This window comes from Lepidochelys olivacea (genome assembly GCF_965140295.1).
Source record: "Lepidochelys olivacea isolate rLepOli2 genome assembly, chromosome: 6".
Lineage (NCBI taxonomy): Eukaryota > Metazoa > Chordata > Testudines > Cheloniidae > Lepidochelys > Lepidochelys olivacea.
In genome coordinates, this window is record NC_140416.1 from 5,960,077 (window position 1) to 6,030,120 (window position 70,044).

General features: G+C 48.2%; 3 protein-coding genes and 2 long non-coding RNA genes across 12 annotated transcripts in view; 1 reads left to right on the forward strand and 4 right to left on the reverse strand.

Moving 5' to 3' along the window:
* Nucleotides 1-10,547, reverse strand: part of LOC311522449 (uncharacterized protein) — an 11,674-nt gene extending 1,127 nt beyond the window's left edge. The window contains exons 1-5 of one of the 6 annotated variants that reach the window (XM_084631790.1): nt 10,159-10,547; nt 9,012-9,138; nt 7,108-7,221; nt 4,706-4,795; nt 1-4,110 (exon numbers count right to left, since the gene is read on the reverse strand). The exon at nt 1-4,110 is cut by the window's left edge and continues 1,127 nt beyond it. In XM_084631790.1, coding sequence (XP_084487916.1) covers nt 2,672-4,110; nt 4,706-4,795; nt 7,108-7,221; nt 9,012-9,138; nt 10,159-10,293 — 1,905 coding nt within the window. In that variant the 5' untranslated portion in view covers nt 10,294-10,547 and the 3' untranslated portion in view covers nt 1-2,671. Of the gene's footprint in view, nt 4,114-4,705; nt 4,796-7,107; nt 7,222-9,011; nt 9,139-9,221; nt 10,120-10,158 lie in introns of those variants that run through there. The other 5 variants (XM_084631789.1, XM_084631791.1, XM_084631794.1 and 2 more) reach the window with 5 other exon arrangements.
* A 4,320-nt stretch (nt 10,548-14,867) lies between these two features.
* On the reverse strand, nt 14,868-16,486 carry LOC311522490. The gene is made up of 2 exons (XR_014712131.1): nt 16,247-16,486; nt 14,868-15,240 (listed from the first exon to the last, which is right to left on the reverse strand). It is a non-coding gene; the product is annotated as an uncharacterized lncRNA (long non-coding RNA).
* A 6,543-nt stretch (nt 16,487-23,029) lies between these two features.
* LOC311522448 (uncharacterized protein) lies at nt 23,030-37,551 on the reverse strand. Its single transcript, XM_084631788.1, has 7 exons — nt 37,402-37,551; nt 35,768-35,894; nt 34,721-34,834; nt 32,317-32,406; nt 30,157-31,716; nt 25,370-25,579; nt 23,030-23,987 (listed from the first exon to the last, which is right to left on the reverse strand). Exons 1-5 carry the CDS (start codon nt 37,534-37,536, stop codon nt 30,275-30,277), a joined length of 1,908 nt encoding a protein of 635 aa, XP_084487914.1. The 5' UTR covers nt 37,537-37,551; the 3' UTR covers nt 23,030-23,987; nt 25,370-25,579; nt 30,157-30,274.
* Nucleotides 37,552-37,885: 334 nt separating this feature from the next.
* On the reverse strand, nt 37,886-51,339 carry LOC311522452 (uncharacterized protein). 3 transcript variants are annotated; one of them, XM_084631798.1, is made up of 5 exons: nt 51,223-51,339; nt 49,146-49,272; nt 47,846-47,959; nt 41,987-42,076; nt 37,886-41,402 (listed from the first exon to the last, which is right to left on the reverse strand). In XM_084631798.1, the coding sequence occupies exons 2-5, from the start codon at nt 49,270-49,272 to the stop codon at nt 39,964-39,966; spliced, it is 1,770 nt and encodes a 589-aa protein (XP_084487924.1). In that variant the 5' UTR covers nt 51,223-51,339; the 3' UTR covers nt 37,886-39,963. The 3 variants fall into 3 exon arrangements, with proteins under 3 accessions (XP_084487924.1, XP_084487925.1, XP_084487923.1); XM_084631799.1 differs by having other exon boundaries at nt 51,105-51,239; XM_084631797.1 differs by lacking the exon at nt 51,223-51,339 and adding an exon at nt 49,356-49,624.
* LOC311522494 lies at nt 50,408-59,077 on the forward strand. The gene is made up of 2 exons (XR_014712138.1): nt 50,408-50,555; nt 53,825-59,077. It is a non-coding gene; the product is annotated as an uncharacterized lncRNA (long non-coding RNA).
* The last annotated feature ends 10,967 nt before the right edge of the window (nt 59,078-70,044 follow it).

Sequence of the window (70,044 nt, forward strand, 5' to 3'; positions counted from 1 at the left end):
GCCTAATTTAATGGTGTCCAGTTTGCAAATTAATTCCAATTCAGCAGTCTCTTGTTAGAGTCAGTTTTTGAAGTTTGTTGAAGAATTGCGACTTTTAGGTCTGTAATCGAGTGACCAGAGAGACTGAAGTGTTCTCCGACTGGTTTTTGAATGTTATAATTCCTGACATCTGATTTGTGTCTATTTATTCTTTTACTGTCACAGTAATACAAAAAGGTAAGTATGTACTCACTCTGGAGAAATGTTTTGCAGCAGATACCTCTTCACTCTGTTCTAAACTATGAGCTCAGTTTTGCTCATATTTGTATTCTCCTCATTTACAAGACAGAAAATTCCAGATTCCGCAGACCTTACACATCTTTTCTTATCTAATTATGCACAAAACATTTTAGCTGATAATAAACCACAGCACACAAGTAGCATAAAACCATAGAAATATTTGCACCAACTGTACCTAGCACACAGTTCACATTTAGCAAACCTTAACAGAGCATACATTTTGCGTCTGACAGATGTTGCATATACAATGAACAAAGGTTAGAACAAATTGAACTACTAGTAAATTTGTACAATAAAGCTTAGCATGAGCACAGAGTTTTCTGGATGATTTTAACTAGTTTAGAGTCTAACACCCCCATTTCTTCAGTAGAAATAATGGTTAAAAGCAGATTACAACTGAGCTGAACTGCAGCTGGCATAACCAGCTCCAGAAAGAAAGGCAGGATGGCTGCTTCTCCCCAACATCATCTCCCAAGAGTGACCGGAACATAAAGTCAGCACTGCAGGGAAGATTGCAGATCTTCTCTTGCACACACGGCAGTGCAGCCATTTCAGACTCATATTTCTCTTGTATTATTTTACTCCCTCCAGGAACGACGAGACAACAGTGACATAAAGTCCCATCTCATCATCGCCCTCTGACAGAGAAGAATGGCCACAAATTACCCCAGCTTAAGGAATGGGGAGACAATGGCCCAGTACTACTGCTCAGTTTGAACGGTGGATGTTGCTGGGACTAATATCTCTCCCTCTCTATTTAGGAATCTCTCTCTTGAAACAATGCTCTCTGGGCTCCCTGTTCCCAAGCAGGATCCCCCCTCTGTCCCTGCCCCATGACCCCTGGGTGTTTCATATTCATGTCACACTCTGGGCTGGGACTGCAACTCCACGAGTTGTTTACAGAAAACACCTACAACAAGCAGCAAACCCGAGTCCCAGCCTGCAAAGCAGGGCAAAGTTGCCCAGAGAGATTTTCCTGCACTCCTTGCCACTTGGTGTCATGGCTGAGATCTGGGTACCTGTCAAGGCTTGTCTACACTACCACGCAGGGTTGATCTAAGATACCGCAACTTCAACTATGTGAATAGCGTAGCTGAAGTTGACACCGCGGTAACTCCCATCAACTGCACTTGCCCTCCTCGTTCTGGTGGTGTACTGGTGTCGACCTCCTCTGGATCAATTGCTGCCCGCTGACATAGTGGGTAGTGAAGACAAGCCCAAAGTGCAACAGCTCCCGCTAGTGTTCAAGACACCAAGCTATCATTCAAGACGCTCTAATCCAATGGGAGAGAGCTTGCCTGTCAGCAGAACACCTCCACCTCTACGACAGGCGATGGCTATGTTGGCAGGGAAGCTCTCCCATCAACATAGCTCAGTTTACACCAGTGCTTAGGACAGTATATTTTACATCTCTCAGGGATGTGGATGAGTGTTCTGGTAAGTGATAAGTTCTAGTGTAGACAAGCCCTAGGTGGCATTACAGTGCCACTAACTCATCCAGGAACACAAATTTGAGTTATTAAAAAAAAAGCCATTATAATAGGAAGTAACTGACATCTCTCATCCCTGCACTTGCCTTTTTTTTGGTGGATGACTTCTGATGGCACAATGAATCAGATGATGGGTAAGTGATGTAGTCAACGCTGATCATGACAGCAGCATCCATAGATGTCAAGCATTTGCATGTACCATCAAGATGACAAAGAAGGCAGGCCATAACCAAATGGCATGCTGTTTGTTGATCCGGAAACTCCAATCTCCAACCTTCCGGTCCTAGCTGGTATTGCTTGCCAGGCAATTAGGTGTGAAGACAGAGCCCTGGCTGCATTCTGCATGAAGCCAACTATCAGGACACCTTGCTTCATAATTTTCTCTCAAAGCCAAATCAAAACAACCTTCCTTTTGATTCAGTACTATGAGGGGCACACAGGGGATGTCACAACCTTTCATTAACTACGGAGATGAAAGCTCCTTTTCAGTCTCTGCCAGAATCTTTACCCATTATTCCTTTTTCCAAACAAAAAAATCCCAGAACAAATAAAACAATTACTTCAATTTGTGGAGCCTGAGAGGATGGGAGCCGCAGTGAACAAATGGCTTGGGATAAACCAGGGCCTCCAAAGTGCAGTCTTGGCTCCAGTCATCTCTCTCTTAGCTGCAGCCCATAATGCCCACAATGCAATGTTTCAGTACCTCTTGGCTTAAATGCTCCCATCTCCAGGACCATACAAATTATTTTAACAAACCCAGCACCTTAACTCATGTCTGCTTACTGAAGAGGTGGGAACATTTCAGAGTGGGAGCAAGTTCTCCCTCTTTTACAGGCTTTAGGAACAGGGTGAAGTGAGAGATTGAAGAGGTTCCCTCCATCAAACACAAGGGTCAGGCATCTCTATTCTGAGTGGGTGCTCTGGTGTTTAGTAAGATATGATGAGCGAGCAAAGCGCTTCCCACACTGAGTGCAGGAATATGGTCGCTCTCCTGGGTGGGTTCTCTGATGCTGAGTAAGAGATGATGAGCGAGCAAAGTGCTTCCCACACTGAATGCAGGAATATGGTCGCTCTCCTGAATGGATTTTCAGATGCTCAGTGAGAGATGATGAGTGAGCAAAGCGCTTCCCACACTGCGTGCAGGGATAGGGTCGCTCTCCTGAATGGATTCTCAGGTGGTTGGTGAGGCCTGACAGTTGGGTGAAACTTTTCCCACACTCAGTGCAGCAATAGGGTTTCTCTCCAGTGTGGATTCTCTGGTGGCTCTTGAGATGATGTATATAGACAAAGCCTTTTCCACACTCAGTGCAGCGATGGAGTTTCCCAGTGTGGACTCCCTGGTGTCTAGAGAGACTGTCTGGATGACGGAATATTTTCCCACACTCAGCACAGCGATGGAGTCTCCCCATATTGTGGGTTTCCTGGTGTCTCCTGAGACTTTGAAGGAGACTGAATTTTTTCCCACACTCAGCACAGCAATAGGGCTGCTCCCCAGTGTGGATTCTCTGATGTCTGATGAGATGTTCTCGTAGACAAAAATTTTTCCCACACTCATGGCACAAGAAGGGTCTCTCTTCGCTGTGGATTTTCAGGTGTCTAGTAAGACTTGATATAACTTTGAAGCCTTTCCCACACTGGCTACAGCGATGGGGTCTCTTTTCTGAGTGGATTGCCTGATGATTACGAAATGTTGATGAATCCATAAATCGCTTTCCACACTCAGCGCAGGCATAGGGTCTCTCTCCTGAGTGGACTCTCTTGTGGATGTTAAGTGCTGATATATGGAAGAATCTTTTTCCACATTCAGCACAGCAGTAGGGTCTCTCTCCTGTATGTATTCTCTGGTGGGCAGTGAGATACGATAACTTGTGGAATATCTTCCCACATTCAGAACAGGGATGGTCTCTCTTCTTTCTGTGAGCTTTCCCATGTGCTCTGAACTCCTTCTTTCTCCTAAAGGTCTCCCCACACTCGCTACAGTGATACAGTTCCTGTCTCCTATGAACCATCCAGTGGTGGCTTATCAGATCTCTCTGCACCTTGAATTCTTCTCTGCACACACGACAGGTAAATAGGGTCTTTCTGGGCTCAGCTTTAACCTCTGCAAGAGGCTTTAGATATCGCCTGGGTCTCCTCTGATGGCCTCTTGAGGTTGCTGGCTTGTTCCTGATCAGATTTTTCCTCTGCCTTTGGAGCCTGCACTGCCTCTTGTGGGGTCTCCCCCGCTCAGATTTCTTGGAATGCTTCTTCCCTGATGTCCCTGGGAAAGGCCTGAGTGGCTCCACGTTGCCACGCCCTTCATCAGGAGTCTGCCCCTCAGCCCTGCTCAGGTTCCTCGCCCCTGCTTGGTGGGGAAGAGAATCCAAATGTTATTTCTTGTGCTGCTCACAAAGGGAAACCACTAATATTCCCAGCACGGGGACGTGCCTGAGGAAGCGCCACACCTCTCCCCTCAGAACAGGGCTGACCCTTGGCACTTCAGTGTAAGAGGCCAAACTTCCAGGGGCCCCAGCACTGGGAAAGGAGGAGAAGGTCAGTGTCCCATAGGCCCTGATAACAGTCCTCCAAGTCAACATGAAAATCAGCCCCCAAAATCCTCTCTACACTGAGGCCCATTTCACTGGGGAGAACAGCATCACCACACACCAGCACTGAGGACCCCTCTCCCGAGGGACACACACGGAACACTCACACTGTGATGGGATCCCAACGGCTCCGTGTTCTATGGAAAATGGGGGAGGGGAAGAGACTGGGGGAATCTGCGTAAGGGGAGAGATGGGGTTTCTAGGGGGATGTCAGGGTGAGGAGCACTTCTCATGTTTGGGCTTCAATCCGTATTGTAATGCTCTGGGAGGGGAGAGTTTGCAGCTGATGGACGATTCCTGAAATGAGCTCCCTGGCTCCCACTGGTTCAAAGGTCAGAGCTGCTTCCCTACCTGTTCTAGGGGAAGAGCTTTGTGTGAGGAAGAAGCCCAAGGAGCTTTCAATTGCTGACCAGTCCCAGGTCTCCTCTGCATCTGGAAAACCTGCACCAAGACAAAAGGTCTTTGGTTGACAGCACATAGACCGAATTAATATCACTGAGGGAAGCCCTTTCCCCTGCACTGTGAATTACTCATTTATGGTCACTTGCACAGCGGGTTCCACAATGCACAAGAGGGGAAGCTACTTGGGGCTCGACAGTTACTTTGTACTGTGGTAGCATAACTGAGATCTTGGTTCCACAGCACCAGGTGCTGCACAAAATTGGAGAGAGATTGCCCTGATGTTGAAGAGCTTATACACTAAATACAGAAAGGGTGGGTCCTTTGACCTGAGTTGGGCCCACAAATTTACAAATTTACCCTAATTGGCCATTTAATTGTAAAAACTGTGAGAAAGTTTCTAAAGTGTTACAATACCCTGTGAGAATAAATGATGATGGGAAAAGGTGCAAAATATAAACAAGATGACAGAATTAGTCCAAATATAAAAGGCCTATAATGCAATTCAAGCACAGTGTTAAAATGATGGTGGTAAACAAAAGAAGTGTGGAACTGGATATTAACGAACCAAAATGACTGAGTTAGAATTTAGGCCTAACTGACAGAAAAACAGTGAGGGGCTGGGCTATTTTGCCCATTACTTCTTTTTGGTGTTTCTCAAAAGAAAACACTTTCGGGGGAAAATAAAGGAGCAAGACTGAATGCAACCCTTGCTGACTGAAAGAACAGCAACAGCAGGAGCATGCCAACAATGCTGCAGTGAGCGATACCATCAAGCTGCCGCCCTGATCCTGATTTTGGGACCCCAGATCTTCTTCATCCTAATCCTAAAAGATGTCTTAACAAGACCGGACCAGAGAAAGGGAGCTGGAGGATACTGCCACCGTTACCAGTTCTCGCCAACTCCCCCAAATCACCTGGAATGTGAGATTTTTGTGCCCCTGTCCCTCTTAACTCCCATGAATTCTTTTCATTCCCCATCATATTTCTTCTCTTTCTTATTTTTCTCCCTTTGCCTTCTAATAAGTAAGAGTCTGGCTTAGCTGGCCAAAACTGTCATAGTTTGCAACCTTGCTGTAAGCCCATGATCAAAGAGGCAGCCAAACGCATTGTCCAGAACAGACTAACGCTCGACAGGTTTGCCAGGCAGGTCTCCAATTGGCTGATCAGACCATGTGCCATGCCTGTGTTTCTCCAGCCATGAAGTGGCAAGTAAGAGTAAACCCGAGCTAGAAGCCACATGTTCTATCCATGCTGTTCTTTTCTCTTCAGTCTTGAGTGGGTTTATCTTCTTTTGTCTCCCAGGAAACGGGATCGGATTTTTATGATATCAACATCAGCTCCAGCACATTTCAACTAGCTGTTTCTCTTTTCCCCAAAAGGACAGTTATTACCATCTTTAATACCATCAAAAAGACTTTCAAACAGAGGCCTTTTGTCTGAAGAATTTCTCCGGGTAACGGGAAAGGAAACAAGGGACATTGTCAAAATAGAAGTTCTTAGGTCATACCTGACATTTCAAATGCCTTAACTCTTTTTCCTTCTTTTTCTGTATCTTTAATACAAGAATAGAAAGAATTTTTCACAGTGTTCTCCACGGTACTACGCAGGCGTCTGTCTCTGTATTCCAAACTCCAAACCTTATTTAACACTCTTTAATGTTAGCCATAACAGTGTCATATTAATACCTTTGTCTCTCTGGGCCCATGTAGTCTATATGAATTAATACAACATTGTCCAAGGTCTGCCAGCAGCTCAGTGGCAGAATGAGGAATAGAATCCAGGTCTCCTCACTCCCACAACATGATGTTGCCTCCCAACCAGTCCTCGAGAGTAATAACGAAATCCCTTATTAATGTCAATTCAGAGCCCCAAAAAAGCAATGGAACAATGTTGGGTCCTTACAAAACTGGGCCTGAACTCAGAAGGGAGATTCCCAAGTGCTGCTCGGCCAATGATTCAGAAAGCCAGGGAAGGATTACAAACACTTTGGTGGACAGGATTAGATTTCTAAATGATGTTGTCAAACTGGAGAATTGGTCTGAAATCAACCAGGTGAAACTGAAGAAACAAGTTCAAAATAGCTCACCTAGGAAGGAAAAATGAAATGCACAATAGAAAATGGGGAATAACTGGCTTGGCAGCAGTGCATCAGAAAACAATGTGGTGATTACAGTGGATCATGAATTGAATGAGAGCTGAAAATGTGACACTGTTCTAAAAAAGCCTTACAACATTAGACTAAAAATTATCATTCCCAGATGTATTGTCACTTTGGCCAAAATGTATTAGGATTCCAGCTGCCTTCAAGCAACTAATTTGTTCCCTGCACAACACTTTAACTCCTTCCTCACCTGGGCGGGTGCCACTCAGGACGTCCTCATCTTCATCTTCTGTGGGACCCTGGACACAAAGCTCTTCCCCTCGCTCTATGCTGGAGATCACCACTGGCTTGGGGGTTTGGATTCCTGTTTAGAGAAAAGCATCACCCCTAAGAACTTCTAAGGACATTGTGCAGCTCCATATGCAATGTTTGTGCCAATTAGGCTTTGAGCTAATTGTGAAGGCTAATAGGCAATTGTTTTCCATGGAAACATGAACTGCAGCTTATGGTCAAAACTCCTGGTGCCCGGCAGTGGTGGGATATTGAGTTGCAAACAACCTGGCACCTGTGGAAAGGGGAGCTGGAGAGGAAAGCGGTGTCTGAAGGGATTGGGTGGAACACGTGGCAAAAGCTGGATATTTCTCCTTGTCATAGGAAAGTTACTCTACTATGGCCCAGCACCCCTCTCCCTCCTGTGGATATGTTTACATAGGAATTAAACACCTCTGCCTGGCCTGGATCAGATGACTTGGGCTTGAGGGGCTTGGGCTGTGGGACTGCAAAATTGCTGAGTGAATATTTGGAGGGAGGGTCCCAGACAGGGCCGTTCCTACCTATACGCAAAGTAGGCAGCTGTGTAGGGCACCCGGAAATTTGGGGCACCACATTTCCTGGTGCCCTATGCAGCTGCATGCTGCTCCAGCCCCTGCTCTACTTCTTCCCCCACCCATGCTCTGCCCCAAGCCAGCCTCTTCCTCCCTGCTCCACCCCAGCCCCAACCCCACTCCACCCTTTCCCCATGACCCCCGCCCATGCTCCACCCCGCCTCTTCCCACCCCAGCTCTGTCCCCACTCCAACCCTTCCCCAAAGCCCCCACCCCTGCTCTGCCCCAGTCCCTCCCCCACTCCACCCCTTCACCAAAGCCCCCGCCCCTGCTCCACGCCCACTGCGCGCCCACTCCCCTGAGGACTGCAACAAAGAAGCACTGACCGGCGGCGGGAAGGGCAGCAACCTGGCCCCAGCCGCGCCACTGGTGAGTGCCGGGGGGCAGTTCCCCCCGTCCCCCAAGACAAGACACACCCCTGTGGAGGCCTAGGGCTAGCCCCTCCCCCCCCTACGGAGGCCTGGGGCCAGCCTCTCCACCCCCCTGCGGAGGCCTGGGGCCCCAAACGCACACCCTGCGGGGGGGGGGGGGGTTGCGTAGGACCCTAGAATGGCTAGTGATGGCCCTGGTCCCAGAGCCCTAGCTCCAACCCAAGTATGAACATATACACTGCAATTTTTAGCCCTCCAGCCTGAGTCCCACGTCCTGAGTCAACTGACCCAGGCAAACCACGGCCGTGGTGTTGGTCTTGTATACCAGCTTAGATGAACCCAGTCTGTCTCTCTCCTTAACTGTGGCGTTGGCCTTTCATCCTGTAGCCTGCAGAACACAGGGCCCTTTTCTGCTCATGTGCTCAGCCTGGGGAACTACAAGAGCCAGAATTCTCTTGCCTTAAACTGTGGAGCCCTAGTGACTATGGGTGGAAGTGCGTCCCCTTGAAGATATGCAGTGTAGTTATAGCCCTATCAGTCACCGGACATTAGAGGGAGCAGCTGAGTGAGGTAATACCTTTTATTGGACCAACTTCTGTTGGTGAGAGAGAAGCTTTCCTTTCCCAGACCGGAAGAAGAGCTCTGGGTGGCTCAAAAACTTCTCACACTCACCAACAGAAGTTGGCAAAATAAAAGATATTACCTCACCCACCTTGTCTCCCCATGAACTGGCTGATCTCCTCAATTAAACATGCCTCTATCCATCCACACCCATGCCCCCCTCCTCCCATAGACACCTCTCCACCCAACCACTCACACCAATGCTCCACCTCAGTTACGGTGTCTCTGTGCAGCACCCAGTGCAGTGGGGCCCTGATCTCACAGACACAGCTCCTCACCTAACGAGACCAGAGTCTGGTAATTTTCCCACATAACGTGTTTGTAAAGTTGCCTTTGCTCCTCGCCCAGCAGCGCCCACTCCGCTGGGGAGAAATACATGGCCACATCCTCAAACGTCAGCGACATCTGAAAGGACAAACAACCCAACTCAGCATGGCAAAGTTTACACACGGGTAGAGGAAGAGCTGTTGCAGGTGAGGCAGACGTACAGTGGTCCATGGAACTGGGAGGGCCCTGGGAGGTTTGAAAGTTTGTACCATTGCTATGGGCGCAGGTTTGTCCAATTGTACAAAAAGTAATGGCCAGTGTTCTCTGTGTCTGTGACTCCTCACACAGTGGTGGCTTCGAGAGCTGGGCCTGGACCCCTGCTGTGGGTGTTGTATCCTGTCACAAAGAGCTGCATCACTGCAGAGGCGTCTTTCTCCGGACCCTCTGTCGTGATGGAGCAGACAGGCCAAACGTCAGTCAGCACACCAGGTCACACAGCCCCACTTACATTGAGCCGGCACACCTGACCCTCTGTCACCAGGCTGGGGGGCTGGGCAGACCAAACCAGAATAGCACTGCAGCCCCTCCAGCCATGATGCAATGCAATTTATTTTCCACCTTTTCCCATCAAGCAGGAGCAGCCCAGGCTGGTAGCGCTGGAGGCCCCGGGCTGGATCCCCAGCACGCTGCCCGATGGGGCGCTCACAGAAGGAACCTTCCCCCCGCGGTACCCACGGACCCAGCGCAGCCTCCCCCCGCGCTCCCATCGCCGGTGTGTGCAGCGGCCCCAGCCCGGCGCCGAGCCCGGTGTCCCGAGCGGGCCGGGCCCAGCCCCCGTGGCACAGGCCAGGGGAACCGACCGAACGGAGCCGCCCCCCAGCCCCGGCCGGTGCCTGCTCTGCGGGGAGGGGTCAGAACCCGGCAGCCCCCGCAGCCCCGCACCGGGGAAGGGTCCCGCCTGCCCCCGTCAGCGAGCGGGGGGGCTCGGTCGGGCTCTCGCTGGCTGGGGCGCGGACCCTCCCGGGGGGTGGCTCCGGTCCAGGCGCGGTTCGGCTCCGGCACCAGCAGCCTCCTCCCCGGGCAGCGATTCGCAGCCTCTGCGGCCGCTTCCCTCCCTCCGCGGCAGCCTCTGGCGGCGCCTCCCCGGGCCCCGCTCACCGCCCCGCGCGCCGGGGCTGCAGCCTGCAGAGGGGGCTCGCTCCCGCACGCGCCGCTCGGGCCGGGCTCGGCCCCCGGGTCTCCGCGGCGGGCACGAGAAGGTCCCTCCCTTCGCCCGCCCCCTCGCGCAGTCATGCCTGGGCCTGTCTAGGCTGCGGAGGACCCCGAGCTCTGTGGGTTTAACCCTTAACCATCTCGGTCGGGGAAGCGAGTTGCAGGGGGAGCCACTAGGGGAGACGGGGTGAAGCCGGTTCCCTGTGGGTTGGTGGCTCCCATCCCTTGTGCAAAGGCGGGTATCGCACCAATGTTACAGTGGGGGGCTGGGCGCCCTGTGTAGGATGGAAACCACTTCAACCCGAGGGGGGGCTGCTGCATCTGCACCCCCAGCACCCTGAGTTCCAGCCCCCGGTGCAAAGACCATTTCTTGGTAATTCATCAGGGTGAGCGACGCCTTTTCAAACATTTCACCAGAATATGGATTGAGATTCATAACAGTGTCTATCAGTAAATCTATATATTATTTAATAATTGTTTAGATCTGGAACTGGGATGTGAGTGGCTGTAAGTAATAAAATACTTTTGGGGGCATTGTAACTTGTGCCGTTAAGATAACAGAAAACAATTTCCAGAAGTGACATTCTGTGTCTGGGCTACGCTCTGCCAAATATCATACCCGAGTTTCTAGTCTATATTATTTGACAGTAGTCATACCACATGTATGAAAAAAAATCAAACAAAAGCAATAGTCAACCAAATTATGGCAGATCCAGATGTAATGTTTTCACATAGTTTATATGGACAACAGTTACAATTTAAGAAGTCTGTAGGACTAGCCCTGCATTCTTCTTAGCCAAAATAAGAACAAGAAAAGGGCTCAATTTATCAGAACTTACTTCATAGTTGTATAAATATCTAAAATGTTATAATTTGTGTCATGTCTTTTGCATGGTGCACAACAAAAATTATTTGAAGAAACTATCAGACACAACCAGCCCCCCAAAAACATGTTTATTATTTATATATAAACATACACGACCTAGCTGAGTGCACACTGTGGTCAGACTGATTTTCAGATGGCTTCTAAAATACAGATCACAGTAAGTACCATCAGAGGGCTCACAAACAACTTAAAGGGTATTACAACCCTATTCCCACACACACTACAACTAGTTAAACCAGGCTTTAATGTTGCTGTGAGAGTTGCACAGTAGTAGTGTGGCTTGGTACACTTTACTTTTCAAGTTACTTGGAGAACTCTTCATCTGTGCAATAATATCTCCACTTCCTTTCCTTTTAATTTCCAGAATTCCATCACAGAAATGCCAACGCTCGGTTTGATCAAGTTTTTGGAAACGTACAAAATGGTTCCCAGTGTTGTATGTTATCCTAAGAGTTTTGTGCCTGTAATGACAGCACCTTGGCTTTAATAAGTGCTAATGTTTATTCAAATCACTTTGATGTTTTCTACTGAACTAATCAATATTTGGAACACTATGTTTACTATTAATCTTATATCCAGATTACATGGAAAGGAGTTAAAGAAAGGGCAGGCGAAGGATTTATCTGCCCTTGGGATATTTCTTTTTCTGAACAGTCAATGCATGTATCTGAAAAGATGCAGTACAGTACTTTAATATAAAGGATCCCCTGGGAGAATAACATGAGGGGGAAAGGAGTCCAGGAGAGCTGGCTGTATTTTAAAGAATCCTTATTGAGGTTAAAGGGACAAACCATCCCGATGTATAGAAAGAATAGTAAATATGGCAGGCGACCAGCTTGGCTTAACAGTGAAATCCTTGCTGATCTTAAACACAAAAGAGAAGCTTACAAGAAGTGGAAGATTGGACAAATGACCAGGGAAGAGTATAAAAATATTGCTTGGGCATGTAGGAGTGAAATCAGGAAGGCCAAATCACACCTGGAGTTGCAGCTAGCAAGAGATGTTAAGAGTAACAAGAAGGGTTTCTTCAGGTATGTTGGCAACAAGAAGAAAGTCAAGGAAAGTGTGGGCCCCTTACTGAATGAGGGAGGCAACATAGTGACAGAGGATGTGGAAAAAGCTAATGTTCTCTAATGAACTAATCAATATTTGGAACACTATTTTTACTATTAATCTTATATCCAAGTTACATGGAAAGGAGTTAAAGAAAGGGCAGGCAAAGGATTTATCTGCCCTTGGGATATTTCCTTTTCTGAACAGTCAATGCATGTATCTGAAAAGATGCAGTACAGTACTTTAATATAACACCCCAAATGCATTTTGTTTTCTCTCAACTTACTTGCCATCATGCACAGAAATTGCTGGTGGAAATAGACGAGGGTCATATTTTAGAATTTTTCTGTGATTGGACTTAACCTCCAGTGTAATGCAAAAGATTTGTGGTTCGTCATTAATGAGATGACATTTACTCAGTTGATATATGTTGCACTTGTTAATTTTGATTCTGAAACTGTAAAATAAGCAAAAAACCTGCTAGCTATTATACCACAAATATTTTAACTAACCAATTCCTGCTTTTGTTGTTAGTGCTGAATACTAATGACACCTGTATTTACCTATTCCTAAAGGTTTGTATTATGTGACACTGTGTTGTGCAGAAGGGAATTTTCTTCACCAGTTACTGCAGATAGTTCCTGTATAATTTGGTGCTGTGTCTGCCTCTCCGTAAAAAGTTCTCCTGGTCTGTAAACTTGACACAACCAACTACTGCACCAAACATCCATGTGAAGGAGGAAAGTTGGTAAAGGTGAATGTGGAGAGGGATCAGAAAAGGGCTTCAGAAATTCATAGGTATTAAGGCCAGAAGAGACCAGTCAAACATCTATGTCATCTGCATAACACAGGCCATGACATTTCAATGTATTACCCCTCTGTGGAGCTCAACAACTTTTGTTTGGCTAAAGCATCTTCCATTATGGTGTCCCCGAGACACAAATCCCATCTTGCAAATTAAAGAGCACATAAACTACAATAGCATATAGTTCAAATGATTCTAAGCAAAGCAATTCATTGCAAGTAGCCAGTTTGCAACAAATCGCTGACAACAGATCTTAAATTACTTTCAAGTTTATATATGTATACACTGGTGCCGCATAGGAGTCGCACCGAGGGCCATGTGCTGCCCCCGGCCTGCTGCCTGAACTCCAGGGGCAGGGCCGGCCAGAGTACGCAGCCGTGTAGCTGCGCTGCTCGGTCCGCCGCCAGAGCTTAGGGGTCAGACCTGGGATACCTCCCCAGCCTCGGATAAAGAAGGATGGGGCCGGGGAGTGGGGGGTGAAACACAGGATGGGGAGAGTGTGGGGGTCCTGGGCTAGGAATGGGGCGGGGATGGGTAACATGGGGAGGTCACGTGGCCCCCCTTAGGGTGGTCCCCACTAGCTGCTGCTGTAAGTATACTTAAAACACACACACACGTAAAGCATACACATACTAACCCTATATACTGCCCTATACACTAAACCATAATTAAAAGTATATTAAGCTTACGCTATAAATCTGTTGCTGTTTTCTTTTAAAAGTCAAATCACAGCTGTGGCTGCTGTTCAATTCCTGCTCAGTCAGCTTTGCCCGACTCCATCTTTCTTTTCTATCTCTGCCGCAGTTCTTCTTTGGCTTCTCTTGCTGGCTCCCCGGCTCTTCCTGCATGCCTCTCTCCTTTTCAGACATAGCCTCCGGACTTCGAAACTATTGCTGGCAACTGGCCTTTTACGGTTATGCTACATTGTACCTCTTTCTTTATATAGCTTCCTATTCTTAGACCTGGTCTACACTACAAGGTTAGGTCGACTTTAGCCTCATTAGGTTGATTTTATAATGAACTACACAACCAGCCCCATTCCGCCAACTTAAAGGTCTCTTACAATCGACTACTGTACTCCTCCCTGACGAGGAGAGAAGCGCTAAAATCCACCTTCCTGGGTCGAATTTGGGGTAGTGTAGATGCAGCGCTGTGCAATTAGATGTTCTTGGCCTCCGGGAGCTATCCCAGAGTGCTCCAATGTGACCACTCTGGACAGCACTTTCAACTCTGCTTCACTAGCCAGGTACGCAGGAAAAGCCCTGGGAACTTTTGAATTTCATTTCTTGTTTGGTCAGCGTGGCGAACTCAGCAGCACAGGTGACCATGCAAGCCCAGAATCGCAAACAAGCTCCAGCACGAAGCGAACAGGAGACAGTGGATCTGATTGTTGTATGGGGAGAAGAATCTGTGCAGAGAGAACTCCGAACCAGCAGAAGAAATGCTGATATATATGCCAAAATCACACCAGGCATGGTGGAGAGAGGCTACATACACAGCAGTGCCGTGTGAAAATTCAGGAGCTCAGGCAAGTGTACCAAAAGACAAAGGAGACAAATGGTCGCTCCAGATCAGAGCCCCAGACATGCCGCTTCTATGATCAGCTGCATGCCATTCTAGGAGGAGACCCTACCAGTACCCCAACACTCTCCATGGACACCTGCAAGGTGGCATCCTCAGCCAACAGCTGCAAGGTGGCATCCTCCTGGCAACACGGAGGAGGATTTTGTGGATGAGGAGGATGAGAAGGAGGGGAATGCGCAGCAGGCAAGCAGAGAATCCGTTCTCCCTGGCAGCCAGGACCTTTTGCTCACTCTGGAGCCAATACCCTCCCAGGACCTATTGTTCCCGGACCCTGATGGCAGACGAGTCACGTCTGGTGAGTTCACATTTGTAATGACACTACAGGAGTTAAAAGCAATTGTGTTTAATGTTTGATTTGCCCTGAACAATTGGGATGCATTCGCAGCCAGTACAGTACAGCTAATGGAAAAGTCTGTTTACGTGACTGGGGATGGAGCGGGAATCCTCCAGGGACATCGCCGTGAAGCTCTCCTGGAGGTACTCTGAAAGCCTTTGCAGAAGGTTTCTGGGGAGGGCTGTCTTATTCCACCCTCCACGGTAGGACACTTTACCACGCCAAGCCAATAGCAAGTGGTCTGGAATCATTGCAGCACAAAGCATGGCAGCGAATAGTCCTGGGTTTTGGTTGCGTTCATGCAACGTTCGGTCCTTTTCTTTCTGTGTCAGCCTCAGGAGAGTGATATCGCTCATGGTCACCTGACTGAAATAGGGGAAGTTTTGTAAGGGAACAGTAATCCCTTCTGTTTGCTGATTAGACCCCGGGCATGCTGGGCTGTTTGCGCTTGGCTAAAAGGGATCATCTTGGAGAACAGCCATGCTGGGGGAGGAATGTGTGTGTGGAATCCACGTCCAGTACCAGAAGTGGTGCGGCTGTGTGGGGGGCTGGGGGTGTGCAGGCTGCTGGGTATTTGTGGTGGAGGGTCTGTGCGGAGGGCTGCTGGGCATAGCAGTTCCAGGGGATGCTGGGCATAGGAAGTCGGGGGCTGTGTGACACGCCATGGGCCCACCCCCGAGGGCAAGGCGCAGGCTGGCAGCACAGGGCTGGGCGGGCCAGTGTGCATCTGGCAACTGCCTGTTTGTATACAGTGCCCTTGCACTGGGCTGGGCAGGGTGGGGCCGGCCCCACCATGCTATGCTCCATTGCCCCTGGCTGGCCCCTTGCTCTGGGGACCGACCTCCCCACGCCATGCTCCTTTGCCCCCATGGGGGCCCACAAATATGTTTGGTGCTGAGCCCATAAAAGGTCAATCTGGCCTTGTCCACGCCGACAGTGCACGGGCTGTCCCCTCCTTTTAAACAGCATACACAACCGGCATTGGTTGCTATGGGAAAGGAGGGTGCTGCAGTTTGAAATCATTCCCACATGTTATGAACGCGGAAGAAGACAACCCCATGTACCCTTTCGCTCACCATGGCTGTGTGCAAACCAAATTTTGTTGCCCAGCCATGTGTGTTGTGTCACCCTGCTGGTAGGCACTCGATTTAAAAAGCAAAATGTGACCTTGTACCTAAAACACGTGCTGTCTGCTGTGAATTGCTTGATTCACTGTGAAATCGTCTGCCTTTTGTTCTCAGAAATGAATCTTCTGTAAAGTCTACTCTCCCTCCCCACCCCCAGCCCCTGCAGCTGCAAATGTTTCCATGCTACCCACATCAACTCCAGCCTGAGGTTATCGCAGATTAGAAAGCGAAAAAAACACACTCACGATGACATGTTTTCAGAGCTCAAGCAATCCTCTTGCACTGATAGGGCACAGCTGAATGCATGGAGGCATTTGGTGGCAGAGGCTAGGAAAGAATACAGTGAGCGTGATTGTAACATGTAGGAGGAGATACTGAGGCTAATGGGGGAGCAAACGGACATGATGAGGCATCTGGTGGAGCTGCAGGAAAGGCAGCTAGACTACAGAGCCCCGCTGCATTCATTGTGTAACCACCTGCCCTCATCGCCAAGTTCCATATCTTCCTCACCCAGACGCCCAAGAACATTGGGGCGGGGGCGGAGAGAGGGAGGGGGAGGCTCCAGGCACCCTGCCACTCAACTCCAGGGGATGGCCCAAGCAACAGAAGGCTGTCATTCAAACAGCTTTGATTTGTAGTGTGGCTACAATAAGCAATGTGGCCTTGTCCTTCACTCCACCTCCAGCCGCCCGTGTTATCAAACCCTTCGTACACCTGGGCTTCCTTTTACTAGTCAGCATTGCCAGTGATCTCAAGTTTTTTTAATAGATAAAAAATGAATGGATTGAGAACAATAGGGACTTTATTTCCTGTGCCAGCTGTGGTCGAAGTGGGGAGGGGGGATTGGTTTACAGGGAAGTATGTTCACTAAAGGGGGCAGCTTTACATCAAGGACAAACACACACAACTGTCACACCCTAACCTGGTCAGTCATGAAACTGTTTTTCAAAGCCTCTCTGATGTGCAGCACACCTCGGTGTGCTCTTCTAATTGCCCTGGTATCTGGATGCTCAAAATTGGCCACCAGGCAATCTGCCTCCACCTCCCACCGTGCCATAAATGTCTCCCCCTTACTCTCACAGATATTATGGAGCACGCAGCAAGCAGCAATACCAGTGGGAATATTGCTTTCGCTGAGGTCTAACCTACTCAGTAAACTGCGCCAGCGCTCTTTTAAATGCCCAAAGGCACATTCTACCACCATTCTGCACTTGCTCAGCCTATAACTGAACTGCTCTTTACTGCTGTCCAGGCTGCCTGTGTATGGCTTCATGAGCCATAGGAGCAAGGGGTAGGCTGGGTGCCCAAGGATAACTATTGGCATTTCAACGTCCCCAGTGGTAATTTTCCCCAATGGTAATTTTCCGGTCTGGGAAGAAAGTCCCTTCTTGCAGCTTTCCAAACAGCCTAGAATTCTGAAAGATGCAAGCGTCATACATTTTTCCTGATCATCCCATGTTGATGTTGGTGAAACGGCCCTTGTGATCTACCAATGCTTGCAACACCATTGAGAAGTACCCCTTGAGGTTTATGTACTCTTTGGCAAGATGGTCTGGTGCCAGGATAGAGATATGCGTTCCATCTATCGACCCATCCCAGTTAGGGAACCCCATTGCGGCAAAGCCATCCACTGTGTCCTGCACATTTCCCAGAGTCACTATCCTTTTTAGCAAAAAGAAAAGGAGGACTTGTGGCACCTTAGAGACTAACAAATTTATTTGAGCATAAGCTTTCATGAGCTACAGCTCACTTCATCCACTGCATGCATCTGATGAAGTGAGCTGTAGCTCACGAAAGCTTATGCTCAAATAAATCGGTTAGTCTCTCAGGTGCCACAAGTACTCCTTTTCTTTTTGCGGATACAGACTAACACGGCTGCTACTCTGAAACCTATCCTTTTTAGCAGAATGGTAATGATTGCCCTGGCTACTTGGATCACAGCAGCCCCCATGGTAGATTTGCCGACTCCAAATTGATTCCTGACTGACCGGTAGCAGTCAGGCATTGCAAGCTTCCACAGGGCTATTGACACTCGCTTTTCAATTGTCAGGGCAAGTCTCATCTTGGTATTCCTGTGCTTCAAGGTGGGGGAAAGCGACTCGCAAAGTTCCATGAAAGTGACTTTAAGCATGCGAAAGTTTCGCAGCCACTGGGAATCATCCCATACCTGCAACACTATGTGGTCCCACCAGTCTGTGCTTGTTTGCCGGGCACAGAATCAGCGTTCCACTGTATCAACATGGCCCAATGATGCCATGTGCTAATTGCCACATCCCATGCTTTCAGGAACATCTGTGTCCATGTCCTCCCCACAGTCTTCCTCATGCCAGCTCCTAGCTAGGCTCTGCACATAGTGCAGGATAATGCGTGAAGTGTTTGCAATGCCCACAAAAGCAGTGTACAGCTGAGCAGGGTCCATGCTTGCCATGCTATAGCGTTTGCATGGAAAAAAGGCGTGAAACAATTGTTTGCCATTGTTTTCAAGCGGGGGTGGGGGAGACGGATGACATGTACCCAAAACCAACTGTGACAATGTTTTTTTTCCCCATCAGGCATTGGGAGCTTAACCCAGAAATCCAATGGGCAGCGGGGACTGTGCGATAGCTACCCACAGTGCACTATTCCGTGAGTCAATGCTAGCTGTGGTACTGAGGATGCACTCCGCCGACCCAGTGTGCTTAGTGGGGAAATGCACCACTGACTTTATAAAATCAGTTGCTAAAGATCGACTTCTATAAAATCGACCTAATTTCGTAGTGTAGACATGCCCGTAGAAACAGTTCCCTCACTTGCACATGCTCAGCCTTGACCACTACCCCGGAATTCGGAGTGACAGCTCTGACCTTTAAAACAAGTTGTGACCAGGACGAGTGGCTTCCGACCAACCAGCTGCTTAACTGACTGACCTGTCCGTCCCCCCTTACTGCACATGCCCAGTAGTTGCCGATCTCGCACGATGCTCCTTGTTGTCCTTTACCCCAGCGCTGTGACTCTGCAGAGACACGTCCGCACACACTTGGCTCTTTGCCAGCGGCCAGCGCAACGTTTTCTTTTCTTTTTTTTTCTGAAGAAATCCAAAGTTCTTACTGAGCCGGCTCCGAGCCCGCGGCAGCCGTCGCAGGGCGGAGTGACTTCTCCTTACTCCGAACGGAGATCAGAACTACACAGCAGGGACTGGAGAATTGGCTCTGGTGATACCGTGTTCACTCCCTTCGCCCTCCCCCATCCACCCCCGTGGGGAGGAGAACAGTGAACTGCCAGCCTGGACTGGGGAGGGACCGTTCGCACCCTGAGACGGGGGGGATGGCAAATAATGTAACCGCAGAGATTTTTCTTGACATTCCTGACAGCAAAATAAAAACAAAAATGAAATGGGCTCCCCCATGACTTTATCGCCCCTGCTCCTGCCACCAGCGAGATGGTTCCATCCAGAGCAGAGCAAGGCACTAAACTCCCAGCTCGTGGGACGAACCATTTCCCTTTGGGAGGAGGAGCTCATGCAGCATAAAATGCCAAAGGTTCAAAACTGACCTGCTTAATTTTGTTCCTCTATATGTTTAAATCCAGATGCTTTAAAAGTTTTCTCTTCTCTTTAGTGACAGGGGGAGTATTTACCAAACCAATAGGTTTGAGGATTTTAGTAGGGATCCCTCCCCCCCTTCCAGCTGAGAATGGGCCCTGCCAAAGTGGCAGTTATGGCAGTTGGACTGACCCTTCCCCCACCCCAACTGCCCGCCTCAGATGCCAAATGGGCTCAGAAGCCATGGTGAGGCCTGGCCTGGGGGGACTTTAATCCCTTCAATCCATGGCAGGGTAGAGGTTAATTGGGTCTGTCTGTCCTGTCTCCACTGGGGAAGTTGGGGGTGATTCTGGAACAAGTTAAGGACTGAGGAGGGGGAATCCTCCATTGACAGGGGAAAGCCCAGGCCGGTCAGGGCTGCTGATCCCCCTCGCCCTCTGAGGGGGCAGTTGGGGGTGGGAAAGGGAGGCTGGCCAACTGCCATAACTGCCACTTTGGAAGGTCCCACTCTCCCAGGTGGCAGGGGGTTATCCTTACACAATCCCAAAATCTGTCACGGTGGTAAAAATCCCCCTTTGCTAAGGGGAACAGGGAAAATGAAAAGGATCTGATTGTTCAGAAACCCCAAACCAACATTAAACAGGTGAAATTTCAGCCTTTGCCATTTAATCCCCCTATGACGTTGCACTCCATATGCTTTCTGAAAATATGCTTATGAATTGAATATGACATAACTGGAATATGCTTTATGCTAAATATGCCATGTAACATATCTCTGCAAAGGTTATGATCTACTGAATGCATTCATCCTATTTGTATGCATGTATCATTTTTATATCTGAAGTTATGAGCATTGGCTCTATTCTTGTATTTTAAGTGTTTGCTGTGGGAAACACATAAAGGAGTTTTGGCCAACCTATTGTGAAGGGACTATTCAAGTAATTGGAAGTACTTGACTGACAGTGGATTTAGGGAGATGCCAATCCACATCTGCTGAGCTAACATGTATACAATGGTGCTGGTCTGCAAAAAGTTGAATCATTCATGGACATGTGACTTGCCCAGGTGGCTACAAACTCCATCCTGCTGCCGTGATTTTGCACAGAAGAACAAAGGGGTTTCCACCCACAAGAGAGAGAATATTAAAAGGCCCTGGAAGCCCCTCCATTTTGTCTTCAGCTGGCTCAAGAGGCTGCCAGTTAGGAGAACACCCCTGTTTATCACCTGAGATGTAAGCTGAAACTAACAAGATCTGTACCAGAAGAAAGGATTGGGCCCAGGCTAAGAAGGAGTCTAGTCTGTAAAAGAAGCTTATTGGAACATATTTGGGGGGGGGGTGTGGTGGGATGGAGCCCCACCCCCTGAGAAAAGGGCTGAACCAGGCCAGAGAGGCTGCGCGAACCAGCAGACAATCAGTGAAGGCCTGGGGAGAGCCAATCAGGGAGGGAAAAGGGGCAGCCAATCAGGACCAGGCAAGGTCCTATATAAAGGCTGCCCAGCTAGGGCACAGGGTAGTCTCTCCCTGACTGGTAAGGGAGGAGGACTGTCTCCTGAGTGGAAAGGTAGCACCTTGGACAGAGCAGTGCTGGGGAAGGGTAGAAGGTGCTGGGGAGCTCCGGCCAAAGAAAACCCTAGGCTGCAGGCCTTGCTACAAAGGGCTGAGCAGGTGCATGGGGCCAAAGGGGAAGTGGCCCAGGGACAATAGTTTGACATGGGGCGAGAAGGAGGGCAGAGAGGCTGCTGCTAGAGGGCCCCTGGGTTGGGACCCAGAGTAGTGGGTGGGCCTGGGTTCCCACCTTATACTACACCTGGCTGAGGAGGAGCGTGGCCTGATATAGGCTGTGGCTGGACCCTGCGACAAAGGGGATAGACTTTGAGGCTACAGTCGGCCACTAGAGCTGGTGTAGATCAGACTGCTGATAACACCAAACCCCCGGAAGGGGGTGAGACCGGAGCAGTGGGCATTGCCGGAGGGCAGTGTCCTGAAGAGGACACTGCCAAGTGGGGAGCAACCTGGGTCCCCAAAGCAGCAGAGCAGACAACGGGCAAGGCACCATGTGCAAAAAGTGCTCCATGATGAGACTGAGCTAATTCCTTGACGTTCCAGGGGGCGGCACTGTGGTGGTGAGTCCCAATCCTGTCACAGGGTAAGATATTACCTGTAATCTGTTTCTTAATGTATTGGGCTTAGACTTGTGTGTTATGTTTAATTTTGTTTAATCAGTGTTATAGAGGGTGAACAATTTATGAGTTTACCCTGTATAAGCTTTATACAGACTAAAATGGATTTATTTGGGGGTTGGATCCCATTGGGAGCTGGGTATCTGGGGACAGGTAACTTGCTGAACTGTTCTTAGTGAAGCCTGCAGCTTTGGGGGCCCAGCCCAGACCCTGGGTCTGTGTTGGGCAGGCTAGCATGTCTGGCTCACAAGACAGGAGTCTGGGGCGCCCAGGCTAGCAGGGAAAATCGACTCCAAGGCAATTCCAGCACATCATTTGACAGTCCCAAGGGGATCTCTGTGACCCAACCCATCACCCCCCTCCCCTCCCATAGTGAAATGGTTCATCCCCTCAGCTGGGAGCTTTTATCCTGAGTCTGGGGATAAGTCTCCAACTCCCTTTCTCCCCCCCTGCGCAGGTGAGAATGGTCCTTCCTCAGCCCAGAGTGGCAGTTGGTAATTAAGGGTGGGGGCGGGGTTGTGCAGTTTGAAAGTAGAGGGTGAATTGCCCAGAGTGGGACAGTCTGGGCCTGTATTGGCTCCATCCCACAATCCAAACCCAAGATGCCCTTTGCCCTTCACTGCGGCATTAACCCCTGGGAGCAGCAGCTGCAGGGGGCGAGAGGGGACGATGGGCTCAGGAGGATCAAACAGCTCCTGAATTTCTAACAGTCCCAGTGAATGTTCCCTGAGGGGCCACAACAGGCTGCACAGGGCTCAGACCCTGAGAGGTCCCTGTCCCCCCCCCATATCCTGTGGGGCAGCCCCTGCTTCAGCCCCTAAGACATCACTGCCACACTGTATCCTGTGAGGCTCATCACACTCCACAGGGATCTATGAAATCACCCCCATTTCCTTTCCTTGCCATCTTCACCATTTATGGCCACGTAGCCCTACTCCCACTCTGTGGAGTGGCACACCAGATGACAAGCCCGGGGGAGAGGAGCCTGTGACTGCAGATCAGGTTCCTATTAAATTATTCTGTCTGAGGAGTACATAAAAAGGACCATAATGATAACCTGAACCTGGAGCCCATCCTGATCACTCAGCAACTGTCATGTGAGCCCAGATACAGATCAGGAGACTCTGTCTGCGTGGGAAAGTGCCAAAGCTGGTTGAAGGAAGGGATGGGGATGGCACTCAGGGGGTAGGGGTGGTACAGGGGTTCAGGTTGTCTCCACTGCACTGCAGGAGAATTTTCTTTCATTACAAAAGATAAGTTTCTAGCCCTCATGGTGGTAGAGTAAACCTTTAAAACATGAAACAAGTGCACCCTAACAACTCAAACCTAAAGCAAATAAAAACCTCCAACTTTTATATTTTAGAAAAATCTCATAATTGTTTAACATTTGGGGCTGGCACAGTTTCCATAACATGTACTGCAGAGGCAGTTTAGTCAAGCTCAGATTAATTAACAAGAGAGATGCACAATAATTCTTATCCGCTTCGGGGTCTGATGGTAAGTGCGTTGAGACGTCAGATAACCAGACTCACTGATTTTATTGATTGGAAATGGTCAGTATAATTGTGACTTTAACCATGGTTCCATCTGGAATATTGAACAGCTGTTATCTGATATGGAGATTCTCAAACCCTTCAATCCAAACACACTGGATTTGATGAAACAATATTACAAGTTAACTGCAAGTTAAAACTACAGAGAATTTTTTAAGTGATTACAAGTAATGAGGGATTGTTCATGGGATTGTTAATAAAGAAAAATTCAGAGAGGCCTGTGACTCGTCCCTGACTTTTATAAAAATATCCATGATAAAAAGGGAAGGGACTGGGCAGTTGTGGAGTGGCTTGGAGCTCTTGGGGCCCCTACTATCAGTGGGGGTTCAGCTCTCCAGGGTCCTCCTGCCACCAGCAGTGGAGAGAAGCTGCAGGGTCCTCCTGCCCCCTCTCCAGCAGTGGGGAGCAGGGAATCCCCCTGCCATCGCTGCAGGGGGGAGCTGTGGGGGTGCACATGCCCCCCAAGTGGGTCAGGAGCTGCAGGGATTCCCCTGTGCCACACAGTGGCCAGAAGCTGCAGGGTACCCCCTGGCCTGCGGCAGCAGCTACAAACTGTGGGATACTCTGCTGTCCATGGTGGCAGAGAGCTTGGGGGCCCACTGACTCAGGCAGTGGGTGTACCTCACAGCTCCCTGCTGCTATGGGAGGCAGTGGGACCCTGCAGTTCCCAGATGCCAGGGCTGAAGTCACGGAGGTCTTTGGAAGTCACGGATTCTTTGAATTTTGCAACTTCTGTGGGGAAAAAAAACATAGCCTTAGTTATAAGAAAATAAAAGGTAAAACACAACTAATAACTAACTTTACAAGCTAAATGAATTCAAAGCAGCCGTCTCTCACTGCATGCTGTATTAGTTTTATTGGCTGGAATCCTGCCAGCTAGGGACCCTCCCCAAGTGCAGTGTTACTTTCCTGGTCTTTCAGGTGGTGTTGATGCCATGAGCAGAGAGAGAAAGAGGGAGGAAACTTGGGGGCACCTCTTCCTTATAGTTAATTCTCTTCTGCATGAATCATCTCCAACTGAATTTCAGTATCCAGCGCCCTTTTCAAGAATGTAACCCTGATGTATACAGGAGACAGAAAAGTCCGGATTCTGCAGACCTTACACACCTTTTATCATCTAATTATGCACACGACAGTTTAGCTGGCGGCAGACCATAGCAGACAAGTAGCATAAAAACCAGATACATGTACACTAACTGTACCTAGCACACAGTTCATATTTGGCAAACCTTGAGAGAATACATCTTGCATCTGACAGATTCTGCATATATTATGAACAAAGGTTAGAGCAATTTAACTACTAGTACATTTGTACAATAAAGCTTAGCATGAGCACAAAGTATTCTGGGAGATTTTAACTAATTCAGTGCTCTAACACCCCCATTTTTTGAATACAGATAATGATTTAAAGTAGATTACAACTGAGCTGAACTGCAGCTGGCATAACCAGCTCCAGAAAGAAAGGCAAGATGGCTGCTTCTCCCCCCACATCATCTCCCGAGAGGGACTGGAACATGGCACAGTCGGCACTGCAGGGCCACGCGTACACGCACACACAGAATCTTTCCGACGGCTATTTCTCTCGTATTATTTTATTCCCTCCAGGAATGATGACACAACCGTGACACAAAGTCCCATCTCCTCATTGCCCTCCGACAGAGAGGCATGGCCACGGACTTCCCCACCTGAGGAACGGGGAGACACTGGCCCGCTACTGTGGCTCAGTTTGACCTGTGAATGTTGCTGGGGCTGGTCTCTCTCTCCTCAAACAATGCTCTCTGAGCTGCCTGTTCCCACGCAGGATCCCACCTCTGTCCCTGTCCCATGACCGCTGGATGTTTCATACCCATGTCACACTCTGGGCTGGGATTGCAACTCCACGAGTTGTTCACAGAAAACACAGACAACAAGCAGCAAGCTGAGTTTCAGCCTGCAAAGGGGAGCAAAGTTGCCCAGAGATTTTTCCTGCACTCCTTGCCACTTTGTGTCAAGGCTGAGATCCTGGTACATCTCAGTGTTAGGGGTAATCTACATTAGAAGTGCTATAGCTCCCACTAGTGCTCAAGACCCCAACCTAGAATTCAAGATGCTCAAGCCAATGGAAAAGAGCTCACCTGTGGCTGCGAACGGTGGGGTACCCCTGTTGCCCATGGCAGCGGAGAGCTTGGGGGGCTACTGACTCAGGCGGAGGGGGTACCTCACAGCTCCCTGCCACTACGGGAGGCAGTGGGACCCTTCAAATGCCAGGGTTGAAGTCATGGAGATCTTTGGAAGTTACGGATCCCGTGACTTCCACAACCTCTGTGACAAAACCGTAGCCGTAGCTATAAGAAAATAAAAGGTAAAACACAACTAATAACTAACATATCTAGCTAAATGGATTCAAGCAGAAGTCTCTCACCACACGCTGTATTAGTTTTATTGGCAGGAATCCCTTCAGTTAGGGACCCTCCCCAAGTGAGGTGTTACTTTCTTTGTCTTTCAGGTGTCATTGATGCCATGAGCAGAGAGAAAGAGAAGACTATTTGGGGGCACCTCTTCCCCTTTCTTATAGTTCATTCTCTTGTGAAAGAATCATCCCCTGCTGAGTTTTTAGGACACACAAGATTTGTCTGGACAGGAACCTTAAGCTGTTCCTTTGTTACAATGCATATTTCTCAATCTTAAAGCAGATTACAATTGAGCTGAACTGCAGCTGGCATAACCAGCTCCAGAAAGAAAGGCAAGATGGCTGCTTCTCCCCAATATCATCTCCCAAGAGTGACTGGAACATGGCAAAGTCAGTAGTGCAGGGAAGATTGTAGGTCTTCACTTACACACATGGGAGGCAGCCATTTCAGACTCATAATTCTATTATATTATTTTATTCCCTCCAGGAATGATGACACAGCAGTGACACAAAGTCCCATCTCATCATTACCCTCCGACAGAGAGGCATGGCCACAGATTTCCCCACTTGAGGAATGGGGAGACACTGGCCCAGTACTGCTGCTCAGTTTGATCTGTGGATGTTGCTGGGACTGATTTCTCTCCCTCTCTATTTAGGAGTCCCTCTCTTTCTCCTCAAATAGGTCTCTCTGAGCTGCCTGTTCCCACGCAGGATCCCATCTCTGTTCCTGCCCCATGACCCCTAGCTATTTCATACCCTGTCACACTCTGGACTGGGACTGCAACTCCACAAGTTGTTTATAGAAAACACCTACAACAAGTGCCAAACCTGAGTCCCAGCCTGCAAAGTGAAGCAAAGTTGCTCACAGAGTTTCCTGCATTCCTGGCCACTTGGTGTCAAGGCTGAGCTCCAGGTACATCTCAGTGTTAGGACTAATCTACACTAGAAGTGCTACATCTCCCAATAGTGTTCAAGACACCAAGCTAGCATTCAAGATGCTCAAAGCCGATGGGGGAGAGAGAGCTCACCTGTCAGCATAACATCTCCACCTCTATGAGAGGCGAAAGCTCTCCCACCAACATAGCTCAGTCTACACCAGAGCTTAGGTTGGTATATTTTACATCTCTCAGGGATGTGGATGAGTGTTTTGGTAAGTGATAAAGTCTAGTGTAGACAAGCCCTGGGTGGCACTAAAGTGCCACATAAGCGTCCAGGGATACAAATTCGAATTATTAAAAAAAAAAAAAAAAGGCATAACAGGAAGTAACTGACATCTCTCATCCCTGCTGTGATAAATGAAGGGGGTGGGGAGTAGCTCGATTTTATGGACACCCACCCAGCCAGTTAGCTATAAAGTCCCTCTTGGTGGCTGTTCTCTGCTTGCTTTACCTGCAAAGGGTTAACAAAGTCCCCCAGGAAAAGGAAAGGGAGTGGGCACATGACCAAAAGAGCCAATGGGAAGGCTATAACTTAAACTCATAGATATTAAGATCAGAAGGGACCATTATGATCATCTAGTCTGACCTCCTGCACAATGCAGGCCACAGAATCCCACCCAGGCACGCACTCCTGCAATAAACCCCTCACCTATGTCTGAGCTATTGAAGTTCTCAAATCATGGTTTAAAGACTTCAAGGTGCAGAGAATACTCCAGCAAGTGATCTGTGCACCATGCTGCAGGGGAAGGCGAAACCCCCCCCCCCAGGCCTCTTCCAATTTGCCCTGAAGGAAAAATTCCTTCCCAACCCCAAATATGGAGCATGTGGGCAAGATTCACCAGCCAGATACCTAGGAAAGAATTCTCTGCAGTAACTCAGATCCCATCCCATCACAGGCCATTGGGCCTATTTACCATGAATAATTAAAGATCAATTAATTGTCAAAATCATGTTATCCCATCATACCATTTCCTCCATAAAATTATCGAGTTTAATCTTGAAGCCAGATTTTTTAAAATGGGGGAAAAAACTTCCGTCTCTGTTGTTGTTCTCCAGAAAAGAAGGGACAGGGAGCAGTTATCCTATGAGAAACATTAAGCCAGGTATGATCATAGATCATCAAATCATACCTAGAACGACTGATTTGGAACCCCCAAATGTGTAAGCAGATCAGGAATGTTTAGAAACACACAATTAGGTTTATTTCCGTTTATTTCTTATGGCTAGTGGACTCCTCTGTGCTGACCCCAGATACTTTTGTTTGCTTGTAACCTTTAAGCTGAACCCCCAAGAAAGCTATTTTGGGTGCTTATTTTTTGGAATTGCTCTTTTAAAACCTAGCAAAAGCCTAAATTCCAGATCTTTGTTCTTTCTTTTTGTTTTTAATAAAATTTACCTTTTTAAAGAACAGGATTGGATTTTTGGTGTCCTAAGAGGTTTGTGCATATGTTGTTTAATTAGCTGGGGGCAACAGCTAATTTCCTGTGTTTTCTTTCTCAGCTCCACCCTGGAGGAGGGAGTGAAAGGGCTTAAGGGTACCCCACAGAAAGGACTTCCCAAGTGTTCCTTCCTGAGTTCCAAGGGCTTTGCATTTGAGTGGTGGCAGCATCTACCCGTCCAAGGTCAGAGAGAAGCTGTAACCTTGAGAGTTTAATACAAGCAAGGAGTGGCAAGTATTAACGTTTTGAATCCTTGCAGGCCCCCACCTTCTGCACTCAAAGTGCCAGAGTGGGAATCAGCCTTGACACCTGCCCATGCCCATTTTTCTGGTGTATGACTTCTGATGGCACAATGAATTAGATGTTGGGTAAGTAATGTAGACACTCTAATCATGACAGCAGCATCCATAGAGGTCAAGCATTTGCATCTTCCATCAATATGATAAAGACGGCAGTCCATAACCAAACAACATGCTGTTTGTTCTTGAGCCCCACAGGAACAGGATGGGGAGCTCGAGAAGCCTCAATGGGTAGAGATGTAAGTTAAAGCACCTGTCACCACAATGTATCCTGTTGTAATGAAGAAGGATCTTTCACGAGAAATCTGATGAGGTTCAATAAGGATAAGTGCAGCGTCCTGCACTTAGGACGGAAGAACCCAATGCACAGCTACAGACTAGGGACCGAATGGCTAGGCAGCAGTTCTGCGGAAAAGGACCTAGGGGTGACAGTGGACGAGAAGCTGGATATGAGTCAGCAGTGTGCCCTTGTTGCCAAGAAGGCCAATGGCATTTTGGGATGTATAAGTAGGGGCATAGCGAGCAGATCGAGGGACGTGATCGTCCCCCTCTATTCGACATTGGTGAGGCCTCATCTGGAGTACTGTGTCCAGTTTTGGGCCCCACACTACAAGGAGGATGTGGAAAAATTGGAGAGAGTCCAGCGAAGGGCAACAAAAATGATTAGGGGTCTGGAACACATGAGTTATGAGGAGAGGCTGAGGGAACTGGGATTGTTTAGTCTGCAGAAGAGAAGAATGAGGGGGGATTTGATAGCTGCTTTCAACTACCTGAGAGGTGGTTCCAGAGAGGATGGTTCTAGACTATTCTCAGTGGTAGAAGAGGACAGGACAAGGAGTAATGGTCTCAAGTTGCTGTGGGGAAGGTTTAGGTTGGATATTAGGAAAAACTTTTTCACTAAGAGGGTGGTGAAACACTGGAATGCGTTACCTAGGGAGGTGGTAGAATCTCCTTCCTTAGAAGTTTTTAAGGTCAGGCTTGACAAAGCCCTGGCTGGGATGATTTAATTGGGGATTGGTCCTGCTTTGAGCAGGGGGTTGGACTAGATGACCTCCTGAGGTCCCTTCCAACCCTGATATTCTATGATTCACTTAATATGGTTATTCCGAGAAGGACATGAGAGCTGATTCGGAGAGAGCAGGGGATGGAAATCTGACTTATCTATCCACCAAGAAATGCAGCATCAAACCAAAGTACAGTTCCACACCACCTGGTGGCACTGTTCCTTAGAAATGTTGTCTCTGATACATTGTCTGACAGGCTATTTCAGAAAAGGGGTATCTTGACTTTAGCTGTATCATCATTGTGTGACCTGGAAACTCCACTCTCCAAACCTCAGGTCCTAGCTGGTATTGCTTGTCTGGCAATTAGGTATGAAGACAGAGCCCTGGCTGCATTGTGCATGAAGCCAACTACTAAGACAGCTTGATTCATAATTTTCTCTCAAAGCCAAATAAAAACACCCTTCCTTTTGATTCAGTACTATGAGGGGCACAGAGGAGATGTCACAGCCTTTCATTAACTAAAGAGACAAAAGCTCCTTTTCAGTCTCTGCCAGAATCTTTGCCAATTTTTCCAAACCCAAAAATCCCAGAAGAAATGAAACAATTAATTTGATTTGTGGAGTGTGAGAGGATGGGAGCTGCAGTGAGCAAACAGCCTAGGATAAACCAGGACCTCTAAAGTGCAGTCTTGGCTCCAGTCATCTCTCTCTTAGCTGCAGCCCATAATGCCCACAATGGAATGTTTCGGTACCTGTAGGGTTAAATGCTTCCATCTCCAAAACTACACAAAATAATTTTAACAAACCCAGCACCTAAATTTCTGTCTGCTTACTGAAGAGGTGGGAACATTTCAGAGTGGGAGCAAGTTCTCCCACTTTTACAGACTTTGGGAACGGGTGAAGTAAGAAATTGAAGAGGTTCCCTCCATCAAACACAAGGGTCAAGAGTCTCTATTCTGAGTGGCTGCTCTGGTGTTTAGTAAGATATGATGAGCGAGCAAAGCGCTTCCCACACTGAGTGCAGGAATATGGTCGTTCTCCTGAGTGAGTTCTCTGATGCTGAGTAAGAGATGATGAGCGAGCAAAGTGCTTCCCACACTGAATGCAGGAATATGGTCGCTCTCCTGAATGGATTTTCAGATGTTCAGTGAGAGATGATGAGTGAGCAAAGCACTTCCCACACTGCGTGCAGGGATAGGGTCGCTCTCCTGAATGGATTCTCAGGTGGTTGGTAAGGCCTGACAGTTGGGTGAAACTTTTCCCACACTCAGTGCAGCAATAGGGTTTCTCTCCAGTGTGGATTCTCTGGTGGCGAGTGAGATGATGCATATAGACAAAGCCTTTTCCACAGTCAGTGCAGCGATGGAGTTTCCCAGTGTGCACTCTCTGGTGTTTAGAGAGACTGTCTGGATGACGGAATACTTTCCCACACTCAACACAGCGATGGAGTCTCCCCGTAATATGGGTTTCCTGGTGTCTCCTGAGACTTTGAAGGAGACTGAATTTTTTCCCACACTCAGCACAGCAATAGGGCTGCTCCCCAGTGTGGATCCTCTGATGTCTGATCAGATGTTCTCGTAGGCAAAATTTTTTTCCACACTCATGGCACAAGAAGGGTCTCTCTTCACTGTGGATTTTCTGGTGCCGAGTAAGATTTGATGTAAGTTTGAAGCCTTTCCCACACTGGCTACAGCGATGGGGTCTCTTTTCTGAGTGGATTCTCTGGTGATTACGAAATGTTGACGAATCCATAAATTGCTTTCCACACTCAGCGCAGGCATAGGGTCTCTCTCCTGAGTGGACTCTCTTGTGGATGGTAAAAGCTGATAAGTACAAGAATCTTTTTCCGCACTCACCACAATGATAGGGTCTCTCTCCAGTGTGGATTCTCTGGTGGGCAGTGAGCAGTGATAACTGGTTGAATATCTTCCCACATTCAGAACAGGGATGGTCTCTCTTCTTTCTGTGAGCTTTCCCATGTGCTCTGAACTCCTTCTTTCTCCTAAAGCTTTCCCCACACTCACTACAGTGATACAGTTCCTGTCTCTTATGAACCATCCAGTGGTGGCTTATCAGGTCTCTTTGCACCTTGAATTCTTCTCTGCATACACGACAGGTAAATAGGCTCTTTCTGGGCTCAGCTTTAACCTCTGCAGGAGGCTTTCGATATGGCCTGGATCTCCTCTGATGGCCTCTTGAGGTTGCCGGCTCATTCCTGATCAGCTTTTTCTTCTGCCTTTGTGGCCTGCCCTGCCTCTTGTGGTGTCTTCCCCGCTCAGATTTCTTGGAATGGTTCTTCCCTGATGTCCCTGGGAAGGGCCTGAGTGACTCCAGGGTGCCAGGCCCTTCCTCAGGAGTCTGCCCCTCAGCTCTGCTCAGGGTCCTTGCCCCTGCTTGGTGCGGAAGAGAGTACAGATGTTATTTCTTGTGCTGCTCACAAAGGGAAACCACTAATATTCCCAGCAGGGGGATGTGCCTGAGTCAGCCTCATGCCTCTCCCCTCAGAGCAGGGCTGGCTATTGGCAGTTGAGTGCAAGAGGCCACACTGTCTGGGGCCCCAGTGCTGGGGGAAGGAGGAGAAGGTCAGTGTCCCATAGGCCCTGGTAATAGTCCTCCAAGTCAACGTGAAAATCAGCCCCCACAATCCTCTCTCTACACTGAGGCCCATTTCACTGGGGAGAACAGCATCACTACACACCAGCACTGACAACCCTCTCCCGAGGGACACACACGGAACACACACACTATGATGGGATCCCAACGGCTCCGTGTTCTATGGAAAATGGGGGAGAGGGAGAGACTGGGGGAATCTGCGTAAGGGGAGAGATGGGGTTTCTAGGGGGCTGTCTGGGTGAGGAGCTGTAGCACTTCTCATGTTTGGGCTTCAATCCGTATTGTAATGCTCTGTGAGGGGAGAGTTTGCATCTGATGGACGATTCCTGAAATGAGCTCTCTGGCTCCTACTGATGGAAAGGGCCAAGCTGCTTCCCTACCTGCTCCAGGGGAAGAGCTCTGTGTGAGGAAGAAGCCCAAGGAGCTCTCAATTGCTGACCAGTCCCAGGTCTCTTCTGCATCTGGAAAATCTGCACCAAGACAAGAAGTCTTTGGTTGACATCATATGAACTGATTGATTATCACTGAAAGAAGCCCTTTACCCTGCACGGTAAATTACTCATTTATGGTCACTGTTGGACAGTGGGTTCCACAATGCACAAGAGGGGAAGCTATTTGCGTCTCGACAGTTACTTTGTACTGTGGTAGCACAACTGAGATCATGGTTCCATAGTACCAGGTGCTACACAAAAAAACAGAGAGATCGCCCTGATGTTGAAGAACTTATACACTAAATACACAAAGGGTGGGAGAGAACCTTAGCCAAAGGAGTAATTTGCTGTTGTAATAATTGGGCCCACAAATTTTACCCTAATTGGCCATTTAATTGTAAAAACTGTGAGAAAATCTATAAGTGTTACAATGTCCTACAACAACAAATGTTGATGGGAAAAGGTGAAAAATATAAACAAGATGATGGAATTAGTCCAAACAAAAAAGGCCTATAACGCAATTCAAGGACAGTGTTAAAATGATGGCTGTAAACAAGAGAAGTGTGGAACTGGACATTAACGAACCAAAATGACTGAGTTTAATTTAGGCCTAACTGGCAGAAAAACAATGAGGGGCTGTGCTATTTTGCCTACTAATTCCTTTAAGGGTTTCTCAAAAGAAAACACTTTCAGGAGACAATAAAGGAGCAGAACTGAATGCAACCCTTGCTGACTGAAAAAAACAGCAACAGCAGGAGCGTGCCAACAACTGCTGCAGTGAGCGATACCATCAAGCTGCCACCCTGATCCTGATTTTGGGACCCCAGATCTTCTTCATCCTAATCCTAAAAGATGTCTTAACAAGACCGGACCAGAGAAAGGGAGCTGGAGGATACTGCCACCGTTACCAGTTCTCGCCAACTCCCCCAAATCACCTGGAATGTGAGATTTTTGTGCCCCTGTCCCTCTTAACTCCCATGAATTCTTTTCATTCCCCATCATATTTCTTCTCTTTCTTATTTTTCTCCCTTTGCCTTCTAATAAGTAAGAGTCTGGCTTAGCTGGCCAAAACTGCCATAGTTTTCAACCTTGCTGTAAGCCTGTGATCAAAGAAGCAGCCAAACGCATTGTTCAGAACAGACCAACGCTGGTACACGTTTGCCAGGCAGGTCTCCAATTGGCTGATCAGACCATGTGCCATGCCTGTGTTTCTCCAGCCATGAAGCGGCAAGTAAGAGTAAACCCGAGTCAGAAGCCACATGTTCTATCCATGCTGTTCTTTTCTCTTCCGTCTTGAGTGGGTTTGTCTTTTTTTGTCTCCTAGGAAACGGGATCGAATTTTTATAATATCAACAACAGCTCCAAGAGCTTTGATATTTCAAAAGGACAGTTATTACCATGTTTAATACTATCTAAAAGACTTTCCAACAGAGAACTTTTGTCCAAAGACTCTCTCCAGCTAAAGGGAAAGGCAACAAGGGACACTGTCAAAATAAAAGTATTACATCATCCCTGACATTTCAAATGCCTTATCTCTTGTTCCTTTTTTTTTCCTGTATCTTTAATAAAAGAATAGAAAAAAAATGTTGTGGTGTTTTCCATGGTACTACGCAGGCTACTGTTTCTATATTCCTGACCCCAAAGCTTATTTAACACTCTTTAATGTTGCCCATGACAGTGTCATGTTAACATCTTTGTCTCTCTAGGCCCATGTAGTCTATATGAATTAATACAACATTGTCCAAGGTCTGCCAGCATCTCAGTGGCAGAATGAGGAATAGAGTTCAGGTCTCCTCACTCCCACAACATGATGTTGTCTCCCAACTAATCCTGGGGAGTAATAACGAAATCCCTTATTAATGTCAACTGAGAGCCCAAAAAAGTGATGGAACAATGTTGAGTACCTACAAAATTGGGCCTGAACTTGGAACGGAGACACCCAAGTGCTGCTTGGCCAATGATTCAGACAGCCAGGGAAGGATTACAAACACTTTGATAGACGGGATTAGTATTCAAAATGATGTTGACAAACTGGAGAATTGGTCTGAAATCAACAATGTGAAATTCAAGAAACACAAGTATGAAATAGTTCACTTAGGAAGGAAAAATGAAATGCACAATAGAAAATGGGGAATAACTGCCTTGGCAGCAGTACAGCAGAAAAGAACGTGACGGTTATAGTGGATCACAAATTGAATGGTAGCCGATGTGATACTGTTCTAAAAAAGCCTAATATTAGACTAAAAGACTAGCATTCTGAGATCTACTGTCACTTTGGCCAAAACATATCAGGATTCCAGCTGCCTTCAGCTACTTGTTCGATCCCTCCATATGACTTTAACTCCTTCCTCACCTGGGTGGGTACGTCTCAGAATGTCCCCATCTTCATCTTCTGTGAGACCCTGAACACATAGATCTTCCCCTCGTTCTATGCTGGAGATCACCACTGGTTTGGGGGTTTTGATTCCTGCTTAGAGAAAAGCATCACCGCTAAGCACTTCTAGGCACAGAAGTGCTGCACTTTCCACAGATGCACATGCAGTGTTTGTGCCAATTAGGCAATCAGCTAATTGTGAAGGCTAATAGGCAATTGTTTTCCCTAGAAACATGAACTGCAGCTTATGGTCAACACTCCTGGTAGCCGGCAGTGGTGGGATTGTAAAATTGCTGAGTGGATATTTGGAGGGAGGATCCCAGAGCCCAGGCACCAGCCCGAGAACATCTACAATGCAATTTTTAGCCATACAGTCTGAGTCCCACGTCCTGAGTCAACTGACCCAGGCCAGCCAGAGCAGCATAGATTAACCCAGCATACACCCGCATAGCTGAACCCAGTCTGCCTTTCTCCTTAACTGTGGTGTTGGCTGGGCTTTCATACTGTTGGCTTGAAGAACACACCATTGTTTTCTGCTCATGTGCTCTGTCTGGGAACTACAAGAGCCAGAATTCTCTTGCACTAAACTGTAGAGCCCTAGTGACCATGGGTGGAAGTGCATCCTCTTGAACATATGCAGTGTAGTTTTAGACCTTTCAGTCCCAGGATATTAGAGAGATCAGCTGAGTGAGGTAATACCTTTTATTGGACCAACTTCTGTTGGTGAGAGAGAGTTTTCCTTTCCCAGACCGGAAGAAGAGCTCTGTGTGGCTCAAAAGCTTCTCTCTCTCAACAACAGAAATTGGCCCAGTAAAAGATACTACCTCACCCACCTGGTCCCCCCATGAACTGGCTGCTCTGCTCAGTTAAACACACCTCTATCCATCCACACCCATGCACCACTGCTTCCAACCCCATAGACACCTCTCCACCCAACCACTCACACCAATGCTCCATCTCAGTTACGGTGTCTCTGTGCAGCACCCAGTGCAGTGGGGCCCTGATATCACAGACATAGCTCCTCACCTAATGAGACCAGAATCTGGTAATTTTCACACATGATGTGCCTATAAAGTTGCCTTTGCTCCTCGCCCAGCAGGGCCCACTCCGCTGGGGAGAAATACATGGCCACATCCTCAAACGTCACCGACATCTGAAAGGACAAACAACCCAACTCAGCACGGCAAAGTTTACACACTGGTAGAGGAATAGCTGTTGCAGGTGAGGCAGATGTATCGTGGTCCATGGAACCGGGAGCGCCCTAGGAGGTTTGCAAGTTTGTACCATTATTATGGGTGTGGGTTTGCGCAGCGTAAAAAAAGTAATGAAGAGTGTTTTCTATAAAGAAAAGGAGTACTTGTGGCACCTTAGAGACTAACCAATTTATTTGAGCATGAGCTTTCGTGTTTTCTATGCCTGTGATTCACCACACAGTGGTGGCTCTGAGAGCTGGGCCCAGCCCGCAGCTGTGGGTGTTGTATCCTGTCACAAAGAGCTGCATCACTTCTGAGGCAGCGTCCTCCTGATCCTCTGTCGTGATGCGACAGGCAGGCCAAATGTCAGTGAGTGTCGCAGCAACCTGGAGCACCAGGTCAAAGCCCCACTTACGTTTAGCCTGCACACCTGACCCTCTGTCACCATGCTGGGGGGCTGGGCAGACCAAACCTGAGTAGCACTACGACCCTTCTAGCCATGAGGCAATGCCCAGAGCAGGGCACTGGGGGCAGGCAGCCCCATAAGACTCTGCTGGAGCCACTACTGCAGGGTGAATGTGGGGCACTGGAGTGGCATTGTGGGGTGTGTGCAGGGTTGGTTCACTCCCCAGGTGCTCCCTCCCTGGGCTTGCCCTCTTTCTTGGGCAGGAATTAGGGTTACAGTGTTGTAGCCGTGTTGGACCCAGGATATTACAGAGACAAGGTGGGGCAGGTAATATCTCTTATTGGACCAACTTTATTTGTTCTTGAGCTACACAGAGCAGGGTCCCAAAGCCCAGGCTCCAGCAGGAGCCCAAATGTTTGCACTGCCATTAAACTGCCCCTAGGCTGAGCCCCATCAGCTGGCACAGCCCGGCTGCAGGTTTCAGTTGCCATCTGCACAGACCCTGGGAGCCCCAGCCAGAGAGCTGCAGCTCAAGCAGGAGCAGCCCAGGCTGGTAGCGCTGGAGGCCCCGGGCTGGATCCCCAGCACGCTGCCCGATGGGGCGCTCACAGAAGGAACCTTCCCCCCGCGGTACCCACGGACCCAGCGCAGCCTCCCCCCGCGCTCCCATCGCCGGTGTGTGCAGCGGCCCCGGCCCGGCGCCGAGCCCGGTGTCCCGAGCGGGCCGGGCCCAGCCCCCGTGGCACAGGCCAGGGGAACCGACCGAACGGAGCCGCCCCCCAGCCCCGGCCGGTGCCTGCTCTGCGGGGAGGGGTCAGAACCCGGCAGCCCCCGCAGCCCCGCACCGGGGAAGGGTCCCGCCTGCCCCCGTCAGCGAGCGGGGGGGCTCGGTCGGGCTCTCGCTGGCTGGGGCGCGGACCCTCCCGGGGGGTGGCTCCGGTCCAGGCGCGGTTCGGCTCCGGCACCAGCAGCCTCCTCCCCGGGCAGCGATTCGCAGCCTCCGCGGCCGCTTCCCTCCCTCCGCGGCCGCCTCTGGCGGCGCCTCCCGGGGCCCCGCTCACCGCCCCGCGCGCCGGGGCTGCAGCCTGCAGAGGGGGCTCGCTCCCGCACGCGCCGCTCGGGCCGGGCTCGGCCCCCGGGTCTCCGCGGCGGGCACGAGAAGGTCCCTCCCTTCGCCCGCCCCCTCGCGCAGTCATGCCTGGGCCTGTCTAGGCTGCGGAGGACCCCGAGCTCTGTGGGTTTAACCCTTAAGCATCTCGGTCGGGGAAGCGAGTTGCAGGGGGAGCCACTAGGGGAGACGGGGTGAAGCCGGTTCCCTGTGGGTTGGTGGCTCCCATCCCTTGTGCAAAGGCGGGTATCGCACCAATGTTACAGTGGGGGGCTGGGCGCCCTGTGTAGGATGGAAACCACTTCAACCCGAGGGGGGGCTGCTGCATCTGCACCCCCAGCACCCTGAGTTCCAGCCCCCCTCTTTATTCATCAGGGTGTGAGACCTTTTCAAACATTTCACCAGAATAAATGTGGATTGAGATTCATAACAGTGTCTATCAGTAAATTAATAGATTTAATTATTATTCAAACCTAGAACTGGGATGGGATTGGCTGTAAGTAATAAAATACTTTCATGGCACTTACAGTGCCCTGAAAAGTGAGACAAGGATATGCCATTCCGCAAGCTGAAACTCTGCATCTGGTCTACACTCTGCTAAATATCAGACCCCGCTGAGTTTCTATTTTGTATCTGATTTAACAGTAGTCATACCATATGTATGAAAAAAAAATCAACCGAAAGCAATATTCAACCAAATTGTTTCAGACCGACATGTAATGTTTTCACATAAATTATATGGACAGTTACAATTCAAGAAAGCTCCATGACTAACCTTTCTTGGTCCTTTAGCCATTTTTCCGGTTCTTAATTTGTTTATCTAGAGAAACTGTCTTGCAGGAAAAAATAAACAAACAAACAAGGAGTCCTTGCAGCACCTTAGAGACTAGCAAATTTATTTGGGCATAAGCTTTTGTGGGTTATGACCCACTTTATTAGATACATGGAGTGAAAGATACAGTAGGCAGGTATAGACAGCCCATGAAAAGATGGGAGTTGCCTTACCAAGTGGGGGGTCAGTGCTAACGAGGCCAATACAGTCAGGGTGGATGTGGCCCATTCTCAACAGTTGACAAGAAAGTATGATTTCTGTCCATTTATTCTTTTGCATAGAGACTGTCTGGTTTGGACAATGTACATGGCAGAGGGGCATTGCTGGCACCCTGACTGAATTGGCCTCATTAGCACTACAATAAGTAATATTTTTCCTCTGCTGATATTCATACCTTCTTGTCAACTGTTGGGAATGGGCCACATCCGCCCTGACTGTATTGACCTCGTTAGCACTGACCCCCCACTTGGTGAGGCAACTCCCATCTTTTCATGTGCTGTCTATTTATACCTGCCTACTGTATCTTTCACTCCATGCATCTGATGAAGCGGATCACAACCCATGAAAGCTTATGCCCAAATAAATGTGTTAGTCTCTAAGGTGCCACAAGGACTCGTGGGTTTTTTGCTGATACAGACTAACACGGCTGCCCCTCTGAAACCTGTCTTGCAGCAGTTACATCTTCACTCTGTTTCAAACTATGAGCACAGTTTAGCTCATATTTGTATTCTCCGCATTTAGGAGGCAGAAAATTCCAAATTCCACAGACCTTACACACCTTTACTTATCTAATTATGTACACAACAGTTTAGCTGGCAGTAGACCATAGCACACAAGTAGCATTAGATCAAGGAAACATTTGCACTAACTGTACCTAGCACACAGTTCATATTTGGCAAACCTTAAGAGCATACATCTTGCGTCTGACAGACGTCGCATATACAATAAACAAAGATTCGAACAAGTTAACTACTAGTAAATTAGCAAAATAAAGGTTAGCACGAGCAGAGTATTCTGTCAGATTTTTAGTAGTTCAAAGCTCTAACACCCCCATTTCTAGAGTGGGAATAAGTGTTTAGAGAATATTACAACTGAACTGAAATGCAGCTGGCATAACCTGCTCCAAAAAGAAAGGCAGTCACGGATAAAGTCAGCACTGCAGGGAAGATTACAGGTCTTCACTTACACACATGGCAACGCAGCCATTTCAGACTCATAATTCTATTGTATTAGTTTATTCCCTCCAAGAACGATGAGACAACAGTGACAAAGTCACATCTCGTCATCGCCCTCCGACAGAGAGGCATGGCCATGGATTTCCCCACTTGAGAAACAGGGAGACACGGACCTGGTTCTGCTGATCAATTTGTTTTGTGGCTGTTTGATTGATTTGTTTGATTCATGGACTCCAAACTGCAGTCCTGACTCCAATCATCTCTGTCCCAGCTGCAGCCTATAATGCTCACAATGGAATGTTTCGGTACCTCTAGGGTTAAATGCTTCCATCTCCAAAACTACACAAAATAATTTTAACAAACTCAGCACCTAAATTTGTGTCTGCTTACTGAAGAGGTGGGAACATTTCAGAGTGGGAGCAAGTTCTCCCACTTTTACAGACTTTGGGAACGGGTGAAGTAAGAGATTGAAGAGGTTCCCTCCATCGAACACAAGGGTCAGGAGTCTCTATCCTGAGTGGGTGCTCTGGTGTTTAGTAAGATATGATGAGCGAGCAAAGCGCTTCCCACACTGAGTGCAGGAATATGGTCGCTCTCCTGGATGGGTTCTCTGATGCTGAGTAAGAGATGATGAGCGAGCAAAGTGCTTCCCACACTGAATGCAGGAATATGGTCGCTCTCCTGAATGGATTTTCAGATGTTCAGTGAGAGATGATGAGTGAGCAAAGCGCTTCCCACACTGAGTGCAGGGATAGGGTCGCTCTCCTGAATGGATTCTCAGGTGGTTGGCGAGGCCAGACAATTGGGTGAAACTTTTCCCGCACTCAGTGCAACAATAGGGTTTCTCTCCAGTGTGGATTCTCTGGTGGCGAGTGAGATGTTGTAGACGGACAAAGCCTTTTCCACAGTCAGTGCAGCGATAGAGTTCGCCAGTGTGTACTCGCTTGTGTCTAGTGAGACTGTTTGGATGACCAAATACTTTCCCACACTCAGCACAGCAATGGAATCTCCCCGTACTATGAATTTCCCGGTGTCTCCTGAGACTTTGAAGGAGACTGAATTTTTTCCCACACTCAGCACAGCAATAGGGCTGCTCCCCAGTGTGGATCCTCTGATGTCTGATCAGATGTTCTCGCAGACAAAATGTTTTCCCACACTCATGGCACAAGAAGGGTCTCTCTTTGCTGTGGATTTTCAGGTGTCTAGTAAGACTTGATATAACTTTGAAGCCTTTCCCACATTGGTTACAGCGATGGGGTCTCTTTTCTGAGTGGATTGCCTGATGATTACGAAATGTTGATGAATCCATAAATCGCTTTCCACACTCAGCGCAGGCATAGGGTCTCTCTCCTGAGTGGACTCTCTTGTGGATATTAAGAGCCGATATATGGAAGAATCTTTTTCCACATTCAGCACAGCAGTAGGGTCTCTCTCCTGTATGTATTCTCTGGTGGGCAGTGAGATGCGATAACTGGTGGAATATCTTCCCACACTCAGAACAGGGATGGTCTCTCTTCTTTCTGTGAGCTTTTCCGTGTGCTCTGAACTCCTTCTTTCTCCTAAAGCTCTCCCCACACTCGCTACAGTGATACAGTTCCTGTCTCCTATGAACCATCCAGTGGTGGCTTTTCAGGTCTCTCTGCACCTTGAATTCTTCCCTGCACACACGGCAGGTATATAGGCTCTTTTTGGGCTCAGCTTTTCCCTCTGCAGGAGGCTTTAGATTTGGCCTGGATCTCCTCTGATGGCCTGTTCCGGTTCCTGACTCCTTCCTAGTCAGGTGCTTCCTCTGCCTTTGGAGCCTGCACTGTCTCTTGTGGTGCCTTCCCCGCTCAGATTTCTGGGAATGGCTCTCCACTGGTGTTCCTGGGAAAGGCCTGGGTGACTCCAGGTTGCCAGACTCTTCCTCAGGAGTCTGCCCCTCAGCCCTGCTCAGTTTCCTCACCCCTGGTTGGTGGGGAAGAGAATTCAGATGTTATTTCTTGTGCTGCTCAGAAAGGGATACCACTAATATTCCCAGCAGGGGGATGTGCCTAAGGGAGCCCCATGCCTCTCCCCTCAGAGCAGGGCTGGCCATCGGCAGTTCAGTGCAAGAGGCCAATCTCCCAGGGGCCTCAGCGCTGGGGAAGGAGGAAGAGATCAGTGTCTCATAGGCCCTGATAACAGCCCCACAAGCAAACATGAAAATCGGCACCCACAATTCTCTCCCTAATCTGAGGCCCATCTCAGTGGGGAGAACAGCATCACCACAGACCCAGCACTGACACCCCTCTCCCGAGGGACTCACACTGTGATGGATCCGAATGGCTCCATGTTCTGTGGAAAATGAGGGAGGGGGAGAGACTGGAGGAATCTGCGTAAGGGGAGAGATGGAGTTTCTAGGGGCATGTCAGGGTGAGGAGCTGTAGCTCTTCTCATGTTTGGGCTTCAATCCCTATTGTAATGCTCTGTGAGGGGAGAGTTTGCAGCTGATGGACGATTCCTGAAATGAGCTCTCCGGCTCCCACTGCTAGAGAGGGCAGGTTCCCTACCTGCTCCAGAGGAATATCTTCGTGTGAGGAAGAAGCCCAAGGAGCTTCCGATTGCTGACCAGTCCCAGGTCTCCACCGTATCTGGAAAATCTGCACCAAGACAAAAGGCCGTTGATTGACATCATATGGACCAAACGAACATCACTGACAGAAGCCCTTTCCCCTGCACTGTAAATTACTCATTTATAGTCACTCTTGGACAGTGGGTTCCACATAGGGTGACCAGATGTCCCGATTTTATAGGGACAGTCCCGATTTTGGGGGCTTTTTCCTATTACCTCCCACCCCTGTCCCGATTTTTTACACTTGCTATCTGGTCATGCTAGTTCCACAACATACAAGAGGAGAAGCTATTTGAGGCTTGACTGTTACTTTGTATTGTGGTAGCACAACTCAGCTTGTGGTTTCATAGCACCAAGTGCTACACAGAGAGATCACCCTGATGTTGAAAAGCTTACATACTAAATACATAAAGGGTGGGAGAGAACCTGAGCCAAAAGAGTAACTTGCTGTTGTAATAATTGGGCCCACAAATTTACCCTAATTGCCAGTATAACTGTAAAAACTGTGGGAAAGTTTATAAAGTGTTACAATATCCTACAACAATAAATGAAGATGGAAAAGGTGCAAAATATAAACAAGATGACGGAATTAGTCCAAACAAAAGAGGCCTACAATGCAATTCAAGGACAGTGATAAAATGATGGCTGTAAACAAGAGAAGTGCGGAACTGGACATTAACGAACCAAAATGACTGAGTTAGAATTTAGGCCTAACTGGCAGAAAAACAATGAGGGGCTGGGCTATTTTGCCCATTACTTCCTTTTGGGGTTTCTCAAAAGAAAACACTTTCGGGGGGAAATAAAGGAGCGGGACTGAATGCAACCCTCGCTGACTGAAAAAACAGCAACAGCAGGAGCGTGCCAACAACTGCTGTGGTGAGCAATACCATCATGCTGCCACTCCTGATACTCTTTTGGGACCCCAGATCTTCTTCGTCCTAATCCTAAAAAATGTCCTAACAAGACTGGACCAGAGAGAGGGAGCCGGAGGATACTGCCACCTTTACCAGTTCTGGCTAACTCCCCCAAATCACCTGGAATGTGAGATTTTGTCTCCGTCCCGCCTAACCCTCATGAATTATTTTCATTCCCCATCATATTTCTTCTCTTCCTTATTTTTCTCCATTTGCCTTCGAGTAAATAAGAGTCTGCCTTAGCTGGGCAAAAATGCCAGTTTGCCACATTGCTGTAAGCCCATGATCAAAGAAGCAGCCAAACGCATTGTCCAGAACAGACCAACACGGGACAGGTTTGCCAGGCAGGTCTCCAATTGGCTGATCAGACCGTGTGCCGTGCCTGTGTTTTTCCAGCCGTGAAGTGGCAAGTAAGAGTAAACCCGAGTCAGAAGCCACATGTTCTATCCATGCCGTTCTCTTCTCTTCCCTCGTGTGGGTTTGTTCTGTTTTGTCTCCTAGGACACCAATGCGAGGAGCCTAGGTAACAAAATGGAGGAACTAGAGCTACTGCTGCAGGAAGTGAAACCAGATATTATACGGATAACAGAAACAGGGTGGAATAGAAGTCATGACTGGACTACAGGTATTGAAGGGTATGTGCTGTTTAGGAAAGACCAAAATAAAGGTAAAGGTGGTGGAGTAGCATTGTATATCAATGATGAGGTAGAATGTAAAGAAATAAGAAGCGATGGAATGGATAAGATAGAGTCCGTCTGGGCAAAAACCACATTGGGGAAGAAAACTACTAGAGCCTCCCCTGGGATAGTGCTTGGGGTGTGCTATAGACCGCCAGGATCTAATTTGGATATGGATAGAGCCCTCTTTAATGTTTTTAATAAAGTAAATACTAATGGAAACTGCGTGATCATGGGACACTTTAACTTCCCAGATATAGACTGGAGGACGAGTGCTAGTAATAATAATAGGGCTCATATTTTCCTAGATGCGATAGCTGATGGAATCCTTCATCAAGTAGTTGCTGAACCGACTAGAGGGGATGCCATTTTAGATTTGGTTTTGGTGAGTAGTGAGGACCTCATAGAAGAAATGGTTGTAGGGGATAATCTTGGTTCAAGTGATCATGAGCTAATTCAGTTTAAACTGAACGGAAGGAGAAACAAAAATAAATCTGCGACTAGGGTTTTTGATTTCAAAAGGGCTGACTTTCAAAAATTAAGGAAATTAGTTAGGGAAGTGGATTGGACTGAAGAACTTATGGATCTAAAGGTAGAGGAGACCTGGGATTACTTTAAGTCAAAGCTGCAGAAGCTATCGGAAGCCTACATCCCAAGAAAGGGGAAAAAATTCATCGGCAGGAGTTGTAGACCAGCTGTATGATTAAGAAAAAGCAGAAAGCATACAGGGAGTGGAAGATGGGAGGGATCAGCAAGGAAAGCTACCTTATTGAGGTCAGAATACGTACGGATAAAGTGAGACATGCTGAAAGTCAAGTAGAGTTGGACCTTGCAAAGGGAATTAAAACCAATAGTAAAAGGTTCTATAGCCATATAAATAAGATGAAAACAAAGAAAGAAGAAGTGGGGCCGCTAAACACTGAGGATGGAGTGGAGGTTAAGGATAATCTAGGCATGGTCCAATATCTAAACAAATACTTTGCCTCAGTCTTTAATAAGGCTAAAGAGGATCTTAGAGATAATGGTAGCATGACAAATGGGAATGAGGATATGGAAGTAGATATTCCATACCTGAGGTAGAAGCGAAACTCAAACAGCTTAATGGGACTAAATCGGGGGGCCCAGATGATCTTCATCCAAGAATATTAAAGGAATTGGCACATGAAATTGCAAGCCCATTAGCAAGAATTTTTAATGAATCTGTAAACGCAGGGTTTGTACCGTATGATTGGAGAATTGCCAACATAGTTCCTATTTTTAAGAAAGGAAAAAAAAGTGATCCGGGTAACTACAGGCCTGTTAGTTTGACATCTGTAGTATGCAAGGTCTTGGAAAAAATTTTGAAGGAGAAAGCACTTAAGGACATTGAGGTCAATGATAAATGGGACAAAATACAACATGGTTTTACAAAAGGTAGATCTTGCCAAACCAACCTGATCTCTTTCTTTGAGAAAGTAACAGATTTTTTAGACAAAGGAAATGCAGTGGATCTAATGTACCTAGATTTCAGTAAGGTGTTTGATAACGGTGCCACATGGGGAATTATTAGTTAAATTGGAAAAGATGGGGATCAATATGAAAATTGAAAGGTGGATAAGGAATTGGTTAACAGGGAGACTACAGCCTGTCATACTGAAAGGTGAACTGTCAGGCTGGAGGGAGGTTACCAGTGGAGTTCCTCAGGGATTGGTTTTGGAACCATTCTTGTTTAATCTTTTTATTACTGACCTCAGCACAAAAAGTGGGAGTGTGCTAATAAAGTTTGCGGATGATACAAAGCTGGGAGGTATTGCCAATTTAGAGAGAGACCAGGATATCATACAGGAAGATCTGGATGACCTTGTAAACTGGAGTAATAGTAATAGGATGAAATTTAATAGTGAGAAGTGTAAGGTCATTCATTTTAGGGATTAATAACAAGAATTTTAGTTATAAGCTGGGGACGCATCAATTAGAAGTAACAGAGGAGGAGAAGAACCTTGGAGTATTGGTTGATCACAGGATGACTATGATCCACCAATGTGATATGGCCGTGAAAAAAGCTAATGCCATCTTGGGATGCATTTGGCGAAGTATTTCCAGTAGGGATAAGGAGGTTTTAGTACCGTTATACAAGGCACTGGTGAGACCTCACCTGGAATACTGTGTGCAGTTCTGGTCTCCCATGTTTAAGAAGGATGAATTCAAACTGGAACAGGTACAGAGAAGGGCTACTAGGATGATCCGAGGAATGGAAAACTTGTCTTATGAAAGGAGACTCAAGTAGCTTGGCTTGTTTAGCCTAACTAAAAGAAGGTTGAGGGGAGATATGATTGCGCTCTATAAATATATCAGAGGGATAAATACCGGAGAGGGAGAGGAATTATTTAAGCTCAGTACCAATGTGGACACAAGAACAAATAGATATAAACTGTCCATCGGGAAGTTTAGACTTGAAATTAGACAAAGGTTTCTAACCATCAGAGTGGTAAAGTTTTGAAATAGCCTTCCAAGGGAAGCAGTGGGGGCAAAAGACCTATCTGGCTTTAAGATTAAACTCGATAAGTTTATGGAGGAGATGGTATGATGGGATAACATGATTTTGGTAGTTAATTGATCTTTAAATATTCATGGTAAATAGGCCCAATGGCCTGTGATGGGATGGGATCTGAGTTACTACAGAGAATTCTTTCCTGGGTATCTGGCTGGTGAATCTCGCCCACATGCTCAGGGTTCAGCTGATTGCCATATTTGGGGTTGGGAAGGAATTTTCTTCCAGGGCAGATTGGAAGAGGCCCTGGAATCATAGAATATCAGGGTTGGAAGGGACCTCAGGAGGTCATCTAGTCCAACCCCCTGATCAAAGCAGGACCAATCCCCAATTTTTGCCCCAATCCCTAAATGGCCCCCTCAAGGATTGAACTCACAACCCTGGGTTTAGCAGGCCAATGCTCAAACCACTGAGCTATCTCTCCCCCCAAGGTTTATTGCCTTCCTCTGTAGCATGGGGCCATGGGGTCACTTGCAGGAGGATTCTCTGATCCTTGAAGTCTTTAAACCATGATCTGAGGACTTCAATAGCTCAGATATATGTCAGAGGTTTATCAGAAGTGGGTGGGTGAGATTCTGTGGTGTGCATCGTGCAGGAAGTCAGACTAGATGATCATAATAGTCTCTTCTGACCTTAATATCTATGAATCTATGAAATGGGATTGGATTTTAATAATAGCAATAACAGCTCCAGCCCATTTCAACTAGCTGCTTCTCTTTTCCCCAGGAGGACAGTTATTACCGTCTTTAATACCATCTAAAAGACTTTCAAACAGAGGCCTTTTGACTAAAGACTCTCTCCTGCTAAAGGGAAAGGCAACAAGGGACATTGTCAAAATAAAAGTCTTACGTTATACCTAAAATGTCTTAACTCTTTTTCCTTCTTTTTCTGTATACTTAATGAAAGGTTAGAAAGAATTTTTCATGGTGATTTCCATGGTACTGAGCAGACTACTGTCTCTGTATTCCAAATCCCAAACCTTATTTAACGCTCTTCAATGCTGGCCATAACAGTGTCATGTTAACATCTTTGTCTCTCTGGGCCCATGTAATCTATATGAATTAATACAACATTGTCCAAGGTCTGCCAGCAGTTCAGTGGCAGAATGAGGAATAGAGTCCAGGTCTCCTCATTCCCATAACATGTTGCCTCCGAACCAGTCCTGGAGAATAATAAGAAAATCTCTTATTAATGTCAACAGAGAGCCCAATAAAGCGATGGAACGATGTTGGGTCCCTAGAAAACTGGGCCTGAACTCGGAAGGGAAATTCCCAAGTGCTGCTCAGCCAATGATTCAGACAGCCAGCGAAGGATTAGAAACACTTTGGACAGGATTAGAATTCTAAACCATCTTGACAAACTGGAGAATTGGTCTGAAATCAACACGGTGAAATTGAAGAAACACAAGTTCAAATTAGTTCACCGAAGAAGGAAAAATGAAATGCACAATAGAAAATGGGAGATAACTAGCTTTACAGCAGTACAGCAGAAAAGAATGTGGTGGTTAAAGTGGATCATGCATTGAATGAGAGCTGACAACGTGATACTGTTCTAAGAAAGCCTACCAACAATAGACTAAAAGACTAACAATCAGGGATTTATTGTCACCTGGACCACAATCAGGATTCCAGCTGCCTTCCTTCTATCCCTGCACATCAGTTTAACTCCTTCCTCACCTGGGTGGGTTCCTCTCAGGATGTCCCCATCTTCATCTTCTGTGGGACCTGGCACACACAGATTTTCTCCTCGCTCTATGCTGGAGATCACCACTGGCTTGCGGGTTTGGATTCCTGCTTAGAGAAAATCATCACCGCCCATTAGATCTAAGCTAAGCACTTCCAGCTACACAACTGTTGCACTTTGCACCGCTCCATATGCAATGTTTGTTAATTAGGCAATGAGCTAAATGTGAAGGCTAATAGGCAATTTTTTTCTATGGAAACATGTACTGCAACTTATGGTCAACATTCCTGGAGCCCGGCAGTGGTGGGATATTGAGCTGCAAACAACCTGGCACCTGTGGAAAGGGCAGATGGAGAGGACTGCGATGTCTCAAGGGATTGAGGGGAACAGATGTGACAAATGCTGGATATTTCTCCTTACCCTAGGAGATTTACTCAGTTACCCAGCACCCCCCTTTCTCCTGCAGATATGTTTACATAGGAATAAAACACCTGTAGCTGGCCTGGGCCAGATGACTTGGGTTTGGGCCGTTGGACTGTAAAATTGCAGAGTGGATATTTGGAGGGAGGGTCCCAGAACCCAGGCTCCAACTCGGACATGAACATCTGCGATGCAATTTTTAGCCCCACAACCTGAGCTCTACATCCTGAGTCAACTGACCCAGGCCACCCATAGGTCTTGGGCCTATGCCAGGGGTCTTTTATTCCTGCACAGATGAACCCAGTCTGTCTTTCACCTTAACTATGGCGTTGGCTGGCCTTTCATCCTGTAGACCTAACGAACACACAACCCTTTTCTGCCTATGTGCTCTGTCCGGGGAACTACAAGAGACACAATTCTCTTGCACTAAACTGTGGAGCCCTAGCGACCATGGGTAGAAGTGCATACTCTTGAAGATATGCAGTGTAGTTGTAGCCATATCAGTCCCAGGATATTAGAGAGATCAGCTGAGTGAGGTAATATCTTTTATTGGACCAACTTCTGTTGGTGATAGAGAGTAGTTTTGCTTTCCCAGACCTGAAGAAGAGCTCCGTGTGGCTCAAAAACTTCTCTCTCTCACCAACAGAAGTTGGCCTAATAAAAGATATTGCCTTACCAACCTTGTCTCCCCCTGAAAGGGCTGCTCTGCTCCATTAAACATGGCTCTATCCATCCACACCCATGCACCCCTCCTTCCAACCCCATAGACACCTCTCCACCCAACCACTCACACCAATGCTCCATCTCAGTTACGGTGTCTCTGTGCAGCACCCAGTGCAGTGGGGCCCTGATCTCACAGACACAGCTCCTCACCTAACGAGACCAGAGTCTGGTAATTTTCCCACATGACGTGTTTGTAAAGTTGCCTTTGCTCCTCGCCCAGCAGGGCCCACTCCGCTGGGGAGAAATACATGGCCACATCCTCAAACGTCAGCAACATCTGAAAGGACAAACAACCCAACTCAGCATGGCAAAGTTTACACACGGGTAGAGGAAGAGCTGTTGCAGGTGAGGCAGACGTACAGTGGTCCACGGATCTGGGAGGGTTCTGGGAGGTTTGAAAGTTTGTACCATTATTATGGGTGCGGGTTTGCGCAGTGTAAAAGAAGTAATGGACAGTGTTTTCCGTGTCTGTGATTCACCACACAGTGGTGGCTCCGGGAGCTAAGCCTGGCCCCCTGCTGTGGGTGTTGTATCCTAGCACAAAGAGTAGCACCACTTCTGAGGCGGCGTCCTCCTGACCCTCTGTCATGATGGGACAGGCAAGCCAAACTTCAGTGTGTGTCGCAGCAACCCGGAGCACCAGGTCACAGCCCCACTTACATTTAGCCGGCACACCTGACCCTCTGTCACCATACACTGCAGCCCCTCCAGCCATGATGCAATGCCCAGAGCAGGGCACTGGGCCCAGTCAACCCCACAGGACCTTGCTGGAGCCACTATTGCAGGGTGAGAGTGGGGCACTGGAGTGGCATTGTGGGATGAGTACAGGGGTGGTTCACTTCCCAGTCACTCCCTCCTAGGGCCTGCCCTCTTTCTTGGGCAGGAACTAGCGTTCAACATGGCTACAACAGTGTGTCCCAGGATATTACAGAGAAAAGGTGGGGGAGGTAATATCTCCTTCTGGACCAACTTTATTTATTCTTGAGCTACACAGAGCAGGGTCCCAAAGCCCAGGCTCCAGCAGAAGCCCGAATGTCTGCACCACAATTAAACTGCCCCTAGGCTGAGCCCCATCAACTGGCACAGCCCAGCTGCAGGTTTTAGTTGCCCTCTAGACCATCGGTGGGAAAACTGCATCCTGCAGGCCGGATCTGGCCCATCAGGGTTTTGGATCCGGCCCGCGGTATTGCCCCCATGGTGCTGCAGGCCCCGTGCCACTCTCAGAAGCGGCCAGCACCACATCCCTGCTGCCCCTGGGGGCGGGGAAGGGGGGCAGAGGGCTCTGTATGTTGCCCTCACCTCCAGGCACCCCCCGCAGCTCCCATTGGCTGGGAACGGGGAACCACCCGCGCGGCCAATGAGAGCTTCGGGGGAGGTACCTGGAGGCGTGTCAAGGGCAGTAAGCGAAGCCCTGTACAAACCCCCGCCCGCCCCCCCGGGACCACACAGGGACCTGGTTCCCGCCGCTTCCTGGAGCGGCGCGGCATGGGGCCAGGGCAGGCAGGCAGGGAGTCTGCCCTGGCCCCGGTGCATGCCGCTGCCACCCCTTAGCCACTTTAGGTAAGCAGCACCAGACTGGAGCCCGAACCCCTCCTGCACCCCACCCCCCAACTCCCTGCCCTACCCCACACCCCTCCTGCACCCCTGCCCAGAGCCCCGTCCCGCACTCTGCACCCCAACTCCCTGCCCTGAGCCCCCCATACACCTCACACCCCTCCTCTGCCCCAATCCCTTGCCCTGAGCCGGTTCCTGCACCCCGCACCCCAACCCCCTGCCCTACATACAATTTCCCCACCCAGATGTGGCCCTCGACCCAAAAAGTTTGCCCACTCCTGCTCTAGAGAGACCCTGGGAGCCCCAGCCAGAGAGCTGCAGCTCAAGCAGGAGCAGCCCAGGCTGGTAGCGCTGGAGGCCCCGGGCTGGATCCCCAGCACGCTGCCCGATGGGGCGCTCACAGAAGGAACCTTCCCCCCGCGGTACCCACGGACCCAGCGCAGCCTCCCCCCGCGCTCCCATCGCCGGTGTGTGCAGCGGCCCCGGCCCGGCGCCGAGCCCGGTGTCCCGAGCGGGCCGGGCCCAGCCCCCGTGGCACAGGCCAGGGGAACCGACCGAACGGAGCCGCCCGCGCAGCAGCCTCCTCCCCGGGCAGCGATTCGCAGCCTCCGCGGCCGCCTCCCTCCCTCCCTCCGCGGCCGCCTCTGGCGGCGCCTCCCCGGGCCCCGCTCACCGTCCCGCGCGCCGGGGCTGCAGCCTGCAGAGGGGGCTCGCTCCCGCACGCGCCGCTCGGGCCGGGCTCAGGATTGAGGCACGGAAGGTCTCGCAGTCATTCCTGGGCGTGTCTAGGCTGTGGAGGACCCCGAGCTCTGTGGGTTTAACCCTTAATCATCTCGTTAGGAGAAGATTTGTTACAGACCCAGCCAGTCGTGAACACGAAGCGAGGTCGGTTCACTGCTGATGGGTCCCATCGTCCCATTCCTTATTCAAAAGAAAAGGAGGACTTGTGGCACCTTAGAGACTAACCCAATTTATCTGATTAATGCTCAAATAAATTGGTTAGTCTCTAAGGTGCCACAAGTCCTCCTTTTCTTTTTGCGAATACAGACTAACAGGGCTGCTACTCTGAAACTTATTCAAAAGAGTATTTTGTAGTAATTCATCAGTGTGCGATGCTTTTTCAAACATTTTACCATAATAAATCTGATTGAATTTCATGACAAAAACAACAAAGAGACCTGTAGCACCTTAGAGACTAACCCATTTATTTGGGCATAAGCTTTCATGGGCTATAACCCACTGTTTCATAACAGTGTTTATACATTATTTAATAATGCAATATTCAAATCTGGAATTGGAATGGGAGTGGCTGACAGTGACAAAATATTTCTCGGAGCACCAGGAGTGCCATTGTGGTGAGACAAGAATATGCCATTCCCAGAGCTGAAACTCCATGTCTGGGCTACTCCCTGCCAAATATTACACCTCTGTTTCTATTTTGTATCTCATTTGACAATAGCTATAGCACATGCACAAAATAATCAACCAAAAGCAATAGTCACACCAAATTGTTGCAGATCCAGAGGTAATGTTTTCACATAAATTATATGGACAGTTACAAATTAAGAAGTCTATGGGACTAACTTCGCTTGCTTTTTGGACAAATTAAATCAGACAAATTAAGAACAGGAGCAATGGCTAAGGTATCAGAACTTGTTTCATTGTGTTATAAATAGGAAAAAAATTATTATAATTAGCATGTGTATTTTGCTTGGTGCACAACCAAAAATATATGAAGAAACTATCAGGCACACCTGGCCGCCAAATAGTCATGTTTATTATTGATATAAAAACACACTAGAAAGAGCTTAATGCAGACTATGCTCAGACTGATTTCTGATAGCTTCTAAAACACAGATCACAGTGAACATCATTAGAGGACTCTCAAACAACTTACAGGGATATTCCCCTATTCCCAGACACACTACACTACTAGTTAAACCAGTCTTTAATGTTGCTGTGAGAGTTGCACAGTAGTAGTGTGGCTCTTGGTACACTTTACTTTTCAAGTTACTTGGAGAACTCTTCATCTGTGCTGGAATCTCTCCACTTCCTTTTCCTTTTAAATTCCAGAATTCCATTACAGAAACGGCAACTCTCCTTTTGATCAAGTTTTTGGAAACATAAAATGGTACCCAGTGTTGTATGTCATCCTAACAGTTTGTACCTGTAAGGACAGCACCTTTGCTTTAATTAGTGTTAATGTTTATTTAGATAACTTTGATGTTCTCTACTGAACTAATCAACATTTGGAACATTATTTTAAATATTAATATTATATACAAGCTACATTGAAAAGAACTGAAGAGGGGCAGATGAATGATTTATCTGGCCTAGGAACATTTCTTTCTCTGAACAGTCATAGAATATATCTGAAAAGAGGCAGTACTGTACAGTACTTTAATATAATACCCCAAATGCATTTTGTTTTCTGTCAACTTACTTGCCAGCAAGCACAGAAATCTCTGATGGAAATAGCTGAGGGTCACATTTTAGAATTTTTCTGTGATTAGATTTAACTTCCAGTGTACTTAATGACAGGTTTCAGAGTAGCAGCCGTGTTAGTCTGTATTCGCAAAAAGAAAAGGAGTACTTGTGGCACCTTAGAGACTAACCAATTTATTTGAGCATAAGCTTTCGTGAACTACAGCTCACTTCATCCTTTTCTTTTAGTGTAATTAATATGATGCATGGTTCACCATTAGTGAGATGACATTTACTCAATTGATATATCTGTAGCACTTGTTCACTTTGACTCTGAAATTGTAAATTAAGCAAAAAAAAGTTGCTAATTATTATAACACAAATATTTTCATTAATTAAGGATTTCCTGCTTTTGTTGTTAGTGCTGTTCACCAGTGACACCTTATTTACTCATTCTTAATGGTTTAAATTATAAGACACTGTTTGATACAGAAGGGAATTTTCTTCATGAATTACGACAGAGAATTCCTGTATAATTTGGTGCTGTGTGTGCCTCTGCATAAGAACTTTCATGCTCCATAATCCTGATGCAACCAACTACTGCACCGACATCCATGTGGAGGGGGAACATTGATGAAGGTGAATGTGCAGAAGGATAGGAAAAGGGCTTTAGACATTCATATATTTCAAGGCCAGAAAGGATCAGTAGATCATCTAGTCTGACCCCTGTTTTAAATCATCTAGTCTGACCCCTCTATAAGACAGGCCATTAAATTTCACCTAGTTACTCCTGTATTGAGCACAATATCTTGTATTTGGCTAAAGCATCTTCCATAACCGTGTCCCAACAGGCTTTGAAGACACCAGGAGCTGGAGAATCCACCACTTCCCTTGGGAGTTTGTCCTCATGGTTAATCACCCTCACGGTGGAAAACTGGTGCCTTATTTCTAATTTGAATGAATCTTTCTTCAGCTTCCAACCATCGGTTCTTGTTCTGCCTTTGTAGAAGGAGCATTCTGGGGGGAAGAAAGCGGGTTCTCAGGCACCACTGATCTTGAGAAAGCCCCACTCCTGTGATACAAATATCTATTAGCTGGGGACACCTGAAAAGTGTGTCTACTTCATCTTGGGCCCATTCGTGCTAACCCCCCATCCCATGCAATATAAGGCTGTGTTTATTTCTAATTTCCCCTTTGGAAGGTCCCATTTCACCCCTACCCCTAATACAGAGCTTTGTTTACTCTCCCCCCGCCCCAGTTTAAGTGGAAGGGAAACAACTAACTGCCACTCAGGGCTGGGGAAGGACCTTCTCAGCCTGAGAGGGAGGATGGAAAATTATCCCCAGACATAGGAATTTTAACTCCCATGTTGAAAAGGAGTCACTAATACAAGGGGAGGGGTTTTTCTTTTAAAACTCCTGACAGGGCAACAAAAACAAAAATAAAATGGGCTCCCCAGATACTTTATTACTGTCCCCACCACCAGCAGCAAGATGGTTCAATTCAGAGCAAAGCAAGACACTAACCGTCTCAATGAACCATTTCGACAGTGGGTGGGGAGAAGAGGGGAAATAAAATGCCAAAGGCTCAAAATTGACCCGCTTCATTTTTATTTTCCACATTTTTAAATGCACAGATTCATGGATTCCAAGGCCAGAAGGGACCAGTGTGACCATCTAGTCTGACCTCCCATGTAACACAGGCCAGAGAACGGCCCCAAAATCAGTCCTAGAGCAGAGCTTTTAGGAAAACATCCCAACTTGATTTTAAAAAAATCAATAGATTTGAGGGTTTGGTGAGGGATCCCCCCTCCCCCCGTGAGAATGGGACCTTCCAAAGTGGCAGTTATGGCAGTTGGCCAGACCCTTCCTCTGCCCCAACAGTGTCAGGCTCACAACTGCTGAGCTCACAGTGTCAGGGGAGGGCTCAGCAGTCATGGCCAGGCCTGAACTGGGGGTAATTTAATCCCCACAGCCTATGGCAGGGTGGGGTTTAACTGGTGTGACTGAATGCACCCCTATATTCACACCCTAAACACTCCTGAAATTACCTTTGTATAATATATGCCTTGTAAGGTATCATTTCAAATCTAATAACTTTCTGATCAATAATATCTTGGTAAAATGTATGTAGCAATGTTATGTGTAAAGTTATGAACATAAGCTGGAATCATGTGTTTACCAGACAAGTCTGGGAAGTGGGCAAACCCGTCCCTTAAAGACAAGGAGCAAGCTGATGCCCCAGCCAGGTGCCATCAAAAGTGATGGGCCATCACCTACCAAGTGGCCATTCTTTTGGCAAGGAAAAGGGTAGGAACAAACAGATTTGATCTAGGCAATCAATAGTGTAAAATCTCCCCCTCATGAGACTGCATGTCTCTTTGCTTTCAGCTGCAAAGAACTTTATGTAAGGGTCATTCTCAGGGAAATGCATTTCAAAGGGTGACTGAAGTGAGGGGCAAAAGCACTCCAAGTTATCTCTCCCTGTCCTTCTCTCTCTTTTCCACCTGAGAAGACAAAATAATTCAGCTCTTTAACTTTGGGAGGAATCCTAACCTGAAGATTGGTCAGTACGGCAGTTGGAAGCACATGGTACAAATTTCACCTTAAACCAAACCTACTTTGTAAAGATTTAGTACTACAAAGCATTTTATCTTTATTTTTCTTCTAACAATTTCTGACTTTAATGCTTTAATACTTGTACTCACTTAAAACTTATCTCTTTATAGTTAAATACACTTTTTTGTCCTTTAATCAAAATTAATCCGGTGTTGTCAGTTGGTCTGCCTGTCTGTCCTGAATCCATTGGGGTGAGGTGGGGCATGATTCTTCTGAGACCAGCTCAGGAGCGAGGAGGGGGTATCCCCCATCGACAGGAGAATGAGCAGAGTCAGGCCCAGAGCTAACTCTTCCGAGGTGATAACTCCCCTTTAAATCACTGCTCAAACTGAGATGGTCCCCAGCACCAGGGATTGGTCAATTGCACTTGCCCATCTCCATGTGCAAAACATTCCTTGCACCCAGTGTGAGCTCATAGCTTTCCTGCCCCCTGGCACTAAGAGCTCCCTGATGGGCATGTCTCATCGTCCTCCTCAGACACAGAGACCAGGCCCCTTGAGCCTGAATCTTTTTGTACATAATAATGTCATTAGGACTGTAATGAGGCAGAGTGGCCTCCCACTGAGCCAGAGGGGGAGAAGCCACTCTCTGATCCTTGGTGCGTGGAACCTGGCCATGCCCACTTCTCCTGCCATGCCCTGCCCCTACAGAAGACTGACCCTGGAGAAGAGTTGCCAGGACGGCCGCTCACTGTATACCCTGAGAAGACAAAGGACCCCTGGACTACCCCTCGCCCAGACCATAGTAGGAAGTAGCCCAGGGGAACCAGTCCATGGTCCAGTTTTGCTGTTAGACCCCAAGTCAGTGTGTTGCAGTAGGCTCCCTGCTGACCCAGTGGTGGAACACTAAGCCACTGTTAGGGCCCTGGTCTGGGACCCTGTGGAGGAGGTTGGGCCTGGGTCCCCCTACCCCCTGCTGCCCACTCCACCTCGTGGTGGCAGCCTCCCCACCTTAGGCCAAGAGGCTTGCATTTGTCTGCCGTCTGTCAGGCAATAGACTGTTTGTTTGCTCTACCCTGCCTAAGGACCTCAGGGGCCTAGATCATCTTGGCCCTGTCTAACCACCGAAACCACAGATTCTCGTGCTCGATTAGCTAATTCCCCAGTAGTGGGCCGTGCCCCAGTGACATAGTGAGGTGGAGTGGACTCCCACTGAGCCAGAGAGGGAAGGAAGACCACTAATCCACTACAAGGACAAGCTAAGAATACCAGGCAATGAAGCAGAATGAGGTGCCTGGAAACAGTGTCTCCACTCCCTGCTGCTAAATGTCAGAGCTGAGACCCTAGAACATCTCAGTGTTAGTGGCATTCATAGAATCATAGAATCATAGAATATCAGGGTTGGAAGGGACCCCAGAAAGTCATCTAGTCCAACCCCCTGCTCAAAGCAGGACCAATTCCCAGTTAAATCATCCCAGCCAGGGCTTTGTCAAGCCTGACCTTAAAAACCTCTAAGGAAGGAGATTCTACCACCTCCCTAGGTAACGCATTCCAGTGTTTCACCACCCTCTTAGTGAAAAAGTTTTTCCTAATATCCAATCTAAACCTCCCCCACTGCAACTTGAGACCATTACTCCTCGTTCTGTCATCTGCTACCATTGAGAACAGTCTAGAGCCATCCTCTTTGGAACCCCCTTTCAGGTAGTTGAAAGCAGCTATCAAATCCCCCCTCATTCTTCTCTTCTGCAGGCTAAAGTGCATTCAAGTGTTGCTTCCGCTTCCAGGGACAAAGACTTCAGTTATTCAGAAAAAGAGTCATTATAACAGGCAGCAGCTCTCTGACCCCTGTAATGTATCAGTCCTTCGTCCCTGCCCTTCCCTGTGATCAGTGCAGTGAGGGGTACAGAGGAGGCATCACAGTCTTTCAGTTACTCAGGAGCAGGAAACTCCTTGTCAGTCTCTTGGTGAGAAACTTTCCTCATTTTTTCATTTTGCAAACTGAAACCCCCCTGAGGAAATAAAATAATACATTGCATCTGTGGGGGTTGAGGGGAAGGAGCTGCAGTGAGTGACTGGCCTGGGAGAAACCAGGCAGTCCTCTCTCCAGTTGTCTCCTCTGTCCTAGCTACAGCCCATAATGCCCTCTCAATGGGATGTTCAGATGCTGACCCCATGCTGACCTAGTGCCTGGTTAAAATGGGGAGGTGGGGGCATTTCAAGGCAGGTTCAGGGTCTAGCTCCTGTCTAAAGGCTTTGGGGAGAAGGATCAGGCGAGAGCAAGCAGAGGTTCCCCCTTATCACATACAAGGGCCAGGTCTCTCTCCCCTGTAAGTTCTCTGAACAGATTACTTTTGGGAGCGAAGGCATACTTAAACATGACAGAAGCCTGTTGTGGATTTTACAGTCCTGTTCTGATAATGCTTAACAGCATAAGTAGAACTGTGTATGTGTAAAAAATTGCAGAGTAATCATGTCTGTGAGAGCCACAAAACATAAAGTAATTAAAAAGCTAGAAAAGACCAGTTTGAACTAACACTAAACCTGTACTGATGGGGTAAGGGGTAAGGAATTAACATGGAAATGAGACTAATAAATATATGTAAGAAAAGATATCAAAAAGTAATTAATAAGTTTGTGTAACATAGGGAGGTTGAAATTGTATTGTCCAGTGCTGGAGATGATGGTGATGAGATCGACCTAATGAACTTCTCACTTGGAAGTAATTGATCACAGCTTGCTGAGTGCTTTGCCTTAATAAATATTTGTTAGATCCATCTGCTCCGTAAATGAACCTCAATCCAACATTCTGGTGAGCTAGCCAAACACTCCTCAGATTGGGCTAACAGCCAATATTCCAGGAACCACAACCTACGGCTATTGAGGGGTGTGACAGAATGTATCTCTATGTTTACACCCTATATGCTATTGTAATAATCTTTGTACAAAGTATGCATTGAGAGGTATCATTTGAAATCTCAGAATTTGCTGGTCATTGCCCTGATAAAATGTGTGTAGCAAAATTGTAAGTGAAGTTATAAGGTTCCACTGTATGGTGTTCTTAACATATATTGCAAACAGGCCTGTCTCAAACAAAGGAATGGGTGCCTGTCTTAATTTACATTTTAAGCAGTAAACAGAGTCCTCAAGCAGAAAGGGAAACAAAAGAAGCTCCAACAGTTAAGGAAAAAGCAGCAGGGAGCATCCTTCCCTATAGACTCTCTCTCTCCAAAATCTCATCTGCAAATGTTTTCCAAGGGGGAGACTGACACTATAAAATGAAGAGACAAATACCCAGTGCCCCCTCCCCTCCTCTCTCTCTGCATCAATTGATTCACTACACCAGGAGGGAAAAAGGAAGTGGCCATTGAACTGGGGAAGGGGTCCTGACCTAAGAAGTTTGGTCAGCAAGACTGCTGAGAGCATGTGGTTAGGCACCAGTTGCATTTTATTTTTATGTAACCATTTCTGATGTTTATGGCTTATTATATGGACTCATGTAAAATCTCTCTCTTTGTAGTTATTAAACTTCTCGTATTGTTTTATCCAATTCAGTGCTTTTAAATTGAAGTGTTTGGGAAACTCCTTTTGGGATAACAAGATGTGTGCATATTATTTCAATTGATGAAATGACAGACTTTATATAAACTTCTATTGTCCAGGAAAGGGCTGGGCAGTACAGGACATAGATTTCTGGGGGGAAATCTGAGATTGGGAGTAAGTTGGAATCACCCTGGGGTGGCTCGCTGGCTACAGCAAACATAGATCTAGCTGGGAGTGATTTGCATGCTGGAGGCCATTTGTGAGCAGTCTAGGCTGGAGGCTACAGCAGCAAAGCATTGTAAAGGGCACCCCAGGTTAGAGATCTGGGGTGACAAAGGTATTCATTAGTCTGGACATAGCGCTGACTTCCCCTCTAGCCAGGGGGTGTTCGACCCTCCCCTCCGCCCCTTCCCCCAAGCCCACATCCCCACTTGATCCCTTCCCCTAAGCCCCCTCCCCTGCCTCTTCCCACCCTGCCTTTTCCCCACCTCTTTCTCCCCCCACGCGCACACATGCCCCCCACTGCTCCCACCCTGGAGCCTCGTGAATGCCGCGAAACAGCTGTTTACGGCGGGCAGGAGGCGCTGGGAGGGAGGGGGAGGAGTTGAGGAGCAGGCAAGAGGTGCTGTGGGGAAGGGGGAGTTGGCTGCCAGTGGGTGCTAAGCACCTGCTAATTTTTCTCCCTCCGTGCTCCAGCCCCAGAGCACCCACAGAGTCAGCGCTTATGAGTCTGGATTGTACTGTGGGACTGTCAAAAGGGATTTAAGGCATTTTTCAGGGACAATGGAGTTGCTGGGGAGATCTGCAGATACGGTGGGGGTCCGGTTAAGGAGGAAGACAGCCTGACAAGCCAGAATCTATTTGAACTGGGGACGAAGCTGTTGGAAAGCAACTTTTTTTTTTTTTTTGGCAACAAAAGGTTGCTAAGAAAAAGGCAAAAGCCACCGTTGTTCAGAGTTTGATAGTAGCAGCCAGAGCTTTTGTGAAACAATGCAGCATTGAAACGGGAATGTAGAACATACAAAACGCCTGAACTCAAGGATGTGCAGGAGGGTGGAATGCAAGGTCACAGAGCTAGGGGCACAGGGTGTTACAAGGTCTGAGGCTTTGACTGAGAAGCCCCAGGAATGTGAGTCTCTTGTGGAGGCGAGCGACATTCTGCAGACACAGCTAGAAGCAGTACAATGGGAGAATACAGAAACGACTGGGCTTTTAGTGAAACTTTTGAAAGGAAAAAGCATTAATGTGTAGAGTGTTGTAGTGTCAAAAGAAGTTCCATTCCTTTACAGTCCACTTTATCCTTCCTTGACCAATCTGGATTCGAAGTCTCCTACAGCACCTGTTCCTGTGAAGCCTGTAATCATATCCACAGTCCAAAACAATCAGAGTAGTTCGTGTGCAGAAGTGAAGGTTAAAAACCTTCTCCCAGAGGAGATATCAGCCATAATGAAAGAAATAGATCCTTGTCCCAAAAAGCAGACGTATGGAGGAAGTATTAAAGAGGCTTATGACAAGTAGGGAGCAGGCTGAATTTTGTGATCTGACTAGAGGGAATTGGGAGAGAATTTTGCAGAAGGGAGTTTGCTCTGGGTTTGGCTGCATACGCCACAGGGCTACAGAGGTCAGGGACAGTGGCAGTTCCTGTGTTCAGAGATTATCCAAACTTTATTCGGGTCTGGCACAGCAATCACCATTGTCGGTGCTGTTAAGCAGAAACCTATTATCATAATATGAAGGGCAACTATTTTTGCTTAATCTCTAATAATCTTGATATAGGCTACCAAAAACTTGTAGATGGGCTACTTCCAAAGATTAAAAAGGCAGTCAAAATGATGTTTGATAGGGATTGTACTGATTTTCAGATTTTGGGTAAAAAAGCAGAATGTGGTTTTTGCCATGGCCCCTTGAGGTAAGAATAGGGACCCATTGGAGGAGGCTAAAGCATTCAGGGTTGAAAGTGGCCTGCCAGAAACCCAGTTCAGAGGGTAGTCTGGAGACCTCTGAATATTGGAGAGGGTACAGCTGAGGGAAAGGCGGCCTTGAGCACCCATGGCTCACTTTCTACGAGATACAAAGGCATCATGAGGAACTGGAGGAAGATGTGCAGAGGCTTAAGGAGCTGATTTTGGGGGCAAGGAGCTGTGCTCCAACTGGAACTGCTTCCTCCATCCCCCACTTATCCAGGAGTCTTACCCACATTACCTTGGATAAGTGGGGATGCCCTGCTGTGTCATTGCTTGTAGAAGGCATTCACAAGCCAGCTTTGCTTGATAGTGGATGTCTGTCTCTTTAACATCTAGAATTCAGATGTGGGACATCACACAACAAGACAACAGTGGAAACTATGACTGGAGTGACAGGGCAAGGAGATACTCACTGGTATAAACCCTTAGATGTCCCAGTTGGGAGCTTTTCTGTTACTCATGTCTTTCTGGATGCTGCTTCTTGGGAATTTTAGGAGCAGATTGGGTTAAAGCTGGGGGTTGTTTGGTGGATATGGGTGATCTTTGGCTATGGCATACCTCACAGGTTGAGAATATGTCTATACCAATAGCTTTCAGTGTTTACAGTTAAGGGGGTTCATTCTTTATACTGGAGGGAGTATGTGACAGATGCTGAGGTTTTGGAGCTGTGCTTCCCATTTGCCCAAGATTTGCAAAGTCTAAACATGAGTATGAGACCCTGGATGTAAGTATCAGGTTCAGGGAATGGATCCTAGAGAGGCAGTGGGCTCAATGCATGTAGCTTCAAGGAACAACATTGTTTTATTTTTTATTTTTAGAGAGGGGGTGTGTGTAAAATATTTCATGGAATCAAGTTTGCTTTAGCAGCTTGATACAGCATAGCAGATAGGGAAGAGCTGCCTTTTCTAGGCATTGGGATGCACTGTGCCTTTAAGAAAGAACACAGCCCTGGGACTCCTTCAGCTTTCCCCTCCCCCACCCCATTTTTGCAGCCACAGATGGCTTGGAATAACTTTAATCCCTGTGCCCCTCCCGCTCCTTAGGTTTCCCCCTCTGTCGCTGTCCGGCAACACTTAGCCCGGTTCTCAACCCCAGCTCCTACCCCATCCCTGATTTTGCCCCTTCCTTGGCCTCTCTCCTTGTCCTTCCCCTGCCTCCAGCTGTTTGACCCTCCTGTGCAATGTGCATTCAGTTTCTGCCCTGCCCAAACTATACCCCTCCCTCCCCCATGAACCCCAGAGCAGCAGGGACTCCAGGGAGCAGGTTGTATGGGAAGAGTAGGGCAGCGGTTTCAGCAGATGTTACTGAGGCTGCTCAGTACAGCACAGCAGCAAATTCTGACAGGCAGCAGCAGTTTGTGACAACTCGCTGTTTCCGGGGCTCACAGTCCCACGAGCAGCCCCCCGCCCTGTGTCCAGGAGCTGAGTCCAGCCTCCACTCCTGAGTGGGTCTGGGGGTAGCGGTGCAAGAGCAGCCTGAGCCCAAGCCCAGAGTAGAAGGGAGCTGAGCTGCAGCAGCATCGCCCTGCCCTGGGCGGGCAGGGAGCTGGGGACATGCAGAGGCTAGAGGGGACAGGCAGGGGGTCAGGGACGGGCCTATCTGTGCTGAGTGGGAGCAAGGAGCTGGGGTTACAGATCATTTCTTGCTCTCCCATCACAGTAAGATCCGTGTTGGAGCCTTTGCTGCAGGCTGCAGGGGAGGCTGGACATACACAACAGGCCCTGCAAGTGTGGAGAGCGAGGGAAGGCCCCAGCTGAGATAAGTGCTCCTCCGGGAGAGAAAATGGCTGTAAAGCGAGAGACAGCAGCAGCCCTGGGTCTCCAGTTCCAGTTACTGATAGAGCAGGGGGTGCAGCCTCCAGTGAAAATGGAGAATCAGGACGCAGCAGGCCCAGAGCCAAGGGAGGGGGCAGGAAAAGCCTCTGATGCCATCCAGGCTGGGACCATTGGGGAGTTACTGAGATGGGCAGCACCACGAGAGGTCAAGCAGGAGCTGAGCCAGCCACCCTCTGTGGGGATGACACCCACATAGAGATGTGCCATCGGCGCTTCAGGCAGTTCTGCTACCAGTAGGCCGAGGGGCCCCAGGAGGCTTACAGCCACCTCCAGCTCCAGGAGCTCTGCCATGGCTGGCGGGAGCTGCACCAAGGAGCAGATCCTGGAGCTGCTGATCCTGGAGCAGTTCCTGACCATCCTGCTGGAGGAATGCAGAGTGTGTGTCTGGGAACGTGGCCCTGAGACCTGTGCCTAGGCAGTGGCCCTGGCAGAGAGGTTCCAGCTGGGACATCCAGAGACTGACAGGCCAGGGCTACAGGTCAGAGCATTTAACCCTAATCATCCCAGTGAGGAATGGGGTTGGGGAAGGGAGACAGACTGTGCTATGTCTGTGCCAGGATCTAGGGTATGTTCATTTCTATAGAGACAGTTTCCCCCTACACTGACTGCCCAGCCGCATGGGAGCTTCCAGGGGGGCACAAAGAGTGGCAGAGCCAGAGCTATTGGTTTCTTACTTCCAGGAAGCACCACAGCTCTATATACTGCCCCTGGGCATTGAGCATGGGTTTGTATCCCCACAACCACCCCCATCCCTGTGTCCATGATGGATGTTCTGTGCCATTTCCCGTCTCAGGCCCAACTCGCCTCAGAGGGTGCCAGGCCCCAGCACAAGTTGACGTTTTTGACTTGTCCTCAGGTCATGGTGCATGTTAAAGTTGATGAAGTGACCTCAGAGAAGATGTTATCCTCTGGGGCATTATGGGAATCTCCTGGCTCTCAATTGGAGCAGCCACAGCCACAGTCCCATCACAAGTGTGTATTCCAGGAGAAGGTGGGATAGGATGAAGACCCAAGATCCCAATACAAGCTGCCCTGTGTCCCCAAAGAAGAGCTCTGGCCTCTCCAGGAAATGGGTAATATGATGACTACAGGATATGACAAGATGGATGTGGGGAATTCTGAAGGGGCAGCTGTGAAGGGAGTGCCCAGTACTGGGTGTGTGGGGAAAATAGGAGGCTGGCTGCCTGGCTCAGGCTGGGAGTAATGGGATATGGAACTGTTCATCTCTAGGACACATGATAACTAAGGAGGACTTAAACAATATCTCATAGTGATAAACATTTAAATAATCAGCTCATGTAGCTTTCACCCAAGAGTTCTAAAAGAGTTGGCTGAGGCATTCTCTGAGCTGCTGATGTTAATTATTGATAAATCTTGAAATGGTGGGGAAATTACAGCAGAGAGGAAGAGAGCTAATGTTGTGCCAATATTTTAAAAATGCAAGTGTGATGACCTGGAAAATTAAATGCTGGTTAACCTGATATCAGTCCCAGGCAAAATAATATAAAAGCTGGTAGGGGATTCAATAAACAATGAAGCAAGGATGGAAGTAGAATCAATGACAACCAACATGGTTTCATGGAAAATAGGTCTTGCTGAACAAACCTGTTTGCAGAGCTCTGGGACCACAATGAGGAGGACCCTGAGAGAAGGCACAGGGCCTGAAAGCCCCTCCCCTGAGGAGCCGTAATGAATCCCTCAGAACTGCTCAAATATGAGAGAGATGGGAAGAGCTGGAGATCAGAAAACCTTCCCAGAGCTCCTGCACTGAGATTCTGGCCTACCATGCTTTAGCTTGCTTTGTTGTGTCTTGCCAGGTGTCTAGCAAGCCTCCCACTCCACTTGGGGATGAGCAAGTTATAAATAAATAGAATAGTTACATAGATAGCCATCAAAGTTAGTTTTCTGGTCATTATGTAAATTACCTGTTACCCATGATTATATCAATGAGATTGGGGAATGGAGCTGTTTTCTTCATCTTCCCCTCATTGGGGATATTAGGGCTGGAAATCCCACCTCACTCTTTCAGAAGTCTCTTATCCCCCTCCTCTCTAATCCCAGGAAGTTGGTCCTCCTGGGAGAATGTCCTCATTTGCTATGGGAGCCCTGTTATTAAAGGATAGGAGATGCCCTAGAGCAAGAGTCTGATGCACCACCAGCAGAGGGAGCTAGACAGCTTGGTTTGGACATCGCTTGTCAGATGCATACCGTCCTCCCAGAGCATTCCATCACGTGTCTGATGGAGAATTTATGGCCTATTCATGCCGAGTAAATTTGAAACTTCCCAGATTCACAGACAATTGCCATAGATTGCATTTCTCTGCACGGGCCTGACACTTTCCCCGAAAGCACCTCAGAGATGGGATTTGTTCCTTTGTGGCCCCTTCCCTCCCTGCCATGGAGCTTTTACTGCCCCAGTGAATTCTCTGGGTTTGGGATGTTTCCAACCCCTTACTTTGGTTCCCCTCTAAATGCTCCTGCAGCATCTCCCAGAGGGTCCGTGTTCACAGAGCACCCAGCACTGCTCCCATGGGGGAGGGCACTGGCTGTGCTTGAGGCAGATGCTGCCCTGTCTGTTGGGGGTGTTTCTGGCCTGGGTGAGTGACTTTTGAATAACAAATTTTCTGAGATGCAAAAACTAGTTCAGTTGCTTCCAGCCCAGAACAATCCTGTGGAGAAACTAGGATAAAATACAGAACTCCCAGATTAAATTAGTGAGGAGCAAATGTATTGGTGAGTAAATGTGTGGCAAGGAGTAAGATGATGGAGATTCATAGATACTAAGGTCAGAAGGGACCATTATGATCATCTGCACAATGCAGGCCAAAGAATTTCACCCACCCACTCCTGCGAAAAACCTCTCACCTATGTCTGAGCTATTGAAGTCCTCAAATCGTGGTTTAAAGACTTCAAGGAACAGAGAATCCTCCAGCAAGTGACCCGTGCCCCATGCTACAGAGGAAGGTGAAAAACCTCCAGGGCCTCTTCCAATCTGCCCTGGAGGAAAATTCCTTCCTGACCCCAGATATGACGATTAGCTAAACCCTGAGCATATGGGCAAGATTCACCAGCCAGATACTACAGAAAATTCTTTCCTGGGTAACTCAGATCCCACCCCATCTAACATCCCATCACAGGCCATTAGGCCTATTACTAAAACCATGTTATCCTATCATACCATCTCCTCCATAAACTTATCGAGTTTAATCTTAAAGCCAGGTAGATCTTTTGCTCCCACTGCTTCCCTTGGAAGGCTATTCCAAAACTTCACTCCTCTGATGGTTAGAAACCTTTGTCTAATTTCAAGTCTAAACTTCCTGGTGGCCAGTTTATATCCATTTGTTCTTGAGTCCACATTGGTACTGAGCTTAAATAATTCCTCTCCCTCTCCGGTATTTATCCCTCTGATATATTTATAGAGAGCAATCATATCTCCCCTCAACCTTCTGTTGGTTAGGCTAAACAAGCCAAGCTCCTTAAGTCTCCTTTCATAAGACAAGTTTTCCATTCCTCGGATCATCCTAGTAGCCCTTCTCTGTACCTGTTCCAGTTTGAATTCATCCTTCTTAAACACGGGAGACCAGAACTGCACACTGTATTCCAGGTGAGGTCTCACCAGTGCCTTGTATAACGGTACTAAAACCTCCTTATCCCTACTGGAAATACCTCTCCTGATGCATCCCAAGGTGCTGGATGCCTCAGCTGGATGGGATACAGAGCCTTTCACCTCTGGGTCACCAGTTCAACTTCAACCGCGGCCTGGTCAGCAGCACCCAATGTAATTTGATTGCGTGTGAGGCTACGAATGACTTGGTGGGGGTCCATCCATTTGATAGTGGGCAGCTGTCCCAGTCCCCTCCCAAACCCATCAGTACTAATATCCCATTGCTGGGTTCAGCAGAGAATCCAGGGAGCTGAATGGGCCAGGGAGACTGAACTCTCCTGAACTGACAGGAGTCAAGAGTCAGCTGGGTCAGGATACTGGAAGATCAGCAGCAAAAGACAAACTTGCGATCACAACCACAAGTCAGATGCCAGGAAACCAAGCCAGGGGAGCGGCAGCAGAAACAGGCACCACACTGTCCAGAACAGGGAGCAGCCCTGGTGTTCAGTCAGTTTCCTGTTCCTGCTGCTGTCTTAAGCAGGACCAGGGGGCCAATTAGCTTTTCTGGGACTCCCCAATAGGACTTTAGGAGTGGAGCCTCAAACTGGGGCTGAACTTCATGGGCCTTAGGTAAGCAATTTTCAGCAGCCTTCCAGGTGGAGGGTTGGAGTGTGGCTGCTCCCATGAACCCTGCAGACCCAGGTTGAAGACCCCTGGGCCGTGACAGTGAGTGAGCTCTCCCTGCTCAAACCTCCTGCAGCAGGAAACAGCCTCCAGGATCCTGGACAAATCCTCTGAGAATCAAATGAGGATATCATGATGAGAAATAGGTTTCTGTTCCAAGCCTGGGATCCGGGGACAGGGAAAGCTCCCAACCAGGTTATGTAGCAGGAGCCCCCTGTTTGTTGCAAGAGCCCCAAGTGGCAGGATGAGTGAATGGTTCTTCCCTCCAGGAGGTGCATGGGATCTTCCATCTGAGCCTCAATGGGACCCATGTTGCTTGGTTTGACAGGATGAGATGACCTGTCCCCACTGCTCCCTGAGCTGGGCTGGCTGCAGGATATATCTGTGTGAGAGGCTGGGACAGAGCCTGAAAGACAGATGTGACAATCAGGGTTCTGTCACCTCAGGGGGAGAACAGAGGGTCTGAACCCCAAATAATGAGCAATTGAATCAACAGATTCAATGAAGTATTATTGTGCCATATAGGTACACCATAAGGTCCTCTCATGGATTGGTAATTGGTTAAACTTGCTCTGCACTGACTGCTCTGACCACGGGAGGCCCAATGGCCCAACACACCTCCAACTTAGCAGCTCCAGCTACCGAGAGAACAAGAACCAGAGGCCTTCCTGCTCCTGGGACAGAGGAGTAGGTTGATGATACTAAACTGGGAGGAGTGGTAGATACGCTGGAGGGCAGGGATAGGATACAGAAAGACCTAGACAAATTTGGAGGATTGGGCCAAAAGAAATCTGATGAGGTTCAATAAGGATAAGTGCAGGGTCCTGCACTTAGGACGGAAGAACCCAATGCACAGCTACAGACTAGGGACCGAATGGCTAGGCAGCAGTTCTGCGGAAAAGGACCTAAGGGTGACAGTGGACGAGAAGCTGGATATGAGTCAGCAGTGTGCCCTTGTTGCCAAGAAGGCCAATGGCATTTTGGGATGTATAAGTAGGGGCATAGCGAGCAGATCAAGGGACGTGATCGTTCCCCTCTATTCGACATTGGTGAGGCCTCATCTGGAGTACTGTGTCCAGTTTTGGGCCCCACACTTCAAGAAGGATGTGGATAAATTGGAGAGAGTCCAGCGAAGGGCAACAAAAATGATTAGGGGACTGGAACACATGAGTTATGAGGAGAGGCTGAGGGAGCTGGGATTGTTTAGCCTGCAGAAGAGAAGAATGAGGGGGGATTTGATAGCTGCTTTCAACTACCTGAAAGGGGGTTCCAAAGAGGATGGCTCTAGACTGTTCTCAATGGTAGCAGATGACAGAACGAGGAGTAATGGTCTCAAGTTGCAGTGGGGGAGGTTTAGATTGGATATTAGGAAAAACTTTTTCACTAAGAGGGTGGTGAAACACTGGAATGCATTACCTAGGGAGGTGGTAGAATCTCCTTCCTTAGAGGTTTTTAAGGTCAGGCTTGACAAAGCCCTGGCTGGGATGATTTAACTGGGAATTGGTCCTGCTTTGAGCAGGGGGTTGGACTAGATGACCTTCTGGGGTCCCTTCCAACCCTGATATTCTATGATTCTATGATCTACCTGGATGTGAGTGTTGGCCTTCCCCATGCCCATGGTCTATACTCCATTCAGGGCAGCACACAGGAACTGCGATTCCTATTCTGGATCTAGGGCTGGTTTCAGTTTGCTGGCAGGAGACTGTACATGAGCCCTTGCAGTTGCGGGGTGACCCAGGCACGAACACGGGCACGGAAGTTTGAGGAACAGGGCAGAGGTCTGTGTGGGGCAAGGAGGGCAGGGATTTGGGAAGCAAGAGCAGAGGATCCAACACTTTCTAATGTGGGACAGGATGATCCCCATTTCAAAGACAGAGAAAGTGAGGCACCAGGTGGGAGAGTGACCTGGCCAGGATCACATTACCACTCAGTGGCAGGGCTGCAGTATAACCTGTTCCCTGCTCTCATCACTGGACCCTGCTGCCCCTTCTGTATGACCACTCCAGCCATCCTCTCCCACAGGCCATCCCCACCACTCTCCAATACCAGGCTGTTTCCATAATGGAAGCAAGCTTGTAACAGAGTTCACTCACCACTAGGTGCCCCTTCCTGGCAAGGCCTGGTGTCACAGCTTTCTTGCTGGGCTAGCACCCCCGCCGATAGTCACGAGGGCACTTTGGCAGTTTTTTGGCTGCGAACTCAGCCCTTCAGCCAGGTGACCATCTTTTAGTCCACTCCTTCCTGGGTCGCACTTATCCCAAACAAAAAGTCCAAAAATGTCTTTAACCGAAACAAGGTCCTCCGTCCCTTTCGGGGGCTTTTCATCAGCCTGACTTTGGCTCGGCCTGCCCATGTTGTCCTTGGTAGCCCTTTCTATGGCCTTGTACACCCCCTTCCTTCGAGACCATGGGAGAACCAGTCCTACCCTGGATTCTAGGTTCTGCCCCAAGGCCCGGTACCGAACAGCTGGGCCTGCTCCTGTACCTTTGCTACGGTTTTCCCTGGCTTTCCCCTCAGGTGGAGCTCACTCTGTAATCCATTTGGCCTAGCTCCAGGCTTTATTGCCCACAGGCCAAGCCCCCCTGTCATATACGCTCCTCCTTAGAAACTGGCCCACACGAGGGGAAGTTCTGTTCTTGTCCAAGCTTCATCCCTCGTCATCTCGTCGCTGTCACCGGCTGCGCGCTTGTACAGCCTGTGCCCACAGTGTCTCCAGCTCCACTGCCAGCTCCCTCACCGGAATGAAGAGGCATCCTCCTCTTCTGCAGTATCCCAACGCTCTTCCTGCAGCCTCTCATTCTCATTAACCGCTGCTTGCAGAGCCCGTTCTGAAGCCCTTAGCGTCTTCTGTAGCCTTTTCGCTGCTGCCGCTGCAGACGCCAAAACC

Bases quoted from the DNA above. Each gene is read 5' to 3' on its own strand.
- LOC311522448 (XM_084631788.1), bottom strand. From the start codon at position 37,536: ATGACTGCGCGAGGGGGCGGGCGAAGGGAGGGACCTTCTCGTGCCCGC. The intron at 35,895-37,401 runs GTGAGCGGGGCC...TTGTCCTTTCAG, and splicing joins CAGCCCCGGCGCGCGGGGCG to ATGTCGGTGACGTTTGAGGA. The intron at 32,407-34,720 runs GTGAGGAAGGAG...GTCTTGGTGCAG, and splicing joins TCTGAGACGTACCCACCCAG to ATTTTCCAGATGCAGAAGAG.
- LOC311522452 (XM_084631797.1), bottom strand. From the start codon at position 49,406: ATGGTACAAACTTTCAAACCTCCCAGAACCCTCCCAGATCCGTGGACC. The intron at 49,273-49,355 runs GTACGTCTGCCT...TTGTCCTTTCAG, and splicing joins TCCCAGATCCGTGGACCACT to ATGTTGCTGACGTTTGAGGA. The intron at 42,077-47,845 runs GTGAGGAAGGAG...GTCTTGGTGCAG, and splicing joins CCTGAGAGGAACCCACCCAG to ATTTTCCAGATACGGTGGAG.